Source organism: Cryptomeria japonica, chromosome 7 (genome assembly GCF_030272615.1).
Source record: "Cryptomeria japonica chromosome 7, Sugi_1.0, whole genome shotgun sequence".
NCBI classification, from domain to species: domain Eukaryota; kingdom Viridiplantae; phylum Streptophyta; class Pinopsida; order Cupressales; family Cupressaceae; genus Cryptomeria; species Cryptomeria japonica.
This window is the reverse complement of record NC_081411.1, coordinates 66,946,344-67,018,432: the sequence shown is the minus strand read 5'-3', so window position 1 is coordinate 67,018,432 and position 72,089 is coordinate 66,946,344. Positions and strand designations below refer to the sequence as shown.

At 36.0% G+C, this 72,089-nt stretch overlaps 1 protein-coding gene across 1 annotated transcript; it reads right to left on the bottom strand.

Moving 5' to 3' along the window:
• Nucleotides 1-36,975: 36,975 nt before the first annotated feature.
• Nucleotides 36,976-41,638, bottom strand: LOC131064480 (disease resistance protein RPV1). The gene is made up of 5 exons (XM_057998640.2): nucleotides 40,876-41,638; nucleotides 39,633-40,719; nucleotides 39,192-39,521; nucleotides 37,747-39,093; nucleotides 36,976-37,660 (listed from the first exon to the last, which is right to left on the bottom strand). The coding sequence occupies exons 1-4, from the start codon at nucleotides 41,439-41,441 to the stop codon at nucleotides 37,798-37,800; spliced, it is 3,279 nt and encodes a 1,092-aa protein (XP_057854623.2). The 5' UTR covers nucleotides 41,442-41,638; the 3' UTR covers nucleotides 36,976-37,660; nucleotides 37,747-37,797.
• Between the last annotated feature and the right edge of the window lie 30,451 nt (nucleotides 41,639-72,089).

Sequence of the window (72,089 nt, the reverse complement as noted above, 5' to 3'; positions counted from 1 at the left end):
GCAAAACACCAAAAACATTCAGATAAATGTCCTGAAGAAAATACAAAAAAAAATCAAAATAGTCAAGAAAAATCATGCATCCAACTGGTGAACAAACACTCCAGTGGCACCTTGGGTAAGTATGATGGTGAAAAACTTGGCAAATAGGTGCCACTCATAAAGGCTATGGCTCCATTGTCTTTCAGGCTTGTTGCGATCACATTCATTACATACACACATCCATCCATCCAAACCATGGCTTGTTAGTGATCTGCAATCAAGAAAAGTACTTCATGCGTCTTGCATCTCGCTTTTTCATAATCATGTGTAAAACTGGGGGCAATGCCCTTAACCTATCTGATGGAAGTGGATTCTACATTACTTGTGATTCATTTAGTTCTTCATTCAAAACTATCTCTCAAAATCCAAAAACATTCAAAACAATCACAAAATACCAAAAACATTCAAAATCACAAAAATCCAAAAACATCAGAAAACATCGAAAATCAAACAAAAAAATGGCAGCACCTTGTACATATGTTTTTCAAAAGAAGATACCAAACAAACATTGTGAAGTACTCCAACGATGGCCACTTATCCGATCAACCAAACAATCAACATCAACACACACACTGTCTTAAAAACAAGGATGCATCCTTTCTTAGCAAAACAAAGACAAGATGACATTTTTCTTTGACAAGAAAATTTTGTTTAAGCTATCAAATACTTGGTTGATTTGTGGGTTATTTATATATTTTAGGTTCCTACAGCATTGTTTGTGTATTTTCTACGAATCATTCTGATGAAGTTTTGGGGCATGTTCTAATGGTGTCTACGTGGGAAGTTCACTAAGCTACGTGATCTTATGCGAAATACAGTCATAGATCACTACTGCTTGCTGACTACAATGTATACCTCGACCATATGAGCATGAACCATTATCGAGGATCCATATTCTTTATTCTTTATATATATTGCCTACAGATACAATGCTCCATCCTTGGTTCCTACTACCTCATCCAAACTAGATAATGGTCTATCTCTGACTACGATATGAACTTCTCTCAGGATATGATTGGCAAAACATCAAGGAGGACGTTCCAAGTCATGCATAAAAATAGATAATCATTGTCTGTTCCGTAAGAAATACTCAGGTCAACTTGATCCATTATATCAAGTTGCTTGTATTAACTTACTATATCAAAATCCATGTAAGGCATACTCAGGTCATCTTGAATCATTATGTCAAGTTGCTTCTATTCTCTTACAACATTTTAAAAGCTCAATGATAAAAATAAAGCACTATGGATCATCATTCCATCTCATCCGTTTATATTGCATTCCGTTCCATATCGCCCATCCATCTCCTCATTCATTATTCAGATGCATGGTTTTGAATGCAAGTGTGAACAAAGTTAATATGAGCAGTTATGAGAACATTGAGTTGGTATTGAATACAATCGCAACAGAGTACTTTGATACATCATCAGTGCATCATGCAAAGTCTAAACAACCTTGCATTCATCTATCACAATCATAGTCATTACATTTAGTTGCATTTGCATCGCATACATTTTATATCATTTAGTTGCATAAAATTTCATATAGTTCATTATCATTTATTAACATTAGTCTTATTATATCATTTCATCATTGCATAATCATAACATTTTAGATTCATATGACAAAATTGTGCTTGATTGTATTAGCCATTATTATGCATTCATTTAGTGTCAGTTACTAATCATCATTTATCCTTTATCATCATTTATCATTTATCATTGCATACATGTATTTATCTATCCATTAGTTAAGTGAATTCATTTATCTATTTAGTATATTTTTTTATATATATACCCATTCATTTCATTTCATTTAGGATTCATTACCAACATGCATTCATTCTACTTTTTTAATTGCATTAAGGTGTAGTTATTCATGATTTGCATTATCATTTCACTTCATCATGTTTTTCAACATTTAGAAACATCAACAAAATCATTTGCCTTAAAAAATTGGTTCATACATTATCCATATGTATTCATTTAGAAATCATCATTTAAACATTTGTACTTTACATTTGTTTATCCATATTACACTCATCTGACAAAACCATCTAGATGTATTTACATATGTATTCATCATTCATTTAAATGCATTATATCATAAACATCATTGCATATCATCATCTCATTATCTTATCAAAATCCAAAGTACCCTCATAACCATCATCACATTTACATACATACATAATTCATTCCACACATTATATTGCATATCATTGCATTGTCTCATCAAAACTACAAACCAAAGTACCATTATAATCATCATTGCATTATGCACACATAATCATCATGGCATTACATACATAAGGCATTACATCACCGAACACATCATGCACGCATATATCAACCTGCATATACATGTTAGCATCATGTCATACAATATGCATATAAACATCATGTAAAAATAAATCATCATAAAAACATGCATATAGGAATCATCTCATAAAAATACATACATATAGCAAGTACAAAGTATCCATCTAAGCATAAAATCATAAACTCATCATCATACATCAACATCCATACATATCATCACAAAATATGGGATCTCCTCATATATCATATCATATCGCCAAAAATATACATGTATCAGAGTACAATGAAGTCCAAAAGAAATCGGCTACCAAGAGCCATCCACGACATAGTCCAAAATGATAATATACATGCATACAAAATGCTCTCTCAGATAACACTCTGACCAGATGCTGCATCACCTGTACCACCATCACCACCTATTCCTCCACTAGCTCCTGCACCACCTGATCTATCTCTCCGGGGAGGACCCATCACACCACCACTGCTTTGCATCCTCTGAGACCGCTCTGATCTCTCTCGACGCATCTATGAATAACTTAGTGCCTGTCAACTAGATGGAACCTCCTGCTCATATAGGCCCCACCAGTAATAGGCCCCGCCAGTAATCAACCTCTCCACCTGCTCTCCGTACCTCCCTCGCCAATGCCTCCACAGATGGCCCATGTCCCGGTACTCTCTCTAAAACCCTCACTCTCTCCTGCAATTGGATCACCCTGTCCATGGCCTGATCTCTCTCCAGTAGCACTACAGCCAACTCTGACTCTTGTGCAAACAACTGCACATCTCTAGCCGCCACCTCTGCCTTTAAATCCTCTACGCCAGTCTGCAAAAATCCTATCATATGATCTCACAGATCTCCACCTATAGCTCCCTCCCCCATATCCATAGGTACATCTCCAGTGGATCCCTCTCCCATGGCTCCCTCCTCTGTCTCCATAGGTACCTGTCTCTCACTTGCATCCCTGCCACCTAATCGTATACCTCCCTGCATCAAAGGTCCCTAAGATAGCCGTAATGGCTGACCACCTCTCCCTCTCCACTATAACCTACCACCACCCCCACCTCCACCTCCAAATCCACCACCTCCTCCAAATCCACCATCCCCTCCTCCACCATCCTCCCTCCCCAATCCACCTACTACTCCGCGACCTCCTCTCCTCCCCTGTCTCTATCTCCTCTCCTCCTCAAAATCTGGAATGGGCTCTGCTAGATCTGATAGCCACAGAATCAGATGAGCTACAATATACTACGTATACTCCTCTAACACTCCAACATCCACTACCCCCGACCTTATATGCCATGGTCTCACCTGTAATATGTGAAACTTTGCTAATGCTTGATCATATGGTAATACTGACCCCCATAAATACTTCTCTCGGACTACCCGTGCATACTCTCCTGAACCACTAGGCAATCCCTACCTCCACCCAAACTGTCTCAACACTCTGCCTAACAACTATCTCTCCACATTGTAGGTTGTCCTACCAATGAGAAATCGAGTCATGAAAACATACGGCAATGCCTCCGCATCATCCTCCCAGGGCTCACACTCAATGTATGGCCTCCAAATCACTGTATCCAAATCATCCAGTGCCCGTCGCCACCACTCTAACTTCCTTAGGTGGGGCTGACTCATCATACCACTATACATATATACATATGGCTGGTCCACTACTTGAAATCTCAGACTAACTGGTCAGGTAACTGGTAAGTTCTCCCACGCCCAGATATGCAGCAGTGTGATCCCTACTCCCAATGAGCCCCTCCTTCGGTATACTACATCATGAAGCTCCTAATATAAGTGCACTAGCATGCACGGTCCCCATGCGAACCGAGTCCTCTTTGTAATCATCTGCTCAATCACCTGCCCCCAACCAACGATAAGTCCATGAGATTTTCTATCTAGACACAACAATCCCCCAACAATCCCTGATAGCGCAATTGGTAAAGGCTCGTACAGAGCTACTATATCCTCCTAGGCTATCGATCCATCATCAATGTAGACATCCTCCTCAAAAAATCTCTGCACTACTGCAGTCCCCCACGCTCGGTCATATGTCACTAGCTCAACTCAAATAGGACTATGTAGGATGCACCATACATCCTCCAGTGTCACAGTCATCTCCCCTGTGCCAAGTGAAACATGCATGTCTCACTATGTCACCGCTCTGCCAATGCTGTAATCAAACCGCGATTCATCGAATCATAGGCATATACATCACATCGTACAGGCCTGTCGCTACAATGCAATCCACCTCAGCCTTTGTCAACTAATTGCGCAACACTTGTGTGGCGGGATGCCTCTCGTGCAACTGTAAGATGCAAAGATCCTCCTAAACATGTGCATCAACCATCATCATCATTTTTTTTGTTTCAAACTTTCTTAAGTTTAAACCTAAACTATCAACAGATACTTTGATCAAGTATCTTCGAGTCTCAATAGGTAAGCAATCATGACACACCTAGACTTCAATAGACATTTATCCTAATGACTTAAGTCTCATTAGAGCTGCTATGGTTCAAAACAACTCTCACCTAATCTGTCCATCCATCCATCATTGGCATTAGGAGATTTTTGTTCAAACACATTGGGGCATCTATCTTCCTCACAAACGCGCTATTTTGTACACAACAACGCTCATAACCTAACAAAAACGCTCAAACAACCAGGCCATAGCGCTCAAACAACAATAGCGCTACATTGACTATACAAAAGCGCTCATATCTTGACAATAGTGCTCAATTAACTACTCAAAAGCACTCAAACCACAATAGCACTACATTGGTTATGCAATCGCGCTACTTAAACAACAATAGCGCTCAATTAACTACTCAATAGCACTATCAATCTAATAGCGCTCAAACAAATAGGCAATAGCGCTAAGCTTTACAAAAGTGCTCAAACCACTACGTAATAGCACCATAGTGGCACAATAGCGCTAATTAAGTTAACAACAATGCCAAAAACACAGTTTTAGCGCTATTGTCTTGACTCAACTTGGGCCTAACTAAAAACCTATAAAAAATGCACAAAAATCAAAATTTCAAATTCACATACCGTTGGTCCGTAGTCGTCTGACCGTTGGAATCGACAGACTCACTCTAATAGGTGCTCTGCTATGGGTACCGACACCCTGACTGCTGCTTGCTCCTCCAAAAAGTCACTATCAGAGGTCAAATTTCACTATGACTGTGAATGCAAATGAGCCTGTTTTCACCCTTTTCCCCCATATAAACCCTTCGTCGTAACCCTATTTTTCCCTCGCTCACTGCCATGGTCCCCGTGAACTTCCCGAGCCTCTCATTTCTCCATTTTATCTCCGATTTCTTCTATTTTTTACCGGTATTACTAAAATCTTCTCTTCTACCATCTTGCCAATTTTCATTCTTTTTCGAGAGATCGCCCGATTTTTTGAAATTTTCGGCCCATCTCTCGAGGGGGCATACCACCCATTAAATTAACATTTTATGGGGCATTTCTTCACACCTATTTTTCTTTCTTTGAAACAACGTGATAAATCGCACCATCTCAAAGAGGGGCAAATGTAGTCACATAAATCTGTCAATTTTAATTAATGCATATTTTCTATTTATTTGATTAAAAATCCACTAGCCAGTAGTTAATTAAATTAATATTTAATTAATTCATCTTCAAACATTCTTCTATTAATTAAATAAATTATTCAATTTATTTTAATTAATTCATTAAACCAAATTCACAATCAATTAAATGAATAAATCCCATTTATTCAATTTAATCACCTTTCCTCTTTTAAATAAATTAAATAAAACATTTATTTAAATCATTAACCCCCCCCACTTGCATTTTCCTAGAAATGCAACTTGCACCTATTTATTGAAATAAATGAATTTTATTTTAATAAAAACCCTATTTTCCCTCACCCACCAAACCCACTTGCAATCCTAACCCCCTTCTAGATTCTTCTAACCCCTTCCTAATTAGCTTAATCCATCCCCTAATTATTGTCACATTCCTAAGCAACTTGGAGTCACTTCTCAAAGACTTCAAAGTCTTTGAAAAACATTTAATGCTTTGTGTGTTCAACAATTTAACCTTTAAAAGTCTTCCAAACCATTTATGGCTCTTACATGACCATTAATGGTTAATTCCACTTGCACCCATGGTTAAGGACTTTGACCCCTAACTTAACTCTCATGTAACCCATGTGTCTTCTCAAGCATTTATTGCTTTGACCATGGTTATCCCTTTAACCCTTGCACAAGAGTTTACCCCTTGGATAAAAGCTTTATCCAATGGATTACTCTAACCTAACCTTAAGCTTACCTCCTGGGTTAACCCTCAGGTCATGTCAAGCATTTAATGCTTCTTCCCTCTCCTCTCAACCCCTCTCATGTTGACACTTGTCATCCTGGGATTGGGTTGAAAGCCCTCACATGGATTAAATATCATTCAATCCTGACCCTTGTTGAGATTACTCAATCTCAACCATCCATTGCTCCATTTTTCTTATAAATAGAGCCTATTTTTTCATAATCCAGATCCTGAAAACTTTTATGCATTTAATCTATAGTAAATTTTAGAGAGAATTTAATATTTACATTTACTCTTTTGGATTACAATTAACACTAGATTAGATAATAATCTCATTCTAGTTTGTTCATACTTACATAGCATTTAGAGTAATCATCTACAATCTTGAATCTCCATAAGCATCCATAGTGCAAAAAGTTGCTGAGAGTTACATTAATTTGGAACTTGGAGAGGAGAGGAACAAGGAAGGAGAAGCTACCAGCATGGTAGAGAGCATATGGAGAAGTTTAGTTACTTTTTGTAGATTTCTTAAGTTTTCTTTTTGTTTAGTAGTACCTTTCTTGATATGCTTGCTTAGGATAGTTTTTAATTGGTGATTTCTAACACTAACATCTAACAATTGATTTCTTTTGTTTCTTGTGTTGTGTTTTTTTATCCTAATCTAACACTTGTACATTTTGTAGAGCATCACTATGTTTTAAAAATGCCCTTTTCAGGACCGTACCATGCATGTGTACGACCAACACTTTTTTACAGAATTAAAGTTATTTTCTCAAACTGTTTTGGGAAATGGTTTGTAACACACTAAAGATTGATGAGCATATTTTTTTGTATTTTTTTTAAAAATATTTTGTTTTTAATTAATTTTTTAATTACTGTAATTATCCTTTAAAATTTTTTATATGTACGACCCACATAATTTGACGTAAACTTAACATTTTTTTTTAAATAGAAAATAATTTTGTGTAGATTGATGACATAATTTTTTTAAAAAAAATTCATTAAAATAAAAAAGTTATTAAATTAACAAAATTAGTTAATATTTCAAGTTTCTGGACCCGATTTAATATAAATTAAATGAAAAATAGTTAAAATAATCAATTCTTAAATAAATTTACATATTTAGAATCTAGACAGTATAATCTGAAATGGGTTTTAATTTCGTATAAAAATTCTCTAATTACAGGCACATAAACTATTTCAGAAGTTCATATTTGTGCTTTCATTCATGGAGATTTGAATTTGCAGGTCCATGTCTCAGGTGTGGCCATCTTAGGCCTATCTCGGGCCTAATCCCAAGCCAAGTGGCAGGTTGCGGAATCAACTTCCACAAAATGGGGGCTCGTTTATAAAACGGGGGACCGTTCCTTTTTTTAACCATTGGATTTAGCAACGGGTCCTCGTTTTTAAAACGGGGGGCCGTTCCTAAATAACTGTTACCATAAATAAAAAGATAGATTGCATCAATTTACCACAATATCATTGAAATCTGTACTGACAAACATTTTTTACAACATTTGGGAGTACTTTTAAATATTTTTTACACAAATTTGTGAAGAACTCGGTAAAAAGATATTATTTTTTGAAGAGGAGTTTGTAAAGATGGGTTCTAAGCAACGTCAAAAGAAACAAAGGAAGACAATGATAGTAGACGAAATTCAAGCACAAAGAGAGAAGGAGGCAAAACGCCAAAGAGATTGAAGATCACAACAACAACAATTGAATAACACTTCTGAAGCATCTAGTTCAGTGCCCATTGTAGATGAGACCATTGAAGAGATCATGATGGATGCAAGAAATGTAGAACCAAACATGGGTATGCCTGTTGATGCAAATATTCATGTGGATGCGAATCCTGATATGTTTTTAAATCCCCAAGACTATGATGCCAATTAAATTACTGATTTAAATGAAGTTGGATCTAAATTTCATACACCAATACGAAAATAAATAAAAATTGAAAATATTACACCACCCTCTCTGAAAGAAAATGAATGTAATTTGTTTACTATTGATACCAATGTGCTATATAATCTTAATGGGTTAGTTTCTTGAAGACAAATCAAAATACATGCGAACAGATTATATAAACAATTTTTCTATAATAAAAAGTTAGGATACCAATGTCAATTAATGCTACAATTAATAAAAATGTTAAAAATGCATAAAGTCATGAAAAAAATATGTATTTATGCAAAACCAAAAAGTAAAGATGAATCATATAAGCAAGTTGTATCTATTGTTTCCAGTGCCATCGATTCTATCGGAAAAACAAGTCGATCTAAAGATAAGAATGTGACACAGAGTTATAACAACTTCTATAGTTGACAAAACAATTGATAGTAAAAGAATGTTAAGTGATATAAGTGGCTATTTAAACTTACATTGTAGAACCTTGTCAAGAGCTGCCAAAAGAAGAGACATAATTGAAATTGATCCACTAAACCATTGTTGGAGTTTTAATGGTAAACTTCAAAGGTCGGGCATGAAATTAAATGATGAAACTAAATAATTAATTGCAAAATTTTGGCTTGATAACACTAGAGTTTCATCAAATGCTAGAGATGTTTTAAAGTTAAGGGTGGGATCAAAAATTCGTGATCCTCATCCAAAACATCTTCTTGACATGACTCAAACTAAATTCTTTAAAAAACTTAGTGATGAATCTGTGTTAAAGAATTTATGAATTAGTCAAAGATCATTTGAAAAATGCAAACCCTGGTATGTTAAAATCAATAAACAAAGAATATATTGTTCTTGTAAAACTTATCTTTAGTTTCGTTACTATTATGATGTTGTTCGATATATACATTATATGTTGCATGGTAATGATCTTATGCAGGATTGTGATGTTTATGTTCCAACTGAAACTATAAAAGATTTTATTGCAAGTTTATTTTGTAAACCACCTAATGAGCAATTATTTCTTTCTAGTTCATGCATTTATGGCCTTTGCAATTTATGTGGGAACTATTCTTTGATAGGTGAATGTTTGCATGAACATGTTTCATCTGAGTTTGGACAAAAAATGATTGATGTTAGGACATTTAAAAATATAGAATACCCTCTAAATGATGGAAAGATGGGGAAATGTTTAGAATTGATTACAAAACATAATAGTGTGAATGCATTTATCAGTGAGTTTAAAAGTCATATTGTTCCAGAATATGTGAAACATTCCCAACATGCCCGATGGCTTGATGGACAGTTTCACATATGAAAGAACAAATTTCAAGTTGGAACAATAGTAATAGTTGTGGATTTTGCAGAAAATTATACTCTAAAACCACAAGAGGAAACTCAATCACAGTACTACAACTTAGTGCAAGTGGCCATATTTATGCACATTATATATGGACATGACCATGACAGTACAGAAGATAACAATTTTTTTTGAGGGAGTATCATTTCTATTTTAGTGATAATCGATTACACTCGTCAGAGTTTGTTCAACATTGCTTAGAGTTATTTCATGATAATCTTAAGGAAAGAAATATTGACATGAAATGACATATGATATGGTTAGATAACTGCACTGGACAATTCAAAAATGCAAGAATGATTTATTGGCTATGCAAAGTTCACAAGAAAACCAATGTCCAACATTTATGGAGTTTTTTTGAAGCAGGACATGGTAAGGGGGAACACGATGGAGCTGGTTCCTATGTAAAAAGAGCTCATTCTAGAGAACAATTGAAATTTGAGGATGCAGTGAAATTCAGAGATGCTCGTGTAGTTGTAGATTGGTGCAATTCAAAGTTGTCAAAAGGTTCAACTGAGAACTCCGCAATTCGACGTTTCTTCTAGTTGGTAGAGGAAGATAGTATTCCTATTCGGCATGATTGTAATACCATCATTGGATCAGCTAAATGGCATTCATTTAAGAGTTCTAATTCAAACACATGGACTATATTCACAAGGGAGTTGCTTGCTTTTTTCAGTTTTGTGTTTCCAGAGATTGAGAATTTTGTGAGAATAAAGAATGGGTTGAAGAATGGCAACAAAGATCATTGACACCCATAGATGCAAATGATTTGCATAAAAGAACTGATGAAGATATGGATGAGATGTTTGTATCAAATGAATATGACCACATTTCAAGTCTTATACAACAAGGTAAAATTGTTTTTGAAATTTGTTTTGATTTATTAAATAGTACATATATATGAAATCTTACAGTGTATATTTTTGTTTTTATTTCTCATTAAATATTAAAATAAAATTGTTTTGTGCACATGACATGTCTATGCTATTGTTGCACCAGAGGACAATGAAGAGGGGACAAAGTATTGGTTGGCTTGATGTGTAGAACCAAAACATAAGCTAACCACTCCTCGAGTATATGATGATGGTTATGACTATCCAACATGATCTATGGTTGTTGTTGGCACCTGGCTACGCAAATATCTAACAAGAAAGAATGGATTGCCCGCATTTGAAGATTATGAATTAGAGAAGAATATTATACATTACTTGCATTTGGTAGTGGCAACTAATATTAAATTGGATAGATATCGTGGTAGACCTGCTAAGAAACAATTATGGACTCTCTCTATGGAAGAGCACGAGACAATTATAGATGCTTTGCAAAAGATAGAGGATGCAGATGGTATAACAAAATGAATATCAAGTAAGTTATAATTTGAACCCTTAATCCACCTCCCTTTGAAAAGTCGTGATGTATATTTTATATAGCATTTTAAATCATGCATCATAATTATAAAATATAATCTAGTAATTTTGTTTCAGGTCTACCACAAGTAGAAGGCATCAATGAAAACCAAATTATTTGTGCATAATTTATGTTTGATTTTGAATAATTACAAGTAAGTTAAAGTTTTGTACCCTTTGAAGGGTCGTGATGTATGCTTTATTTTGTATTTTAAATTCAATGCATCCTCATTATAAAAAATAATCATATATATATATATTTTTTCTAGGTCTCTCAGAGTAGGCTTGGCCTCAATGACTACTATTGTTTGTGCATACTTTATGTTGTATTTTGAGAGATATAAATCCTTATTATTATAATTTAAATAGACTATTTTTATTTTATTTTAGATAGGTCTGCTTGATTACACTTTGTGTAATATACATAAATGAGAGACTATCGGTCAAATTTATGAATGAGATAATTATGTTTTAATCAAGTTTTATTCAATATATTTGTTTTGATACTTTTCTCTTATCATCATTATTATTTTTTTGATCGGTAAGAGTCTGAAGCCAGAATTTTATTAATCATTATTAAAATTTACATAACTCCACTCGTGCGAGCACCAGTAGGAAAGAGTGGAGGCAAGAAAACCTTCGGCCTTAGCTGGGACCATAGTCCAAATAATCTCTACATCTATTTACAAATAAGCACAGATTCTGAATAGTACAATAGCACCTCGAGCTAGGGTGAGCAGGTGGGAAGATATTTTCTTTCCCTTACAAGCCCATATTACATTTTTCAGATATCACTTATCTCTATGAGCTTTGTTTTTTAGTATGGGCATTGATTGCATATAGTCATCTTTCATCCTATTATTTGTTTGAAGATGGTATTGCACCTCCTACATGGTTACAATTGAAGAAACTTGCCCAGACTGTTAGTAAAATTTAGTATTCTATTTGAGGTAAAATTTTATCTTCCATGCTCGAAAACTTCCTAAGCCAAATATCCTTTTGGCCCTGTCATCCCAGAATTTAAACAGAGAAATGTAAACAGAACATTATAAGCAGCCTGATTTGACATCCTACTATGTTGTTTCTAAATTTTGACCTTAATTTTCTAAAATTATAAAGTAGTCGATATGACATATTTATAGGCAAAGTTTGTAGGTAATATCCCTATTTTGAAAAATGATCATCCAGAGTTATGAATCACCTATTTACCATCTCTTGTCTATGAACCTTGATGCTATCCCTGATAATGTATGATATCCAAGATGAAATTACAAAAGGGGGTTAATGGGATTCTATCACTCCTGAGTCCAACATAGAAGCTCATATGTGTGGATTAAACTCAGATGAGTTTCATGGCAAAATTTAACCTACCTACTTACCCAAAATATTGTGCATGTCTGTCGCTAGATCGCAATTTGAAATGCTAAATAACTTCATAACCTGTGATCGAGCGACTTAACCGTGTCGCATGATCGCCAGTTAAAATGACTTAACCGCGAACAACTGGCGACCTTGCGCTAACATAAAATCACACTGGCTCACAATATAACTTATTTCATCGCAAGCTCGCAACTCAAAAAATAAACCTGACTAAAACCCTTGCGATCTCGCGACAACAAGGCACTTAACCGCCATCGCTTGCTCGCAACTAAAGACTTGCCAACCCGCGAGCATGCGAGGACCCCAAATTTCATTGCAAGCTCGCAAATCGAAACTTGACATGACTTAAACCCTTGTGATCCGGTGACAACAAGGCTCTTAACCACTATCGCAAGCTCGCAACCCTTTTTGACTTAAGAGTTACACACCCACGAGCATGCGATGACCAAAAAGACTGCCATCGCTTGCTTGCAACTATTTAAGACTTAAGACATACCAATCTGCGAGCATGCGATGACCACCAATTTTATCGCAAGCTCACAAATAAAAAATGAAACATGACTTAAAACCTAGCGGTCCCGCGACAACATAGTACTTAACCGCTGTCGCATGCTCGTAGCCTATTAGACTTAAGACTTACCAGCCCACGAGCATGCGATGACCACAAATATCATTGCAACCTCCCAACTCGAAACTTAACTTAACTTAAAACCAAGTGATCCCGCAACAACAAGGCACTTAACCTTTATCGCATGCTCACAACCCTTAATGACTTAAGACTTGCAAACCTGCGAGCACACGATGACCATCAAACCGACATCACTTGCTTGCAACTTTTTTAGACTTAAAACTTACCCACCTGCGAGCATGCGATGATCACAAAATTCATCGAAAGCTCGCAACTTAACTTGACTTAAACCCTAGCGAGCCCGCAACAACAAGGCACTTAACCGCTATCGCATGCTCGCAACCCTTTATGACTTAAGACTTACAAACCCGTGATCATGCAATGACCACAAAACCACCATCGCTTGTTTGCCACTTAAAATGCTGAACAATTTCAAGACCTGCGAGAAAGAGACAAGACCAACTAAGCTGTGATACCAGCTACATCACAAGATCGTAAATATGACTTAACCATGAGCTTGCGACCGCATGACAACACGAACTAGTCGCAGCCTCGCAACATACAATGGTCAAGAGCAAAACAACTTGTGATGTAGTGACAACTAAGATCTCCCAGTACTCGCAAGCTCTCGACTTAAAACTATCTTAATGATAAAGGACCTGCGAGCTGGCGAGAACCATCTTAATCGCAAGCTCATGACTTACACTAATTTAATGATAAAGGACCCGTGAGCTGGCAATAATCATCTTAATTGCAAGCTTGCCCCACCTTTAGCGAAACCTCAAAGACTCTAACAAGTGGGCGGCAGCCGTTGATCTTCAACAAGCTCTTCAGTCGCAACCTCGCCACAACATTTGTTATATTTCTATACCTGCAAAACTAATATCATCACAAGCTTGCAACTCAGACCTAAACTTGACTTAAACCCTTGCGATCCCACGATGACAAGGCACCCGCCATCACTTGCTTGCATCTTTTAACTATCTAGCTTAAGACTTACAAACCCACGAGCATGTGATGACCATAAATTTCATCGCATGTTCGCAACTCAAAACTTAATCTTGACTAAAACACTAGCAATCCCATGACAACAAGGCGCTTAACCCCATCACATGCTTGCAACCCTTTTTGACTTAAGACTTACGAACCCACGAGCATGCGATGACCCCAAAATCAAACCAAAACTTACTTGTCACCAGATCACAGCTATAAAAGCTAAACCATTTCATAACTTGCGAGCAAGTGACAAACCAACTAAGCTGTGATACCAACTGCATTGCATGATCGCTAAATGAAAGTGACTTCACCACAAACAGCTCATGATCGTGCGACAACATAAAATCACACCCATTTGCTACCTCGTAGCATAAAATGGTTAAGTGCAGAACACCTCACAAGGTAGCGGCAAATGAACTCTCCCAGTGCTCGCAAGCTCACAACTTGAACTTACTTGATGATAAAGGTCCTGCGAGCTAGCGATAGCCATAAAATTTGAAAAACTGATTATCAATGACTCATGATAATTAACATCAAAAAACATGCACGAGCAGTGGCTCATAGACCATTAAAGACTTGGTACTTACTCGCTAACTCTCGCAGCTATAATGCATAGCATCAGCCCATTTGAGACCTCGTGACCATAGCGATTTCACTATCAATCTCCACCTCGCTAACTTGAAGTGATAAAATTCACAAGACTAGAGACCTCTCAATTTAAACCCAAACCAACACTCACTGACTCGCCTCTTAAATTGTTAAACATGAAATTTATTTGCGAGTCTGACCAACCGGTTGACCAATCTTGACAATGACATGGACAAAAAAGATAGAGAGGCCAACTCATATTTTCAACATAGAGATTTGTCTGAGGATTTATACGAATATGCAGGGGGTAGGGAGAGGTTTAAATAAGGGGCTTAAAACAGAGGTTGGGCGAGAGAGACATGAAGGGATGAAGGGAGAAACATGCTGACGAGCACTTAGGGCATGAAAACAAAAGAGGGGGTTACCTTAAGGTGGCATAGATAGGAATTTGATGCCATCGACTCCCATGTTGGCCAACTCATCCGCTCTTTTATTGCCTTCCCTGTAAATATGGTTGACTGTGAACCTGTCAAAATCATTGCAAAGGTCAAGAGATTTTGATAGTAGAGTGTTTAGTCTCCAATTAGGCATACTCCCTTTCCTCAGAGCATTGACAATGATAGCAGAATCTCCTTCAATATCCAAGCTCTTAATTCCTAGTTTCTTACATAAATGCAGACCCTCAACCAGGGCCATGAGTTCCGCCCAATTGTTGGTATTGATACCAACTGAAGAGGCCAAGGTTGCTAGTTCTTTTCCATCCCAATTATGAATAACACATCCTATTCCTGATTGCCCTGGATTACCACGGGGTGCCCCATCAAAGTTTAGTTTCACCCAACCTTCACCTGGGGGCTGCCATCTACATGCATCCCTTAATTGAAGACTTGCAATAGGACCATCTCCTACAAAGGGAGGAAAGGATAAGCCTTCCCAACATTTTTTCATCTTTTCATCCAAGTCAGTGATAGAGGCATTCTTCAAAGAACCTGATGACAGATGATTGTTCATTAACTCAGTGATATCTGACTCTATCCTGTTAATGATTCTAGGAACCTCTAGTTTTTCATTCTTAAAGAGACGTCTATTTATCTCCTTCCATAGTTCCCACATTATGGAAGAAGGAAGAGTTGTCCATAAACCTTCAAAGAGACAGCCACACCTGAGGAGAGGCCATGCCTTGAGCATTCCAGAGATAGTGTGGGGGAAAGCCGCAGACCAATCAAGCTTGTTGGTGAACCAGACCCAATATTTGTGAGCAAAGGGATAGTTAAGGAGGATATGATTGGTGTCTTCCTCATCTGCTTCACATAGAGGACATCTACTAGGTCCCTCATACCCCATTCTTCTAAATTTGTCCACAGTTAGGAGCTTGTTCTGAACCACAAGCCAGGAGAAGATACCTGCCTTAGGCAGACAGTATTTATCCCAGCAAAGTTTCAAGGGAAGCTCAGTCAAGGGTCTTAAAAATGATTTGGAAATGAGAGAGTACCCATCCTTGGAGTTGTATTCACCACTTAGGGAACCATCCCTGACGAGCTTGTCCTCATTCTGACCTAAGGTAATGTTCCTTGATTTAAGAATTGCCATAAGTTTTTGTTTATCCCTTAACGGGATATCCTCATCTTGCTTTTCGATCCACTACCAACCAGCCCCATCCTTTGAAGGGGAGATATAGTTTTTTAACATGGGTCCTCTATGAGATTCAAGAAGGATACGAGTAGCACCAAAGTCATGGATACTATCAATATCCTTGTATCCTCCCCATCAATTCGACCAGAAAAGAGCTTTATCCCCAGATCCTAGGTTCCATGTAAGTCTATCAAAGATAATCCTCCTGTAGTCTAACATAAAATTCCAAAGGTAGGACCCTCTGGGAGGGTTGGATTCTCTGAAGATTTGGATAGGATTCCCTCCATTAAGGTATTTGTGGTGCATCAAGTGGGCCCATTTGAGGTGGGGGGTTCTGAACATCCTCCAGACCAACTTGGCACCTAGGGCTTTGCCCTGGTCATGAAGGTTTTTTATGCCAATTCCACCTTCTTCTTTAGGTTTGCATATCTTGTCCTAGGATATGAGTGATATTTTACGATTGTCATTAGCTCCTTGCCAAAAGAAAGTCCTGAGATGCTTGTTGAGCTCTACAAGTTTAGAAGAAGAAAGATGTTGACAGGAGAGCTAGAAAATGGGCATAGCTGACAGGACCGATCAAACCAAGGTTGCTCTGCCTTCTGATGAGAGCAATTTTCCTTTCCAAGTGTTAATCCTAGACTTGATTTTATCCACCAAGTTGTCCCATATTTTTTAGGGTCTTCTACCCTTGTCTAGGGGAATGCCTAGGTATTTGCAAGGCAGAGTTCCTTCACTAATCTCCAGGACATTGCTGATCTCTTTCCCTAAGGAGGGGTCTATGTTGAACATAAAAACTGCAAACTTGGCCAGATTCACCTCTTGACCTAAGGGTAGTATATAGGAATTAAGAATGCCTTTGAAGGCGTTCGCTTCCCTCACACTTCCCTACCCAAAAAGCATCGTATCATCAACAAATTGCTGGTGGGTAAAGGAAGGTAGGCTGCTAGTAATGGGGATTCCTTGGATCCCACCTTCCTCTTTGGCCTTAGAAATGGACCTACCTAGGGCTTCGGCCATGATGATGAAGAGGAAGGGGGACATAGGATCTCCTTGCCTGAGCCCTCTTGAGCTGCTGAAGAAGCCTTCTGGGGAACCATTAACCAAGACTGAGAATTTGGGGGTGGATATGCATTCAAAGATTAGGTTGATCCAGGATTTGTAAAATCCAAACGTCTCCAAGCATTTGCATAGGAAGCACCAATCAATTTTGTCGTAAGCTTTGCTAATGTCTAATTTGACTAGCATACTTGGGGCCTTGTTGAGCTGGACCGAATGAATGGCCTCTTGGGATATAATAACCCCATCATAGATTGATCTATCTACTATGAAGCTGGTTTGTTCTTCACTAATGATAATGGGGAGAAGATTCTGGAGTCTAGCTACTAGGGTTTTGGTTAGGAGTTTGTACAGAGTGTTGCACAAGGCTATTGGTCTGAAGTCATTAAAGCTTTCAGGATTCTCTTTTTTGGGGATGAGAGCTAAGAAGGTATTGTTGATTTCTTTGAAAATATTATTAGAGTTCCTAATACCTTCTAAGGTGTCCGTGATCTCTGCCCCCATGAAACCCTAACATTTTTGGAAAAAGATAGTAGGGAAGCCATCCGGGCCTGGGGCTTTGTCAGGATTCATCTTCATAAGTACAGATTTTACCTCCTCCTCAGAGAATTTCTTTGACAGGATTTTGTTATGGTCATCGTTAATGAGTTTTGGAAGATTCTTGATAATATTGAGTTGGCCTCTGAGGTTGGAGCCATCAGTATTGTTTAAGATTTTATCAAAAACTTGGCTGCCTCAGAGGCAATATCATCCGGTTCAAACAAGATGGAGCCCTGGCAATTCTTAATATTAGAAATTTGATTGACCCATCATCTCTGCTTAGTACTATTGTGGAAAAACTTAGTATTTTTGTCCCCGTCACTCAACCAGGTCTCCCTCGATTTTTGTTTCCAGAAGATCTCTTCATTTGAAAGTGTCTTTTCATACTTAGAGAGTAGAGCCTTTTCTTTGAGGAAGAGATGTTCATCCATCCCCTTCTCAAGAACCTCAATGTTAACATTCTTAAGATCATTTTCCATTAGGAGTTTTTTTATCAAAAATATTTCCAAAATCAGTCTTGTTCCATTCTAAGAGCTTCCTTTTGATAAGCTTTAACTTGCTTGTGATAATAAACATCTTTGAGCTAGAGAAGACAGACCCTCTCCACTGATTCTCAATTAGGTTTAACAAGTTATCATCTTTGAACCACATGCCCTCAAATTTGAAGGGACATTTTTTAGGGGGGGGGGTCAGATGATAAGATTAGTTGGAGTGGGAAATGGTCAGATCTTGCTAGAGGGAGGAGATCTGCACTCAGGGTATAGTTAAGCTCCGTGAGCCCCCCATGGATAAAGAACCTATCTATTTTCTCAGCAATGTTACAAAAGCCAAGCCTTCTATTATTCCAGGTGAAGGCATTATCTACCGTCTGGATTTCCAATAGGGAGTTCCTATTGATCCAATGATTGAAATCTACAGCCGCTGGAGGAAGTTTGTTGCTACCCCCTCTTTTATCTATTGTCTTAGTGATAGAATTGAAATCTCCCCCAATGATGCATACACCATTTGGGAAACTTCTGAGGAAAGACTCCAATTCAACCCACACCCTAGCCTTATCCCTATTTTGGATAGGACCGTAAAAGTTAATCAAATTGAATCTTAGGTTATATTTATAACTTACCACTTCTCCTCCCATCCAATTTTGCTTAATTTCTAAGGGTGTAAGCGAGATGAATCTAGAGTCCCAAATGATGGCTAAGCCACCTGAGGCCCCTGAAGAAGGGGAGTGCTGTAGCTGTCTAACGCCTAGTTTTTTCTCAAAAAGGGCTATCTCAGAGGAGTTGATTTTGGTTTCTTGGATTAACATTATATTTGGTTTAGATTCAGAGATGCAATGCTTTAAGATGCGTTGTTTGTTAGGGGCATTCAGACCCCTAACATTCCATGTTATGATTTTCATGGCTCTCTGGGGAGGAACTTCCCCTCCCCTGCATTAAAAAGAGTAGATATTTTAGCCTGACCCTTGGCATCTCCACCCTTTAATCTTAATTCAGCAAGGGATTTCCTACCTCTTCTCTTGCTATTTTTAGGACAGTCAGGAGAGTCCTTGCTTCTATCAGAGCTAAGAATGCCTATAGTATTTGGGTTATCATTTTCTAAGTTATCTAAAGCTATAAATAGTTCATTTGTTTCTAGGTCGATTTTAGAAACATCCATTAGATTTTTTATTAGAGATCCCTCTATCTTTCGAGCTCCTCATCATCACAAATTTCATCAACCAATTGATCCACAAGGTCGTTTACTACTTCTTCCCCTAAAAAATTGGCAATGATATTAACTTCCCTAGCAACTCGATCACTGTCAGATTCTGCAATTGAGTCTGAGACAGCCATCTCAGATGGAGGATGGACCTCTAACCCTTCAAAGGTCTTATATCTAGAGACTTGAGAGATTGGTTGACCCTGGTTAGGTGCCATTCCTAGGTTCAGGGGAGGCCTATCCCTCTCTGATTTCTCAGAGGAGGAGGCGAGTTCCTTTAAAAGGGAAGACCTCAAAGGGCCATGCCTCTCTGGTGGGATGAGAGAGCTAGAGGATGGCAAATTATTCAGTCTGGGTTGTTCTTTCTGAGGGAGCACCTCACTAATTTCACCTTCTTCCAGGTCTCGATCCCAAAGAGATGAGTCAGCTATAGGTGGGTTAGTAAATGGCAATGGAGGAAGAGGTGGGCGAGGTATCATAATAGGGGAGCTGTGAGGACGTAAGTCCTCAGTGAGATGATTAGGGTTGATATTAAACTTATAGCCTTCAAAGGTAAAACCCCCTCCTGCCATAAATCTAAATGGGGTGCTATTAGGTTTGAGGACCGATTCGGAGAAAGGTTTCTCAGAGGTGATCTTCCTTGGCATAGAATCTTCGAAAGAGCCATTATAAAAGGGCAATTCTAGGGTAAAGCATAGATGATCACATTTCACTGTTATGGGCTCTAAAGATTTTATGTTAATATTCATATTAACAATCAAAAGCTGGTTAAAGAAGCTTAGGGCTGATTTTTTAACTTCTACAAATTTGCCTATTTTGTTACCTATTATTCTTAAGTACTCATTATTTCGTAGTTCTACAGGGAATTTATCAAGTGAGATTGCTCTGTTAACCATACAGGAGTTGAGTTGAGATGGAAGAAAGAGGGGTTTCCATTCCCAGCAACCAAACACAAGACCTTTGAATGTTAATATGTCCCTATTTAGCAAAGAATTTCTCAAACTTTGATTACCACATTCAATAGCTAAGAAATTATCAGGAAGGATATCAATTTTTACCTGGTTATTGAGAGAAGTCGGCCTTGAATAAGCAATTTGATCAGATGGGATTCCCCAACCTTTCCATCGAGCAAAGAGCATACGTTCATTGCAGTGCATTTGATACCTGATCTTAGTATGGGTGTCAATTTCAATGACTAGCCTATTAGGATTAGCTGGAGGATTTGAAGGTGAATTCGGCTTAGGATGCTTAGCCTCCTTTAAATTGTGATTATTCATAAAAGAGTGATGGCTCGGGGATACCAAATTTTTTGAGAAATTACCCAAGGACCTTTGTGGAGGAAAGATATGGTGAGTGGAGGAGATCTTTGATTGGTTAGGTTTTATAGAACCCTTCTCCTGACAATGAATGGGATTCCGCTTGAGGTAGTTTGGTTGCCCTAATGCTCTGTTGTTTTTGCGGCTCACCAAATGCCAATTCCGATCCTATCTTTTGCAGAGAGGAGGGGGAGCCCTAATCGTGTTAGATAGAAAATATTTAGTTTTTGCAAAGAAGGCTGCTTGATCGCAGGTCCATGATGTAACCTTACTAGGTTCCTCAGTCTCAAAGATACTAGCCAGAATGGCGAATTGATTTACAGAGCCTCTATAAATTCCTTGCCGCGGGTAAGAGGAGGTCGATGCATTGCATCATTTTTTTGCTCGCTGAGACATTTTCGCACCACAAATTTGAATTCAAATCGCATTTCGCACACAGAGCCGTTTAATTTTGCATGACCCTCTTATCATCATTATTATTGTAATGGTAATTATATATTTGATTATATATTTTGCATATCTATGATGATTAATACTTTTTAATTTAGTTTAAAATATGTTATAATTATAAGATATGTTTTGATACTTTGGTCTTATCATCATTGTTAGTTCATGGTGTACACCTTTAGTTTATCTAATCACAAGTTATTTAAATAAAATTCCATAAATAAAAGTTCAAGTCCACATAATCCATATAATATCTAATCCATATATATATATGGTAACATGATGAACTCCGCATAATATCTAATGTGCATAAAATATATAAAGTATGCACAAAATATATATATTCTAATCCTATTATGCAACTATCCATATATTTAAAGTATGTGCACGTCCAAGACAATATATACAATGTTAAAAAATAATTACATGTGTAAACAAATGTGTAAAGTCCATAAAAAATTAAATATCATATAAAATAGTACATTTACATCATATCAGAGCCAAATAAACAGTAAAATCTAAGTGCTATCATCAATAACATCTCGTGGTCTCTTCTCCCCGGGATGTGGACTAGATCCACCCGTCTCATGTTGTACAAGGAAAAAATAATATTAAAATACTTGAAATTAACTATTAAAAGATAATAATTTATCAAATACAATTGGAATTCATAAGTTAAGTTACAAACTTACCATATGTGTGTGCACATCAACTCCAGTAACTTGTTATGCATGTACTAGATGCTCGATAGTTGTGCCATCCTATATACAAGATAAGAGAGATGATATAATGAACATGAGCACATACATGTGTTTATTTTTTTATTAAATAAAAATGAACATTTATAATTTAATTTAAAAATAATCATATAATAAAATATGGTACATAAGGTTGCTCAACTCCTCTAGCAGTATCTCCTCTAGTAGTATCTTGTGCAGTATCAATGCCAAATGTAGTGCTAGCTAAGTCCTGTACAAGGTCAAATTCAAAGTATCCAATTAAATCTTAAATTAAGAGTCAAAATAAGATCAAATTAAGTATTACATATTAAGACCTCAAAGAATGTTGATGTGCGTTCAAATTGGCTCTGATAATAATGATGAGGATAAACTATCCTGATAGTAGTGTCCACCTGCAAACATGCATTTAATGAAATCATATTTATTGAACATATATATGTGTATTAAATAATTTCAAGTTAAGTTACAATGTTGTAAGAGTTCACATTTAATTTACGAATTCTAAGATACAAACAATAGATGGTGTCACAATTGTCACACCCTCTTCTCGATGTGATGTAGAGGGTCCCTCATGACTTGAAGCTTGGAGAAAGAAGAATTCAATGTATCCACATGAAAATTTATATATTATACGATGATAACATATTAACTTAAAAATATAGTACAATGTCTAGATAGAAATTGATACTATACCCCATAAGGTGTGCCAAGCTATGTAAGAGTAGATGCAATATTGACTCTAACATTTGGTGTAGTCCTTATCTACATAAACCAAATTTATTTAATGAAGTATTAGATTGTATAAAAAAAAGACATGCACTTAATTTATACCTATATTTAATGAAGTATTTAAAGATTGACATGTACATGTATATATATCTATACCTACTCAAGATGATCATCAGAGAAAAGAAAATCCATATATGATGTCATCATACTATCATTTGCTGCATCATGCTCATCTGCAACTGAAGCAGATCCTGGATCAGCAGTAGGACCTACACACATCTGATGACAACTCAAACAGATACGTGGCATCCATTGAGGAGTGGATGCCATGTGACCAGCTTGCTCATTCAGGTTACGTGTGAGGGAAGTCAAAGCATCTAATGTTGAAATGATTGATGTATTATGCACATTTGCAGGAATCGATGGAGAAACAAGTGGAATTATGGGTGGATCTGGTAGGGAATTATTACTCCGTGCCCCTAATCTATGTTGTGGCATTCCACGACCAACACCCTCGAATGACTTACTATCAAAATAATTTGGTTTTTGGTGCATTACAAACTCACAGTATAATTTCTTCAAAAAATATAAAGGGACCTCATAATTACGACGTAGTGGATAATAAAAAACCATCCACCATCTATCCCAAAATATGTACATAAATGAGCTTTGGTTATTTTGAGATCAGTGATTTGCCTATAAGTTAAACCATCAACATAAAAATCACACAACTCTTGTTGTCGTCTTTGAAATTGATCTAATTGAGAATCAACAAATCTAACTAACTCGACAATAGTTTGCATTGATTTTGCAAACTCTAGAAGATGGGGTGGCCTGATTGGCTCATTTTGGATAGCAGTAATATTTTGTTCAATCACTTGTAGGTTTTCATTAATTCGTTCTCTTAAATGAATTTCATCCAATCTAGGGGGTGGAGGTAGAGGTGGAGGAGGAGGGGGTTGAGGTGGGGGATTTTCACCTAATAATTCATCTATATCAAAAATATGCATGATAACAAAGAGCTCCTGCATATATAAAGATATACATGAATTATATACAACTCTATGTCAAAGAAGAATTTATTTTAGTTTTTAAAAAACATTTATAAATAATAACATTTCTATTTTATTGAATGAGATACACATGAAATATAATATAATATTGAACTTAAAAACAATATACATGTACATACTATTGAATCTTTAAGTATAAAATTTGTGCACAAAACTTAATAAAAAATTTCAATGAAACTTCATAAATCTATTATATATTCAATTTAATGCATTCATTTCTTGTAAAATGCATCAACTATTAAAATCAATATAAAATATTCCACACATGAACTTGTAAAAAAAGTAAAATAAGATCAACATATATAAAGTAATTTATATAATAAATAATCACAATTCTAGTAAACCTATTACATTAGTACTTTGTGTTGGAATAGTACTAATATATTAGATGGTAACCTCTCTAAGTGGTCATTTACTAAGTAAACATGTCAAATTAGTACTTCAGCGTTGGAGATGAATTAGATGATGAAGTTGGCAGTTTGAGAAAATCATGTCATGTCATGGCTTAATAGGTCCTATTATGGACCAATTATGCCATGATGGCGTAATAGGTGAACTATTATGCAATGTTAAATAGTAACATTTCTATGTTATTGAATGACATACACATGAAATATAATATAATATTTAACGTAAAAAAATATACATATACATACTAATGCATCTTTAAATATAAAATTTGCGCACAAAACTTAATAAAAACTTTCAATGAAACTTCATAAATCTATTATATATTCAATTTAATGCATTCATTTCTTGTAAAATGCATCAACTATTAAAATGAATATAAAATATTCCATATAAGAACTTGTAAACAAAGTAAAATAAGATCAACATATATAAAGTAATTTATATAATAAATAATTAAGTCATAGTTCTGGTAAACATGTTACATTAGTACTTTGTGTTGGAATAGTACTAATATATTAGATGGTAACCCCTCTAAGTGTCCATTTACTAAGTAAACATGTCGAATTAGTACTTGAGTGTTGGAGATGAATTAGATGATGAAGTTGGCAATTCGAGAAAATAATGTCATGTCATGGCTTAATAGGTCCTATTATGGACCAATTATGCCATGATGGCATAATAGGTGGACTATTATGCAATGTTAAATAGTAACATTTCTATGTTATTGAATGAGATACACATGAAATATAATTTAATATTGAACTTAAAAAAATATACATGTACATACTATTTAATCTTTAAATATAAAATTTGCGCACAAAACATAATAAAAACTTTCAATGAAACTTCATAAACCTATTATATATTCAATTTAATGCATTCATTTCTTGTAAAATGCATAAAATATTAAAATTAATATAAAGTATTCCATACATGAACTTGGAAAAAAAGTAAAATAAGATCAACATATATAAAGTAATTTATATAATAAATAATTAAGTCATAGTTCTGGTAAACATGTTACATTAGTACTTTGTGTTGGAATAGTACTAATATATTAGATGGTAACCTCTCTAAGTGGTCATTTACTAAGTAAACATGTCGAATTAGTACTTCAGTGTTGGAGATGAGTTAGATGATGAAGTTGACAATTCGAGAAAATCATGTCATGTCATGGCTTAATAGGTCCTATATTATGCCATGACGGCGTAATAGGTGAACTATTATGCAATGTTAAAAAGAAATATTTCTATGTTATTGAATGAGATACACATGAAATATAATATAATATTGAATTTAATAAAATTTGCATGTACATACTATTGAATCTTTAAATATAATATTTGCGCACAAAACTTAATAAAACTTTCAATGAAACTTCATAAATCTATTATATATTCAATTTAATGCATTCATTTCTTGTAAAATGCACCAACTATTAAAATGAATATAAAGTATTGCATACATGAACTTGTAAAAAAAGTAAAATAAGATCAACATATATAAAGTAATTTATATAATAAATAATTAAGTCACAGTTCTGGTAAACATGTTACATTAGTACTTTGTGTTGGAATAGTACTAATATATTAGATGGTAACCTCTCTAAGTGGTCATTTACTAAGTAAACATGTCAAATTAGTACTTGAGTGTTGGAGATGAATTAGATGATGAAGTTGGCAATTCGAGAAAATCATGTCATGTCATAGATTAATAGGTCCTATTATGGACCAATTATGCCATGATGGCGTAATAGGTGAACTATTATGCAATGTTAAATAGTAACATTTCTATGTTATTGAATGAGATACACATGAAATATAATATAATATTGAACTTAAAAAAGTATACATGTACATACTATTTAATCTTTAAATATAAAATTTGCGCACAAAACTTAATAAAAACTATCAATGAAACTTCATAAATCTATTATATATTCAATTTAATGCATTCATATCTTGTAAAATGCATCAACTATTTAATTGAATATAAAATATTCCATACATGAACTTGTAAATATAGTAAAACAAGATCAACATATATAAAGTAAATTAATATAATAAATAATTAAGTCACAGTTCTGGTAAACATGTTACATTAGTACTTTGTGTTGGAATAGTACTAATATATTAGATGGTAACCTCTTTAAGTGGTCATTTACTAAGTAAACATGTCGAATTAGTACTTGAGTGCTGGAGATGAATTAGATGATGAAGTTGGAAATTCGAGAAAATCATGTCATGTCATGGCTTAATAGGTCCTATTATGGACCAATTATGCCATGATGGCATAATAGGTGGACTATCATGCAATGTTAAATAGTAATATTTCTACGTTATTGAATGAGATACACATGAAATATACTATAATGTTGAACTTAAAAAAATATACATGTACATACTATTGAACCTTTAAATATAAAATTTGTGCACAAAACTTAATAAAAACTTTCAATGAAACTTCATAAATCTATTATATATTCAATTCAATGCATTCATTTCTTGTAAAATGCATCAACTATTAAAATGAATATAAAGTATTCCATACAAGAAATTGTAAAAAAAGTAAAATAAGATCAACATATATAAAGTAATTTATATAATAAATAATTAAGTCTACATGTAGAATTAGTACTTCAGTGTTGGAGATGAATTAGATGATGAAGTTGGCAATTCGAGAAAATCATGTCATGTAATTGCTTAAAAGGTCCTATTATGGAACTATTATGCCATGATAGGTGGACTATTATGCAATGTCATGGCATAACAGGACCTATTATGCCACGATGGCATAATAGGTCCTATTATGCCATGACATTATATAATAGGACCAACTATGGACCTATTATGCAATGTCATGGCATAATAGGACTTATTATGCCATCATTGCATAATAGGTCCTATTATGCCATGACATGATATAATAGGTCCTATTATGCCATGACATGGCGTATTAGGTCCAAAACTAGTCCTATCATACTATGTAAAGATGTCGAATTAGAACTTCAGTGTTGAAGATGAATTAGATGATGAAGTTGGCAATTTGAGAAAATCATGTCATGTCATGGCTTAATAGGTCCTATTATGGACCTTTTATGCCATGATGGCATAATAGGTGGAATATTATGCAATGTCATGGCATAATAGGACTTATTATTCTGTCATGGCATAATATGTCCTATTATGCCATTACATGATATAATAGGACCATGGACCTATTATGCAATGATGGCATAATAGGACTTATTATATCATCATGGCATAATAGGTCCTATTATTCCATGACATGGCAGAATAGGTCCATAATTTGTCCTAACATTCTAAGTAAACATGTCGAATTAGCACTTCAGTGTTGGAGATGAATTAGATGATGAAGTTGGCAATTTGAGAAAATCATGTCATGTCGTGGCTTAATAGGTCCTATTATGGACCTATTATACCATGATGGTATAATAGGTGGACTATTATGCAATTTCAGGGCATAATAGGACTTATCGTCATGGCATAATAGGTCTTATTATGCCATGACATGATATAATAGGACCAACTATGGACCTATTATGCAATGTCATGGCATAATAGGACATATTATGCCATGACGATAAGTCCTATTATGCCCTGAAATTGCATAATAGTCCACCTATTATACCATCATGGTATAATAGGTCCATAATGTATCCTATTATGCCATGACATGGTATAATGTGTCCACAATTGGTCCTTTTATACCATGACATGGCATAATAGGACCATAATAGGACCTTTATGCCATGACATGGCATAAACCTAAGCCTAAACTTTGATATCTAAAATTTGAAGAGTAATGTTAATTAATTTTAAGGTTATACTAATAGTGGTAACTTTTGTATTTCCTAATGAGGATTAAGAACAATTTTGGTACATATGTTCAATATAAGGAATTGGAATGGTGGCTTGCTAGAAGTGGTTAAATTTTTTCATTTATTAGTTGAAAGGCCCAATACCTAAAAAAATAATTCCTAGAAACATTTAGCGATCCTATTGTGCCATTTCATGGAATAATAGGACCTATTATGCCATGTCATGGTATGGCATGACCAACTATGGACCTATTATGCAATGTCATGGCATAATAGGACATATTATGCCATCATATTATGCCATAACATGGCATAATAGGTCCATAGTTGGTCCTATCATACCATGACATGGCATAATAGGAACATAATTTGCCATAATGGCGTAATGTGTCCTATTATGCCATGACATAGCACAATAGGACCTACTATATTCCTATTATGCCATGACATGCCTTAATATGACATGATGGCATAATATGTCCTATTATGCCATGACATGTCATAATAGGTCGATAATTGGTCCTATTATGTCATGTCATGGAATAATAGGAAAATAGTTCTCAAATATATAATAATTTAACTATGTCAATGGTTAATTCTTAATTAATATTTCGTTTTGGTTTTGGTTTTGATACATGGGTAAATGCACAAAGTTGGGTCCCAATCCCGCGAATGTCCACAGGTTGGGAAAAGAGCCCACTAGAAATGGGTGCCCGATTTTTACAAATTGGGCAGCTTCGGGTGCCCGAGCCATTAAAAAATAGGCACACGTTTTTCGGAAACGTGCGCTCGTTTTGGTTCGGGTGGCCGAAGCTAAACGTGTGCCCATTTTTTTTCAAATCGGGTGCCTATTTCGCTTTCAACAGTACAAAGTGAAACGAGCACCCATTTTTTTAATTTAAAAAACAGGTGCCCGTTTGTTAAAATTAGGGGCGGGAAACAACCTTTAGCATTGTTTTTTGCTTTGGGATAGGTTTGGTCCCACCAAGCCTATGGTTGGACCTCCAAAAAAATGACTAAGGTAAAACGACATTAGATTTCTACCTTGGCCTAATTTTTTGAGGGCCTTTCTGACTAAATTTTTTGATGAAACGAAAACCCATTAGAGTTTTTAGCATCCTAATTTTAGAAATGTAAATTTCATAGTGATAAAATTACTTTTACTATTTTTGTATTATTTATTAATCAAAAGTGGAACCTAAACCTAAAATACCAAGGTTCACTAAACCTTTAATAACTTTTTTGTTTTTTGGATTTAAAAAAAATAAATTATATGACATCGATCTACATACAATTCTTTTGAATATTAAAAAAAAATTGAAAAATATGAATTTTTCATCAAATTATGGTGGTCGTACATCCGATGTTTTGAAAATATACTTTATTGTCAGTTAAAAATTAATTAAAAAATATGTAAAAATATCCTCATCAATATTTGGTGTCTTAGGTATCGTTTCCCAGAAGGATTTGCAAAAATTCATTTCTTTTCATCAAAAAAGGGTGGTCGTACACATGTGTGGTATGGTCCTCAAACAGGCATTTTGAAAAAAGTGTTTTTAAACATGCCTACAAAAAACTGATTTCTACCATGTGGGTATTAAAATAAATTACATATTTGAAAAGTAGACTCCGAGCACTACATTTTCTATTATTGAAGTTTTTTGAGATTCAATCCTTAAGTGCATCAAATTTTGACATCAATCGATAGAAAATTTGAAAAATAGAGAAAACACTTCCACTTTTTGCCCAAAAGTGGGACTCAACTTCTTGTAGCCACCCACATCCATTTAGTTTTGGTTTGGTTTGGATTTGGTTTTGATTTCCATTTAGTTTCCGTTTTGTTTTGGTTTTCATTTTGATTTCCATTTAGTTTCGATTTGGTTTTGGTTTTGGTTTTGATTTCCATTTAGTTTCGGTTTTGTTTCGATTTGGTTTTGGTTTTGATGTTTCTGAGATATCTTGTACCTTGTAAATTTGATATTTTGTTTTGTTAACTATCTAGATTTGGTTTTGATTTATAAATTTGTTGATTAGGGTTTAGGGTTAACTGTTGTAGAATATTTCAGATCAAAATTAAGAATTTACAAATGTAAAAACAAATTTATTTATAGTCCACTGAAAAAAAAATAAAAAAAATTACCAAAAAGCTCTAAATAATACTAAAAAAAAAGGAAAAATATACAATAAAAATTACAAAATGTGAACCTGGGATAGTGGTGGAGGCTTGAAATAGAATCCACAACACGAGGGCCCATTTTTGATCTCCTGTTCTCACTTCAGTTCCAGGGTGAAAATGAAAAAATTCGCCCAGAAAAAAAGGTTAAAATACGATTTAGAAACGAGGGTCCGTTTTTAAAAAATGGGCCCCCATTTTGTTTAAAAGTGGGCCCTCGTTTTAGAACAAAATGGGGGCCCATTTATTTTTGCTTCGGGCCCCCATTACCTTTCGGCTTGGGGGCCCGAAGCATAAACGGGGCCCCATTTTCCAACGCACGGACTTCTACAAATTTGTGACTCATTACCTTGCACTTTCCCATATCCATATCTGAAAGACAATACCCTTCCACCTGACCTATCCTAAAATTAAAATATAAACTTAATCCATCAAGAAGCCCATTACACCCTAACAACCGATACACTTTATTGAAGAGGTCTTAATTCTACTCTCCTAAGGTGTCTGGAAAGTGACGAATTTGAAATTGCCTTGTGAGAGGTTAGGAAGGTATTTGTGGTACACATTCAAGTGGTCCTACTCTAACCAATAAAATTTTGAGAATGGGATTCTATTGGCCAAACATGGAAAAAGAATCCCATCAATTTTCTAGAAAGTGCTAGTCAAATCCATGGAAATCTTATACATGCATCGACACAAGAGCTACAACCATTCACAACATCATGGTCGTTCTGTCAATGGGGACTCGACCTCGTAGATAAGATCTATCCATCCTCCTCAAATTGACACAAATTCATAATCATAGCCACTGGATATTTCATAAAGTGGATTGAAGCAATTCCATTAACCACTGTCATTGGCAAGAAAATATCCTCCTTCATTTTGAACTACATTATTTGTCGATATGAAATTCCTAGTTCTATTTTCACCAACAATGGAAGACCCTTCAAGAACTAGGATGTGCAAGAACTTTGCAAAAGATTTCACATCTAGCATCTTTTTTCCACACCATATTATCCTCAAGCGAATGGCCAAGTAGAATCTTCAAATAAAACCATTTTGAATATTGTAAAGAAAATGGTGAACGATGCTAGCATGATTGGCATGTCCAACTAAACCCTTCCTTGTGGGCATATCTAACTAGCATACACACCCCTACTAGAGTCACACCATATGCACTTGTGTAAGGATCAGAAGCCATTTTACCCATTGAAGTTGAGCTACTTTTAATTAGAGTATCATTGAAGGACTCATCCCAAAGAAGGAATACCGGGTATCCAGACTACAAGAATTGGAGCTTCTAGATGAACACCGTCAACATGCTTTTGATCACCTAAAAACATATCAACAATGAATATGCAGAAGCTATAACCACAAAGTGAGACCAAGAATGTTTCAGGTTGGTGACTTGGCACTAAAAGAGAATCCTCGCAAGGATCGGGAAAAGAAGGGAAATTTTGAAGCAAAATGGCTAGGTCTGTTTATCATCATAATATCATATGGTTCCAAGGAATATCATCTATCTACACTAAAAGGGGACCTATTTGATGAGCCTATCAATAACATCTCAAAAATTTCTACACTCGAGTCATCCAATGCACGAAAAATGCAAAAAAAATCATAAAAAATAAAAAAGGTGCAATAAAAGCAAGTAGTGCAAACTTGACAATAGGTGCTACTTGTGATAGATTGACTCTTCCATCTATTGTTACATATGTCATGCATCCATTTTTTTGCCATCACTATGCATATCCATAACAAAACTTTGTGTACATAATCAGGAATTGCAGCAATGTCTCACTATGGCTTGGTGATCATTGTATCTATCCATAATAAAAGGTTGAACATTCTATATTGGGGGCAAATCATGAACCTAGTTAGGAAAATCTTCTTTGAACTTAAACAAACAGGCCACCAAACAAAACGACATACAATGCAAAATAAAATCATGAAAACCAATAGTGAACATCAAAACAAAATCCCCAACACCACACCTGAAATCAAAGCAAAGAAAATTAACAACCAACCAACAGGATGATTTTATCTGACAAATAACATGAAGAAGCATGAATATTCATACGTGGTATCTTAATTTTGTTATCATGTTTTCTAAGCAACTCAAGGATGTCATCGACTAGAGGAGCAATGAAGGGGAATGATATTTTATTTGTTTGCTATTTGTGAGTTGATATTTATACATCTATGAATAGGTACAAGGACAAAATTGACAATAGGATCATCAAGGACCTTTCCAATTCACATATGGAAATGATTGAATCTTGTCTGTTTAACACAAGCAATACTAAGGTCATCTTGGTTAATCATACCTAGATGCTTGTAAAACATGTAAAAATCAAAATCCATGAAAGAAGTATGCAGGTTATCAAAGCTCAGTTATACCTTGATGTTTGTACTATCTCCCAACATTTTAAAAGCTCAATTATGATAAAAAGAACAACAACATGATCAAAAGAATGACTTTAGTTGCATACATTATCAGGCTTGCATTCATCTAGATTAAATTACATTTGCATTGCATGTCATCAAATAGATTTTCCACTGCTCATATCATGGGTTTGTTATTATTCAAATATTTATCTTTAATATTGACAACTTAGTACACTTAGTATCAACAAACATGTTCATTCAATCGTGATCATTCATCTAGGTTGCATGTTCATTCATTTAGATGCATTGCATTTAAAATATTTCCCTTAATTTTCATCATACCCTTTCATTTAGTTGCATTTTTCATCATTAATAATTCATTATAGCATCATGTCATTGCATCCATAATCATTCATTTAATCATTCATTTAATAGCACCATCATTACATCTTAAAATTGCATTCACAACATCATTCATCATTTGCAATTGCATATGTAAGTAATCATCACATTATCATCTTCATAACATGATAACATAAGCATAGGCATAAATAAAACATCATCATTATACATGCAATCCAAGGCATAATCATCATATAATCATGTCAAAGGAAACCAAATGCATACATAATAATCAAATAGGAATATTTCCATCACTATATGATCTTTTCGGTTGTTGTTAATAATACCATACTTAATACAATTTGCATTCAGAGGTGTATGTAGAGGGACATTCTGCAAGTGTTTATTATAGTGTTTCTCTCTTTGGTCTTATTTATCTTCTTTGATGTTTGAATTCATATGAAATTGGTTTTGATGTTTGATTGGAGCTATTGTGATCATTATTTTGTGATCATGTGTTGTCACGTTTTCCTTTGGTGATTACATGGAGGTTATTATTATCTGTTTCCATTGCTAGGTATGAATAACTTGAGAGAGCTTCGGAGACATGATGTGAGAGATGTTTTGGCAACAATTTTGTTTGAAGGCTTCACATATCATTGTGGATGTTTATTGGTACTACATGATATTTTTTAACATATTCTATATGATACTATTGGTAGACTTGATACACCCTAGTTATTTTTAGATTTGCATTACCATGCAGTGAGAGTTCCTAGATATGTATGTTCTTCATTGACAAGTTTACCCATGGAGCTTGATTGCATTAAATAGGTTGGATTATTTTTTTATTGGAATGAGTTTATTGATGTTATTTATTGAGTTTATTTGTTCATCAATTGTCAATGTTGAGAGACCCTTTTTCTATTCAATGGCGATCACTATTGCATCAAATTCAAAGGGTGCATTTCTAAGGATCTTCTCCACAATCTTATGCTCTTCCATTGCTTCTCTATTTGTCCTTAGCCAGTTTATCAAATTAGAGAATCTTGTTTGGAAATTTGATATTGACTCACTATCCTTCATTTGGAGAGTCTCAAAATATCTTTAAATCACATGGAGTTTCACAAATATAATTTTATTAGTCCCCTCATAACTTCTTTGGAGGATTTTCCAAGCCTTCTTTCCATAGTTAGCTACTAATATTCTTGGAAAGATTGCCTCTGTCAAAGCTACGTCTATCAAACTTAATGTCTTAGCATTGTTTCCTTCTTGTTTCCTTTAGCTGGGTCTCATGATTATTTGTGAGGGCTACAAAATAATCTACATCAGTCACATCTATGCGCCCATTGATAACTAGTTCCCATAAGTTATTTGCAACTATAATGATCTTCATCTTCTTTGATTAGATATAGTTGCCTTGCCAATTATATGTTGGTGGTTTCTATGAGCTTTTATTGCCTTCTCCAACCATGTCTTCAACTTAATGAAAACTTCAACACCCAAAAAATGTCTAACTCACTTAATACTTAGGGCCTTCAAGCTTTGATACCAACCAAATATTAACTTCACTAGAAAAAAAAAATCTACTATTGTGACCTCAAAGGAGAGAGAATGGATGAAGATCCAAGGAATATCTTTAACAAATGGCTACTAATAGGTAGGTTCTTGTAGGAGGGCTCATGACAATCATTTTTCAACAAAAATATCACCAATAGGATTTAGGTTCTTTCAAGGAAATACAACTCTGGCTAGATCTACCATGGAATTTATTTGCAACAACATTACTAGTAGTAGAGTAAAGAAAATAATAGTTCACCAAAAATCACAACCCATACAAGTCATAGGTCATTGATCACATAACATTAGTGTTTATAGCCTACAATTAACATTATACAACTTGTAGCTAATCCACATAAACTACAACTCAATCATTAGCATGTGTAAGAATATTGGCTATGGGAATTTGTTCTATGTCACCATCGGAGGCTTGAGATAGTCTAGTATTGTAGCTAAAGCTTGAATCATGTTGGAACCCACTTATCACTCTTGCAAAAATCATAGTACATAGCTTGAAGTGAAAGTAGAAGAAAACATCATTTAGTCACACCAAATGAAGCACTCAATACCTCAAGGATTTTTCTTGTAGATTATCAGTCACCAATCTACCCCCATAGCTATGTTAGCATGAGAAGAAACATACAATCATAGTGAAATAAACACAAGCTTAAAACTATTGTTTGGAGCACATAGACATCTTCTTTCATTTTCAATTTATAGAAACATATATGACAACTTTATAGGATACACATTGCAGAAGTTTGGTAGGAATTTATTATGCATCGATGAAGATAGGTGGTGAATGGTGTAAGTGTCTTGTTTATGTCAATAGATAATTAATTTACTCTTAACACTTATAATAGCTATATGTATGAGATGTTGTAGGAGCTTCAATTTCTTAAAAAGTAACAAACATCTTATTCATTAAAAAATATCTTTTGTGACATGAATGGTATAAAGTTAAACATGTAATTTTACACTACAACTTGTTTCATATAGTCCAATCCATAAACATCATGATGTAATCCAAAATAATAAAAAACCTAAAAATATATCAATCTATACATAGTTAATTGAATTAAATATTACAACAATATCTATCATATATAAACTCAAAATGGTATATGCCCATACTTCTACCCTTAAAAATGCTACTTAATAAATTTATTTATCCAAAATAATAAAAGTGCACAATTACAAATTCAATCAAAATATGAGAAAATTTATTAATTAATTGGTTGAATTAGTAAGTTGGAAATTGGAACAAAATTAAACATATTATGACTTTTGGACAACATGAATTGACAACACTCTAATCTACTCAACCTTCTCATCATGTTAGTTGGCAATTAGTTTTGGTTGTTAACTAAATTCTTAATTTGTGTGCGTCTTTGGATTTTGTTACTTTCTCACATATCCCTAGGGAGTGGAATGGAGTAGCAAATTGTTTAGCCAAATAGGCTTCTAATCAAATGCAAAACTGGAATATTGTGGATAAGGGTCAATTACCCCTGGGTTTGTCACAGTAGTTAGATCAGTTAGTGGAACTTGTTAGGACTGGTTGATGCCCTTTGTATTTCTTCTTGTTTGAATAAATTTTAACCCCTCTTATTTTCTAAATATATTATTTTTATCACATTAGAGTATACTTGTTGTCCCAATAATTATCTGAGAACCATATATTTACTTGTTTGAAAAACATGGCCTTTCACGCTTTAATAAAATACTACAAAATAGTATAATATATCGTTTCACTCAATTAAATATATCAACATAAATAATCATTACAATATTATAATTTTTTGAACAATACATAAATAAAATACAATTATTAAGAATGAAGACTTTTTTTCTAAAAAGAATTTTTTTTTAATTTTACACAGAAATATTTACAAAACATAAAGAATCCAGAACCCAGCAAAAAATTACACAGATTTATCCTCCACTACTAATCGTTCCAACATATGAACTAAATACATAAGCAACAAACATACATTACAATAATAATAAATCTACACAAACAAATCCAAAAAAATAAATAACTTGATGCAAAAATTTCATGAATAATGAAAGTTCCATAAACCTAAATCAATTACCACATTATAAAAAGCATTATCCTTCTGAAACTTATAATCAACAATAACAGATTTTACTGTGAGTACAGTTGATTATAACCAACAACAGCAGATTTTACCGTGAGTACAGTTGATTATGATCAACAACAGCAGAGTTTACTGTGAGTACAGTTGATTATAACCAACAACAGCAGATTTTACCGTGAGTACAGTTGATTATGATCAACAACAGCAGAGTTTACTGTGAGTACAGTTGACCATCATTTTCCTAGAAGCGCAAATAAGCGTTGGAAAGCCTCCACGCTGCTATTTTCTTCCCCGCTCAAAAGAAATCCTTTCTCCACTTCCGTGACTCCATTTCTTTCATTATCTTCAATATCTTCCCTGTCGGATTGGACCTCTCGTCTTATGTTAAAATACAGAGAATCGAGGGATCTTGAATGTTGTGTAAACAAAGCTATCACTATAGCTTTGCCCTCGTCCAACCATATTACAGACTCCTCGTGACAATTCACAACTACACGGAGGGACATGCGAGGAAAGCTACAGTTTATAAGCAAACATAGCAGAAGAGAGCTGTCAGTAGAAAGATTGCCTACCGCTGCATATTTGGACTTACCAAATGACCGAACGACAGACAGATTGGGAAAGGCCAACAAATTTAAAATTGGCCTCGCATCAGGGCCTGCCGCTGTACATATAATTATATCTGCTGGCCATTTCTGCCCAGAAAGAAAAACAATGTATAAAATATAAATGACAAGATGAACATGACTGGAATTTTATATTTCTAGAATAAAAGTATTACCTGTATTGTCGTAATGAAAGGTTCAATGGCTGATCTCTTCTTTACCACTAGTTACACGAGCTTTAATTTTTGCGCATGCTCTAAATTACTTTCCATTACCGGCACCTCGCAGCAGCTATATTCTACCACCAGCATCTCCAATGATTTGCAGTGTTGTAAACCTTCTATCTTCTCTACATTGTTACGACCTTTCAATTCAAATACTCTGAGAAAAACCAAGCCTGCAAAACTTGGTAGGGAATGTAACTCTGGACACTCACTTATCAATAGTGCCTCCAATAATCTGCAGTGCGGTAACCTTCCTATCTTTGAAAGTTTGTGGCACTCTTTCAACTCAAGTTTTCTTAGAGATGTTAATTTTGACAAACCTGGAATCGCTTCTAGCTCTGGACAGTCTTCTATCTTCAGTGTTTGCAGGTTTGACAAACCAGCAATACCCTTTATGTTTCTGAGTATTTTACAGCATTCCACCTCTATGAACTTCAGTGCTGTTGGCAGAGTCTGGACCTTCCTTAATTGCTCGCTATGTGTAAGCTTTAGTGTTAGAAGGTTAGGACAACACTCTGTGGAAATGAAAACCTTTGAAACTCTTGTCCAGGCTAAATTTATTTGCTTCAGCTTGCAAAATGATGAAGAAAACAACTTCCGCCCAAAAGGAATTACATTGATTGGGCAATTGGATATTTTAATAATATGCAGATTAATCAGTTGTGTGAGTGAATTTGGTAAATATTGCACTTTCAAACCCTGTAATTCCAAACGCTCTAAAAGATTCAAACGCCCCATAGACTCTGGTAGAAATTGAATCTTACATGACCCTATCTTTATTACTCTCAACTTTCTGAGTTGACCAATGTTAGATGGGAGCACCCTTATTCCGGTATCTTTAATGTAGAGCTCTCTCAAAGAGACCTGATTTGTGATGTTGTGAGGCAAACATTTCAATTCTGGAAGCATTGACAAATTCAAATACTCAAGCTTTGTTATGTATTCCAGGATGTCTGACTCTAAGGTGAGCTTATAACAGCGATCTATACTGAGATGCTGCAGAAGCCTCAGCTGCTTAAATGAAATCGGCACCTTCGTCAACATGCAAGAGGACAAATCTAAATGCTGTAGGTCTGTCAAATCACCGAAATTGTTAGGCAGTGATGACAGCATGTCACAATTACTTAGCTGCAAGTGCTCTAGTGATTTCAGAAGGCAAAACTCGTCAGGCAGACTCCTCAGTTTGACGCTATGATCCACAACTATCTTTCTCAAATGCTGCAGTAGTCCTAGTGATTTTGGAAATGTTTGGAATCTCCGGCAGCCACAAATGCTCAACTCTCGTAGCTGCACCGGAGCCTGCATCAATTTTCGTGTTTTTAATATGGGAAACGACAGCACAATTGTAGTGATCTACAATAAAGAATTTAAAATAGCCTTAAAGCCAAGATACTTACCTCAGCGCCATTCTTCCACAATTCTTTTAAGTTGTCAGAGTTCTCAAGCTCTAAAACTCTTAGATTTCTTAATGGTAGCCCTGATGGAAGATATTTATCATCAAATTTAGCACAGCTAAACCAAGCCAGTTCCTTTGATAATTTATAGGTGTATTTATTCAGACACTTTTCTCTTACGACTAAAATCTTTAATCCAAGGCGGAAAAGAGGTCTTCGGTGCCACCACCGAAACCTTGAAAGCCCTGTGCTCACATCGAACAGGGAACTAGGAAATTTGAGAGCATCATTGGTTTCTGCAATCAATATCATTCCTCGAATCTGGACTCTTTCCTGATCACAGTAATACAAAAGCGACAAAGATTAGAAGAGGGAGCTATAGAGAAAAACAAAAGAAATTTCCATGCAATTGTAAGATTACAGAAAATAAAGTATTAGATTCACCTCTAGTAATTTCTGAATGCCCGTAATCTGATCTGGGGACCATAGACGGAAGGGTGACTGAGTATTTGCTATTTCTCTTCCTAAATCTCTCAAGTGATCGTGCATTGTTATGCGATTGGCATCATCTAAGTCAACAAAACACTTATTTACAAGTCTATTCCAACCATATAGACCATTCCAGCCCGATTCCTCCCATACTGCAATGGCGCTTCTGTTGTCTTTTCCAATAAGAAAACAAGCTATGTCTAAGAATATCTGTTTCTCTTGAACATCTAAAGCTTCATAGCTCACTCTTAGGCAAGTTTTTATATCTAAAGGCAATATTTTAGAGATCTTATTCAGTAGATCCCTCCATACATCTTTGTCAGAGCAGCCATAAAGTTGGCCTCCAAGTACCTTCAAAGATAAAGGTAGTCCATTACAGAAACTCGAGAACATTTCAACAAGTTTCTCAAACCCCAACCGTGGAAAGGGTTGCAAAAACGCATGCCAGCAAAAAAGCTGCTTAGCATTTGACAAATTCATTGCTTTCATTTTATAAATGGAAGAAATACCCCAACATCGGAGGACATCCTTCTCCCTTGTTGTGACAATGATTAAACTCCCCAATCCGAGGTTATTCTTTGTGGGCAACAGAGCATCGAGTTGATCTATATGATCCACATCATCTAGAATGATGAGCACCCGATTAGATTTTAAATGATTTGAAAGAATGCTCTTGCCTTTTTCTATATTTTCAAATACTTCACCTTGGAAACCAATGTCCCGGAGGAGTTCTATCTGTTTTTTATATAATTCATTTTTAGCTGCAGCATCTCTAATATCGAAAATGAAGCTGAACTTTTCTACAGATAAATATTTCTGATTATATAATTCCTTTGCCAGAGTAGTTTTTCCAGAACCACCCATACCCCAAACTCCTACAATTTGAACTCCGGATTGAATTTCTGCACATTTATTTGCAATCATTTCAAAGTCTTCTACTAGTTCTTGAAGACCCACAGGATGCTTTGCTACCTCTAATGGTACTATTTGCATAACTTTCAATATATGATTCACAATAGTCTTCAACATCATTTGCTCCTCACTGGACATAAGTGAAATATGGTTTTTAAAAATTAGACGAAACCTCACTAAACAGTGGTGATTATGTCGAAGGTAAATACATGTAGAAAAGACAAAAAAATGCATGTAAGGGAAGGCAAGAAAAATGTGTACATGAAATAGATTATGTATTGCTTACTCAATATTATCGATGATTTCGCCCTTAAAAAATGAGACACTGTGGAGTGCCCTCTTCCACTCGTCGATCTTTTCCAAGCTGTATCTACCGTTTTCTTGATGCTTTAAGAAGGCTTCGGTATATACTCCTTTCCCTTGGGTCACCCATCGCAAATCGGAAGGCTGAACATGGTAGAAAACAGGAACAATAGTTGCGCCAGATTTGAGCATAAAGGAAAGCTCGGCAAGACACCATGGCGATTCTGCATAGGTAGGAGAGAAAATTGCCACATGAAGGGAAGCACTACGCATTGCTTGTTCGAGTGCTGTAGGCAAGAAGTCCCCCAACCGAGTCTCCTCAGAATCAAGAAAAACCCTGAGACCCGTGGCATGGAGGGCATGGTAGATAGCTCTAGCCAGAGTGTGTTTGACATCAGGTCCACGATGATTAAGGAATACATCCCACGACCGTTTTTGTGATGGTCTTGAGGAAGTAGCAGAAACTGATGTAGATGCAGATGGTGGTGCAATTTCAGAAAAAACATTTATAATTTCCGATTGACGACCTGTGGAGGAAGTAGACGCCATGAAATCTGGGTTGCCTGTGTGTGAGAGAGAGAGGAAGGGAAGGAGGGAGGAGCTCTGTGGGTCGTGCGGCAGTCAAAATGCTCAACGTCATAAGCATGGAGTCGGTGGGGGTAGGCGGGAAATTAAATAGGCAGAAAATGAGTGGAGGTCGTTTGCGTGACAAATCGCTTGGAAGAAACAAAAGAATAGTAAATGAAAGCGCTTAGAAGAACTTGCATAAAACAGCTGTTGTTACGCTATATCATTTCATCGATATATATAGATGAATAAGAGTCTCTGTAATTATTTATAGAATAATATTTACATATTGAAGAGGATGGAAGAAATCACACGGGTCTAAAATTCAACCGATGGGAACTTCTGAAAACAACATAGAAATAGACCATATACAGAACAAGCTGATATACAAGAAGGATGAGAGGGGTTTTGATCAACTAGTGTACACTGGGGTCTAGAGTGTCAATGTGAGGCTCTCAATCATCATTATCATCATAATCTTTCCTTTATTCGGTAAGAAGTTGAGTGTTATGAATATACAATATATTAGGAGTGTTTAGCTAGCTATCCAACCCATTGCTAGGAGCCTAGGGAGAAGAAAAGTAGTGGCGAGTGGGATGAGACCATCCTCCCTAAGATTTGTCAATATTTATTCTTATAGAAGGCTAAGGAGAATGAGAATGCGCATCATATTCATCATAAGTAAATTATCTATGTCATTAACAACACCCACAAGGTGGAGAGTGGTCTCGATTAGAGCCAAGATTTGAAGAGACTTTGACACTAATAAATTAAGCACCCAAATTTGCATAAAGCACAATCAAATGAATTAATGATTTAATATAAAGTGATAAATTAGAATTAATTGATTTTCTAGAAAATATAGTAGAAATCCTATTCTTTTATATGTTGAAAATAATTTCCACATTGAAAACATGCCAAATGTTAAAGTATATTTTGTAAAAAATCTATACCAGTATTCTGGTGAAACCATATGCCATGAGAATGAGTTAGACTCAAAGGGTTTTAAGAAGTCATGAATCCAAGCCAATGTAGCTTGAGTATTAGGAAAATTACTAAGTTGAGTGTTATTCTTATTTTGGCTTTGTTTTACTTTCTTTTCTTTGAATCACTAAATTTATTGTTTGTAGTTAATATAAGCAATTTAATAATAATCATTGCATTTTAAGTGTTATCTTTATCATTGTCTTTCTAGTGCTCCCTTAATGTCCTATGCTACTCTTTAAGAATTTGCTTGCACATTAAAAAAGAATTGCTACCTTAATATATAAACATATTAACCACATATTAATATTTATTAACATAAACATATTAATGTAGTGGACCACCATATTTCTTGATTTAAATAAAGAATTGATTTTAAAGCATTCTTCTGCCTTTACTAATTGCTGCTCCCAATGTTGTTGTTCATGTTCATTGTAATTGCTACTTTAGATATATCTCCATCTTCTAAATCATGAATGAAATCGCTCCATTTGAACGTTAGTCAACATTTCTCATGTTTCTTATGTAATCAACTTTGTCAAGAATCTAACTGACATCATGGTTGTGTAGTTTGTGGACTAGCAAGGAAGTCAGCTACCTTGGAGAATCAACCATATTAGAATTGTTGATATCCATTATATTTTAAGCATAATTGTTGTATGAATATATTTCCTATTTATTATTGAAGGAGTCAGTCAGTATGTAATTACTTCTTCTCAACTTGGGTAATCAAGACATCCATATATATACTTTTTCCTTAGAACCCAAATCATGATGGGCCAAACATAGATATCATATAAAACATGCCTTTATAATACTTAATCACTTTCTCATTGACTAGTCATTGTATATTGCAAACTTCAATCGCTGCATTTTTAATAAAATTCTAAGGAATTCCATCAGCATATATCAATATTAAGTGGGCTAGTATGTATAAGGAAGTTAATCATCAGAGACATCTCATGGGGCTCTCTGAGACTTGTTGCTCAATATCCCTACCACTCTTGATCTCTATATCTGTTACATACTTTGCAAGACACTCAACTAATAAGGAGCTCCAATAAGAGGTTCTTTTAGGATCATGATGGCCTCACAGGTTGATCTATACAAATTATTTATAGTTAGTTCTAATTATTTTGATCCTTATTACAAATGTACTCAGCCCCAATTGTGGTTTCAATGAATACCTTGAGATGTATGTTTAGTGGGTTTTGGCCCAATAATTTCTTCATAAAAAATATCTTTATCAAGCAATCTCTTGACAACAATTTCTTTGACATCACTGATAAATTTTAACTCTTGACATCAATGACAATATTTCTAACACCTATGACATGGAAATGAGCATTGAGGATCCTTGATTCTAATATTGGTTAATCTATAACAAACTAGTAGGCCTTGGAAAAGAATACACTAGCAAAAATGAGCAAGTTTCAACTCTGAAACAATGAATAAGATAGATTGAACCCTACACTATTAACTGCTCAAAAAGGATTTCAATAACCATCTCTAGTTTAAAATGGGAATCATAGTAAAATGTTGAGAGAACCATAGGTATCCCTTTTTATACTTGTAGTTATTAAATGGTGTCTTAGGGCACCATTTCAAATAATCCTTTATAGAAGAAAATAATGAACCCTAGTCTCCAATAACAACTTAAAATGTTTTGAGGTCATAGTTTACAATCAAAATTATCTCTAGCTTCAAGCCATAATTTTTTTTCTCTTCTCGGCAATGAAGTATTAGGTTTCATGGAATTAGTCAGTTTTGGATGAGACACAAGCAATAGTGAGCTTTCAACAAATCAATCTTTAGGCGAACTTTGACAACAACAAGATTTTTTAGCATCATTTGTCCTTTATTAGGATAACAACATAATGACCAAGTCAAACATGTCAACATATGTGGCAAGATACACTTATAACTTGAGGATTTTAGTTTTTGTTGGTGTGAAGTCTTTCATTTTTTTTTTTTTGATTTGATCTTTTGTGGTGACATGCCTTTTAGCTTTTTTGTGATGTTTTTGACTAGAGATTTTATCTCCAAGTTGTCTTTGAATAGAAAGGGGAGGATGGGGTATGCTCACCTATTTGTTGTTTGTGGATTGTCTCTTAGTAAATACTATGGCTCATCCAAGGATATGAGGACATTGTGAGTCTAGTGTGAATTGGGCCATTCCTTGTTTGCGACTGCCTGATTTCCATGCAAATGATACAATCACTATCTAGGTTTAACCTATATTTGGATGGTCACAATACATTTTCCATAATAAGCTCAATGATGATAATAGGACAGGAAGATCATTTCACCTCCATATCTTCTACCTTCCATTCCCCTTTCCCATGTGTGATTCATTATGCTTCCTTGAGACCATGTAATCTAGAGTCATACAATTGAGTATAATGACACACAAAAATTATTTTCGTTTCATATAGCGATCATCTACATAATCATATGTTAGTATGCATCATACATATTTTGATGGATAAAAAACATGCCACATCCATCTTGCATATCCGTGCGTTAGTTTGCATATAATCACATCATATGCATGCATATAATAAGATCACATCCTACACACCCCTATTGTTAGCACATCATATAAGCATAGTGGTCATACATGGATCCATTACAGATCATTATAGCATAGAATAATTGCATCATAAATGACAACATTCCATCGTTATGCATCACATAAGCATATAAAATCATTTTAGTACATCACATCTGCATAATAGATCATACAAAGTATCATGTAGAATAAACATTATCATCATTATAGGAACATTACATCATTGTAAGCATATAGAAAATTATATTGCATCCATCATATATCATTATCGCATAGAATAACTACATCATCATAAATAAAATGCATCTCATAAACATCACAAGGCATATAGTCACATATCATAAGCATAATCACACATTCATCACATAACATCATAAGCATATAGTCACCACCGAAATAGATCATCTCATATCTATATCAAAAAATATTTTGTCATGATACAATGATGTCAAAAAAATCAAATGACTACAACTATCCCAAGTGTCTATATCATACAAAAAATCGACACAACATGGACTCAAGAAGGCTATGATGAACTGCCTCCCTCAAAGCCACTAGGCCTTGGTGGAATCTGATCTCCTAATGATAGTCTAGCCCCCTATCCCTGGTGATGAAACCCCTACTTGAGATTAAACTACAAGAAAATGCAACCACATCAACATCAACTCTATCAACTTTATCATCTTACATTAAGCTTTATCATCTTTTTTCCCTATCTTGTGGCTTCATCAACTTGAGCAGTCTACTTTGCAACGTATCTTGCTAGGGTACTCACCAAGTTTCATCAATCCAATGGCTTATCCAATATCTACTTTGCAATCTATCCTACTAGGGCACTCACCAGATTTCATCAATCTAATGAATTATCCAATATATATCTTGCAATCTATCCTACTAGGGAACTTGTTAGATTTCATTAATGCGATGGCTTAACCAATTTTCCATTCCTGTTTATCACAACGATGGCCTATTTTGCCTTTATTTCATCTCCTTCTTCATCTTGGTTAGCCTTTTTCTAGCGTTTTTCTTTTCAAGAGATTGTGTGCAGTAATTTTTGAAAATTTTCACCCAATCTCTTAAGGGGGTATACCTCTCTTATACTAGGGAAAAATTTGTATTGGGCTATCTTATCTTTTTTGAAATAACCTGACAAGTTGCATTGTCTCAAAGAGGGGCAAAATGTAGACACCTAAAATTGTCTTAGCGTAATTAAATAAATATTTTATTTATTTAATTGGTCTCACTTCTTCTATTAATTAAATAGATCTTTATTTATTTAATTAATCCATTATCTTTTTCCCTCCATGACACTTGTCATTATTTATCTCTTAATTTGTCTTTAACCACCCCATTCATATTTATCATTTTCTATACCCACCCTTTTTTCTTAGCTGACCATTTTTCTTTTCACCTCTTAATCCCATCCCTCCATTTCTAAGGTGTTCTTTATATAATAGGATTCCTTCACCCTTTCATAATCCTAATGTGAATCCTAATTAATGTGTTTAATTAACTTTCATGCGATTAATCACTCAAGTATCTATGAAACCACAATTCGTTCTTTGCTAAGCTCTTGTGCACAATACAAAATCTGAAAGCAACCATATCAAGCAAGATCAATGGAGATAGGAAACAATGAAGATCAAACCCTACTAAGTATGTGAATGGTATAATATTTCATGTTTTTGATATTTTGAATGTTTTAAGTTTTTCATTGGTGTATGATGGTTTTTAATTATAGAACTAGGGCTTTATGTGGTTGGATCTTTATTTGGTTTTACAATAGTTATCATCCCAATTCCGCTGCATACAATTTCTATTCTCTATGTTATAAAAATACTACTTAGACCTTATATACATTGGTAAGGATTTTAGCTACATCACACCTCTTGTTGATCTTTACTTCTTTTCATTGTGAAAAATATGTTCTTATGGTTTCGTACTATCCTAAAACTTTATGGGAATAGACTCCTTGATTAAAAAGCTAGACCATTTGCATGGATGAAAAAGGGAACTGATTAATATTAGGATGATTGGAAGTGAATTAAAGTTAAAGATAAAATTTCCTAAACATAACTAGATTAAATAAGTACTATAAGTCAAGATGAAATCATAAAAAAATTAAGAAATTATATTTACAAACAAAAATGAATTGTTTGCATCTATAGAATGTGTTTATTTCTTCAAAAGTAAAACATTCACTATGCCAACCCACTACAAGGAAGGGTTTAACATGTCATTGAGAAGGCAAAAATCATTCTTTTTTGCATAAATTGAGAACATGGATATTTGGAGAACAACAAAAGATACCCAAAAAAGACACAGATATAGTTCTCAAAGGTTGACATGTCACTTTACCTTGCAGATATAAATAGATGTGTATACTTTATAATTTGTATCATGTAGCCTCATGAGCTAGATTATTGAATTGGTATAAGACTTGTCATGTAAAAACATCTTTTAGATTTTGGAACCTAGAGGATGTTACCTACACTATTAAACTTAATCCCAAAGAACAAAAAAGACTAATAAATAATTCAAAATAAATATAGAAATAAATTTTTTAATCCCACAGCCTTCATTCTTGAATTTTGTCAATCTAAATATTATCATCATCCCCAATTACTTTCTTAAAATAATATTTATAATTTTCTATATTATTGATCTTAACTTGTTCAATTGATTTAAATTGATTTATATTTAGTTCATATATGCTAATGTGAAGGAAACTTTATTTTCCTTTATAGTTATATCACATGAATTGTGAAATAAAAAAGTTTCTAACAGGGATTCAATTTTATTTTCACAAATGAAAAATTGACTTTTTGTTTTGACACAAAATGACATCATAGGTAGAATGATTTTGAAGAGTCTAATGAGGCCAATAAATTGCCACACCATTTAGTTTCAAAAGAAAAACAAAATAAGTAAAATATGAATGATGGCTAGTTGAATTAAGTTATTTTTTTGATTTTTCACTGACAACAACACATACAATCCACATCGATGACTTATATAAACCTTCATTTTATCTCTCACTATAGAAAAGAGTGATTGTATTATTAACTAGCAATTGCACCTTGGTGTGCAATAGGTACACAACACATTAATAAAGAGAGGGGAGAGGGGCGGAGACAAAGAGATGAATAGAAAGATAAATAAATAGAAGTGCATATAGGGAGATATAAAGATAAACAAATTATAGAAGTGGATATAGGGAGATGGAAAGAGAAACAGGGGAGATAGAGAGATAAAGATATATGGGAAGATAAAGAGAGATAGATAGTTATAGATAGAGAGGAGGGAGATAAAGAGGCAGGGAGATAAAGGGAGAGAGGGAGAGAGGCAAAGAGATGAATATAAAGACAAATAAATAGATGTAGATATAGAGAGATGGAGAGAGAAACAGGGGAGATAGAGCTCAATGGAGATAGAAAGAAGGAGATATAAAGATTATATGGGAAGATAAAGAGAGATAGATAGGTATAGATAGAGGGGAGGGGGGGGGAGAGAGAGAGAGAGAGAGAGAGAGAGAGAGAGAGAGAGAGAGAGAGAGAGAGAGAGAGAGAGAGAGAGAGAGAGAGAGAGAGAGATCTCTCCCCCCCTCTATATATATTGATGGGAAGGGAGAGATATAAAGATAGAGGGTGCATAAGTGTGAGAGAAAGAATGTGATAAAGATAAGTAATAAAGACAAAGGGAGAGATATATAGAGGGGCGAGGATGTAGAAATAGATCTATAGAGATGGGGAGGGAGAAACATGGAGTGTTTGTGCATATGATATGGAGATAGAGAGGAAGATAGATATATACAAATAGATAGAGATGGAAGCAGTGAAATGGAGATAGGAAGAGGGATACAATGAAAGAGGGGGGGATGAATAGATAGAAAGATTTATATATAGAAGGATATAGCAAGAGGTAGATGTCTATATATAAGGAGAAAAAGGGAGGCACAAGAGTGAGAAATGAAGACCGTGATAGCGATAGGGGGGATGGAGAAATAGAAGGGGGGTGGGGATATTTTTCTTCTTTTTCTCTCCCACTTTGTATCTCTCTTCTTCTCTTAGGATTTCTATCTTTCTCTTCCTCTTTGTATGATTTATTTTCTAGCTACATAAAGTTTATTCTTTTGATAGATAAAAAATGGAAAAAAAACCAAGTCACATAAGTCACTATTTGTTGGTATCCTCACACTTTTACAAATCAAAATAGTTGTTTCTTTGTTTAATTGACTCCAACCCTTCCATTAGATAAAATGATAACATGAGCATCTTCTAGAAATTGATACAAATTAGGTTTAAAAGCATAAATCTAAGAAAAACTCTTCATCTCATTTGAACACTCTAGATTTGTATTTTTCCATATATTCATATGTCAAAAGTAGACTCAATTTATTATTTAAGTTCACTTAATATTTTAAAAATAGATTTTATTATTTCTTATTATTTAAAATTTGCTAAGTAGAAAAGTTGATCACCTTTAAACAATAATTCTAACTCTTTGCTTGATGACTCAACTAAAAATAATTTAATATATATGTTTAATTTCAGTTATTTTTTTTTTCTTGTATCAATTTTGTAGCATCGTAAATTGTACGCACTTGCTAGGATGGTACAATTTCACACCTAGTTTAGCACCTGCCTTGGTGCATTTTACATTTTGCATTGCATTTCTCCTTTAGCACTTAATTAATCAAATTAATTAGGTCTAAGGTCCTATTTCATCGTCCTCTGCATCATAAAGTTGGGCCCTTTCGTTAAAGCGTGCCCTTTTCATTTTATTCCTCCAATACATCACTCAATCAAAAACCCTAATTAAGTCCTATTTTGAGCTTTGGGGCTTGGTTTCGGGGGTCAAAACATCTTGAAATCACCTGTAACTTCGGGATTCTCTCTAAAATCATCATATCCGACGGCCCTAAAAATTTGGTGAAAAGTTGTCGAGACCATGGCGCCCGGAGTGCACATGGTCCCGGACATTTTTCCCGAAATTTTAGGAGCACAATCCAATCATAAAATAAAGCTTAACCCCAAGAAATTGGTGGGAAATTCAATCTCTAGGTCGGCCAAAAGATGAAATTATGATCTAGGGTTTCATACATAAGAGCTCTCTTTCTTCATTTGAAAGGATCCGATTTTTGTTTTCAGGAACCTCATATGTAGCGAAAGAGCAGATCTTTGAAGACTTCAACAACATTCAACATCCCTCTATCAAGCATTTATCAATTTCATTCATCCATTTAGGGCTTGGAAGACATTGAAGAACAATAGGAGATTACCGACTGAAGATTGGTTTGTACTCCTCCCTTGGGGGTTGGGTATGATTTCATGTTGTTTTCATGTCTTTGCATAAGCTTCAATATATCCATTATTCATGCTTTAGATCACTTTGCATCTTGATTTAGAGCATTTACATCATCATTTACAAGCAATTAGGGTTTACTTTCTAGGTTGCTCTAGTTTGCTTGCTTGCATTTTAGGACCTTGCACACACACTAGGTCTGCACACACAATACATTTTACAATACAACTTGGCTATTCGTGGAGGTGGAAATCACCGAAGCGGGGGTTTGAATAAGGCCAAACCCTATATAGCCCCCCATACCCTTTTCAGATATAAGTGCAAGTTTCGAAACTCGGACGACGCCGCAGGTGACAGATCCGGGAAAAGCAGGTTGAGACAACACTCCACACCAAATTGCAAAGCAAAAGACCTGGACAGGGGTGTGGGGCACCCTGGTCCTGCCAGGACAGGGGCACTCTGGTCCTGCCAGGACAGGGGCACTGGGTGCGCTGGTCCCTGGGATAGAGGCGCTGGGCGCCCTGGTCCTCCTGACAGACAGCATTTCCGATAGTTTCCAGAGTGCAAGATAGCAGTTTTAGGAGCAGTTTCCGGCACTGTATCAGAACAGTGGTGCCCGCGCCCCTGTCCTGAACATTTTCAATCAGATTTTGACTCCGGGTATGCATCTGCATTCTTATTTCATCCTTGTATTTATAGCTGTTCATTGTTTAATCTCAATTCTGCAATCTTGTTATTCGTTTGTACATGCATTTTGGGATTAGGACTTGAACTTGCATCATTTTATCTTTCAATTTCAATGAAGGAATAAAAATCCTAATAGGTAGCCCATGGCTCTCTCTTTCACAAGAAGAAGTAGCCAATTGTGTGATACCTCTAGGCTCTTTCGTATTCCGTAATGTGTGTCAAAGGGTAGGATTGGGGCATGTTAACCTAGTCTCGCTTTTTCCCCCACACATTTTGGTTAACCCGACGTGAATCTATCATTGCTTCCTCTTGCATTGCATTTGTTAGATCTAGATCTAGATTTAGTGTGTTTTCATTTCATTTTCATTAAAAAGAAAAAAAAAAAAAGTGTGTTTCTTTGCATTGTGTGTTTAAATTTTATGCAACCTTTATTTCAAAATGTCAGATTTTTATTTGCAAAATGTTCATGCTTTTGATGTTTATTATGAGTATAGCCAAGATGAATTAGATGAATCTTTAGATGAGTTTTTAAACCCTAAAGATGCCAAACCTTCATTTTACCAAAAACTCATAAACCTTGTTACTACGCCATTTAGGTGTGATGAGAAAGATAAGTCGAATGGTTCCTCTCAAGGGTACATTCCTATCAACTCTTCCACTAATTCTAGTAACATGGTTGTGTTCAATAATCCCCTCTATGAGGAGATGTCTCCTTTTGAATCAAAAGATAAACCTTTTAATCGATATGATCATGCTTTGTTGGATGATGCTCTTGATGACTTTGTGGCTTTATCGAAATCTTTAAATAAGAACAAGACTTCTAAATTGGTTAACATGATCAACCTGAATGAACATAATAAGCCTCTCTTTGAAGTCCAAGGTGCTTATCCTTCTCCCACCTTTCAAGTTCCTAAATCACCTCTCCTTACTGTCCAAGGAGGGTATGATCATGATTCCTTTCGTACTCCGAATAAACCAATTATCACCGTGCAAGGAAGAAAACCTATAAGTCCTTATAGTTATGCCAAGCAATTAACTAGAGAGAGTTATCATGCAGTTGCCCATACTTATCACACCAGATATAATAGGCAGCCTAATCCTCCACCTGTTATTCTAGTTTCTCTTCCTAATCCTCAACCAATACTTCCACAAGCACCCCGTATTTCGCAAGTTATGGGTAAGGAATATGATCTCATAGAACAACTTAAAGCTACCCCTGCTAAGATATCCCTTTGGGATTTGATTCAAACTTCTTCCGCTCATAATGGAATGTTACAAGATGCCTTGAAAGATTTGAATGTTCCTCCACCAAATACATCTAGTAATATAGCATCTTTAGTTAACTCTGTGATGAATCCTAAAGCTCAAATTGTGTTTACCCAAGATGAGTTGCCTACTAGTGAAATTAAACAACAATATGATCCCTTGATGATTGTGGTTATCATGAAAGACACTGCTATAAGACGAACACTAGTAGATAATGGCTCTGGCCTTAATGTGTGTAGCATTAATCTATTGCATAAAATGCATGTGGATACTGTAAAGCGGAAAATCGCAATCGAACCCTAGTTGGTCTCCCCTCTTCCAACTCCGAGGAGAGAGAAGGGAGGTTCGCTAGGATTCGATGGTTTTCACTTAGGGGAGAGACTTTACATTCAAAAGAGGGGTTGAAACTCATAAGATCCAATCCCACACAATGTAAGATTGGATGCTAAATGAATTTCAAGGGTTAGGAAAGCAAGGCTACCCTCTTTTGTAAAGAATGTTGTTAAGGAAATTAAGCTAGGAATGCATAGAAAGTCATAAAGATTCACTTATAAACTGAGTTCGGGTTATAGGATGAAGCTGCGGACCTGGAATTAGCAGTAAAATGTTGATACGGCGCTGTCCTGCAAATTTGAGCAAAAGTTGTCGGGATGATGGCGCCCGGCGCCACGGTCCTTCGAAAAATCCGCGAAACGAAGTGGGATCTGTTCGTCTCTGCACAAGGATTCCAGATCTTCAATCTCAGCCGCGTACCTGCAACCTACACACAGAAAAGAGAAGACGATTGGGGGGTTAGGGATTAGGGGTTTGCCTTTAGGTCAAACCCCGGTTTTGGAATTAACCAAGAAATGAGCAAGTGCTGTAAATGTAAATGACTGTAATGTAAAACAAGTACTAATACCTTGTTCTAAGGATGTTTGTATCCTTATGTGCGAAGGTTTAGATGTTTTTGTTTGTTGTATGTTGTAGTAGCATGTAGTAAGTGATCTCCTCTTCAATGGTTGAATCCTTGACTTGAATGCAACACTTAGCCTTGAATGGAGACTTGAAATGATCAATTGCTTGAATGCTTGAATGCTAGAGTATAGTTTCCACGCTTGTACACATATCCTCCTCATATCCCAAATGAGAGAGAAAATGTAGTTTATATACTTGTCAATTAGGGCTGATAGACTGATTTTCCCGACCTTAGGCCGACCAGGAAATATAATTTCCAAATTGCAAACAAAAAGACCCGCAATCTCCCTAGGAGACCGGGCCCAAAATAGGACCCAGGGACCAGGGCGCTGGGCGCTCTGGTCCCACCTCCCGGGACAGCAGGGTGCAAGGAGGTTCAGGCCAGGGTGCTTGAGAAATGCAGTTTTCAGTGTCGTGAGCAAGTTTCGGGGTCTCCATTCAGGTTGCGTGTTGCATCGCCATCATGAAGACCGAAATGCAGTCGAAATTGCAAGTGTCGTAATTTTAGGACGCTACATTTAGCCCCCACTTTAGCGGGAGTATGTATACTCATACTTCCGGTAAAGTACAAGGAAACAACATTGAAAGACTTTCACCACGTCAAGGAGGCAAGACACACCAAGCCCCCAGTGGACTAAGGATCTTACGACTTCGATTGACAAAGTAAAAGGGAAGATCACGAGGGAGAACCATGATTGTCAGTAGTAAGGTTCCCTCACTATGAGTCATGCAAAAGAAATACCAAAAATTTTCAAGGTAAAGCTAAGTTCGCCAAGAGATTTTCAAGTATTTTGAAAGGATAGACAGGGTGTATGCCCCCCTACGTTAAAGCGATCGCACACGCCTCAACGGGGGTGATTGTTTTAACGTAGTGATACACAAAAGAAATGAGAAAGGAAAGGAGCACGTTATCGCAAAGATTTAGCCCCCAAGTGTGAGATAAACCCAAGGATAATAAACACAAATACAAAGCACAAGGTGACTTCGCTTTCCTCGGGGTCAGTATGCTGTATGATAAGTCATGTATAGATATCATATGTATGTATGCATAATTGTTCTTCATTCCCCAATCAAGGAAGGTCACCTAGAAGAAGGGAACACATGTGTCTTTTGAGTCAACATGAGAGAGACCAAAGAGATCTCAATGCTTTGCATCGTCCTCAAGTAGACAACACTAAGGACTACAAATAGAAGAATGAGAATAACATATAGAAGAAGTAACAAAAGAGAGGGGGAGAGAATCTACTATGCTAATGTAACTAGTTTAGCACGTCATCTACCCCCCGATCTTGTTGATCAATGTTTCGGGAAGGCAGGGAACACGCTAGAGGAGGAACATCCAACACAGCAGATGGAGCTATCACAAGATCCAAACAAGGGCTATGTTCATGTTCCAAGCCACGTTGTTCTTGTCTAGGAGCTAGGATAAGTGCTTTAGAAAATTCATTAGATAAATGGTTATTGTTGGTGTAAATAATTATTCATCATGGATATTATTACACTTACTTAAGTTTACTTAGGATAATGCATTTCATAGTAGTTTGGATATGAGACACTTGGGTGTTTGTGCCACATTGGGATAGTGTGTGTAGGAGAAATTCCACCTCTTATGGTGTTGATCTTGTTATTACACTATCATATCCACTTATTGTGGAGTGATAATTCCACCTTCGGTGGGTGATCCACCTCATGTGGAATATTATATTATTTCTCCTACCTACCCACACCTATTTCCTACCTACCCTTGTTTCTTATTGAGCCACATGTCATGTTTGTGTGCTCATACATATCCCTAGCCTTGCCTATATAAGCAGGCTCATCTACATTGTATGTAACAAGTTATTGATCATTTTCTATTGATGAGAATACAGTTTATTCTTGTCCCATATTATGTCTCTTTCATGTACATTTCATTGATCTCTTGATCTTGGCAAAATCCAACAGTTATCAACAAGTTCATATTCACTATTAGAAGCAAGAGGAGTAACATTTTCATCATGAATAACATTTTCATCTATATCATCATCAAGATTTATAAAAATAGGATCTTTAACTCGCACAGGATCAAGACCATCATACATCTTATGTTTAGGAGATTTAGGCTCAATATCCGGCTGAGGAGAAAATGGAATAATGCTTGTTGAAGGTGTTTTTGGAGATTGCAAAGTTCGAGAAGCAGCTGCCTGAGCTCTAAGGCGACGCTTTCGTCGGCGTTAATGTGCAGAATGATTTCATCTGGTCTTAGTAGGAAGTTGAAAAGATTGAGGAGGAATCTTCTCATCGTTAGCACTTGGGTGTTTAGGTTGTGGTCTCTTAGGCTGGATAATAGGAGAAGAAGAAGGTCTCTTCTCTCTATAAAAAGAAGGAGGAGGAACTGCTCCATATAAAGGAGGAATTTTTGGTTTAGGGAGAAGACCAAGTCCATCATGACGAGGAGGTATAGGTCCACTCTTAGGAAGTTTATTAGGCATAGAAATAGTCATATCCATAGGGATGGGTTGGGAATCTTCTTGAGGAAAGACATTAGTTTTATCTTTCAGAGGAAGAACTTCCTTCTCAAGAATGATAGGAATATCAAGTTTAGGCGTTCTAGGTTCACTTAAAGATAGGATCATATCTGTTTTCCACTTTTGATAAGATTTGAAAAGATGATCACTTCGCGGAGGAAGAGATTGGAATTGTTTAGGCCAAAAGTAATCAATAGGAACGCTAGAAGTTCTTTCAGCTGGTTTAAAGAGACTATGATTGATAGTAACAACTTCACCATTATGGGGAAATTTCAAACACTTATGAATAGGAGAAGCAATAGATTTCATGGAAGACAGCCAAGGATAGCCAAGCTTCACACGAAATTGTTTGGAAGATGGAATAATAGCAAAGTTCACATCAAGAGATTTGTTATGGACCTCAATAGGCAATGTAATAGAACCAATTGCAGGAGAAGAAAATGCATCAAATAATTTCACAATCACATCTGTTTTGTCATAGATCACTTGATTCAATTGCAAAGTAAAAAGAAATTCCTCAGTAATAACATTAACCATGCATGAAGGGTCAATAAGCACTCCACGGCAAGGTGTATTCTTGACTTTTGCAACTATGTATAAAGGACCATCAGGTGCCCTAATGGTTTCACTAGAATCAAATGTGATGGAAGGTTCTTTAGGGTTTTCTTGCTGCTCTACAAAGTTAATCACATTCGGAGTCATAGACACAAGACCATCAGATGAGAGAGAGGAATCATTAGCCTCAATCGCATTAGAAGTATGAGAAGGTAATGGATCAGTAAAAATCTGAATATTTTGGTTAGGAGGAGCTACAGATGTGTTGCCTTTATCATTCACTCCAGAAACAGAAATAGTATTATTATCAATCAAATCTTGAATTTTACCCTTTAAAGAAAAACATTTTTCAGTATCATGACCAGGCTGACGGTGAAAATGACAAAAAGCTTTATGATCAAAATAGGGTGAAGTAATCTTTGCAGGATCAATTTGTCTTATAGGAGGAAGAGTAAGCACATTTTGTTCCAATAACTTATTCATAATACCATGCAATGATTCATTCAAAGGAGTATACTTTCTTTCTTTCTTGAAAAATTTAGAAATAGGAGGCACACCTGATGCTGCATTCACATTGTTGTTGATGATGTTTTCATTGAATTTGATGGAATCTCTGTTCGGTTTAATCTTCCCAAATGGTTGTTGACTGCTATCACCCTTATCACTCGGAGCCATAGGATGTGATTGTTCCATTTGACTCACAGTCAGTTGATAATTGTGAAGAGTGGCACACAACTGGTGGAAAGAAGTAAACTCAGAAAACAGAAGTTTGTCTCGAATATCTTTTTGCAAATTAGAAATAAAGATTCTTTGAATATCATTATCAGGCACTGGAAAAGAAATTTGAGCATACAAATGCTTATATCTACCAATGAAATCAGTCACTTTTTCTTTAACACCTTGTTTACAATGCATTAAATCAATCAAAGTAACTTTAGGACTTATATTGTTTTGAAATTGTTGAATGAAAGCATTTGCAAGTTGTTCAAAAGAAGTAATAGAATAAGAAGGCAACGAGCAATACCATTGTAGGGCTTTGTCTCTTAATGTTCTAGTAAATAGTTTCGCAAGCAACCTTGGGTCATAAGCAAAATCAGTACAAATTGTTTGAAAAGTCTTAACATGTGTTAGAGGATCTCCTTTACCATTATAAAGCTCCAAATGCGGGATTTCAACATGTTTAGGAGGGATAGCTCGAACAATGTCAAGAGAAAGTGGACTCGCAACATCAAATGTGGGCACACTAAACTTAGATTGATTCATAGAGGCAATTTGTTGCTGTAAAGAAGAGACAGTTTGTGCAAGATTATTAATGGTCGCTTCAGTCGAAGAATTCATATTAGGTGTGTTAGATTGAGATGGAGGTGTTATGTTATTGAAAGAAGGTAGAGAGCAAGGTGGTGGGACCCTATGATAGTCAACCGTAGGGGATGATTGGATAGGAGGAACACTACAAGGAGGAATGGAATGGTTAAATGAATTGCCCCCTTGCGTCATGTTCATTTGTGAAGATGTAATAGGAACACTCATTGAAGGAATGAATGAAGAAGTCGGATTAAATGAAGGAAGAGGATTAATTGAAGAAGAGGGATTGCCCCCATGACTAATAATCACAGGAGGAACGTCTTGTATAGAAGTAGCCATGATGTTTGATGTAAAGGTAGGTATACTAGCAATAGGAGTTGTCAAAGGAATAGAATGATTGACTTGTGTAGGAGGTTGTGTATAACCTAAAGTTTCGGCACAACTCTTCATAGGCATCACATTCGAATTCACAATGTGTGAAATACCACGCAAAATATCAATTCCATTCTTATCACTTTGAAGCATACGTTTTAGACCCTCAATTAAAGGAAGAGCTTGACTATCAGGGTATTCTTGAGACATCCATTGTCGAAAATCGTCAAATTGGTTATCCAATTTCGAAAGTTGTTCAACAGAAACCTCATGGAGAGCTTCTTCATCATTAGGAGGATTAGAGGAATTACCCATGTCCTCGTTAAAAAGGCTATTCAAATTAGGTTCCATCTCCTCGGTAGTTAAACCTCGGAAAGACTTAATTCTACAGCTTCGTCTAACGGGAATAGTGTAAGTAGGGCTTGTTGTTGCAAAACTCATGCACTAGAAAGAGGGAAAAGATTTTGATTTTAGAGGTAGCAATTTTCAGTAAAACCAGCCAATCTTCCAGATTTAAGCTGTTAAATGTAATCATGACAGTCTCCCGAAATTTCGGAAAAAATGTTCGGGACCGTGGCGCTCGGAGTGCAACACGGTCCTTGCAACTTTTTTCGAAATTTGTAGGGATGAAAGGTATGATGATTTTAGAGCTAATCTGAAAAAAATTGAGGGATTTTACGATCTGTAGATAGGCCAAATTAAAGTTGCAATCTCAAAATGGAACCCTACCAAGATTGTCGAAAAATGCAAAATTTGAATTTTTGAAAAAGAGAGGGAAACTGAAATTTTGAATTTTATGATTTTAGAGGGAATGTCAAAAGCAATGCAAATTTTGAATTTTGAAAAATTGACTCAATTTCACGCAAAATTCAATTTTGAAAGCGGAAATTAAAGTTGCTGTAATTAAGCACTTAATTTCAAAAGTCACAAATTGCAAGAATTTGAATAAAGCACTAAAATTTCGGATGAATGCAAACACACTTTTTAGATTTAGGACAGTAAGAACATAATTGTGACACAAAATTTCAATTTCGATAATTTTTGAGTGATTAGAAGCCCTAAACCAAGCAATCACAAGACCAACTTTGACTGTAAATTTGAAAGTGTTATAATTGATAAAATCGGCCAAAATTCTGGATTTTAGCAGGAAAATACAGTAAGATCTCGCTCCCGAAATTTTGAAAAAAATGTCAGGGACGATGGCGCTCGGCGCCACGGTCCTCGCAACTTTTTTCCAAATTTTCAGGGATGAAAGATATTGTGATTTTATTGCGGAATCCGAAGTTACAGCTGATTTGGAGATGTTTTGATCAGTGAAATTGTCGGACAAAGGTTGAATCAAGAGAGTTTCAAAAATTAGGGTTTTGACAATTAACCACTTAATTTTCAAAATTAAAGCACAGATATGAATTGATAATTTGTAATAGAAGGGCAGATCTGAAACAAGCATTAACAATTAAACATTTCGCAAGTTCAATGTTCAAAAAGAAAATTTAGGGTTTTCATGCAATCACTTCTAAAATTTTGCAAAAGATCAAACATGGAAATGTAATCAAGGAATCAATTTTCAGATCTAAGCATGAAAAATAAGAAAGGATGTTCACGTCAGGTTCACCAAAATGTAAAGCGGAAAATCGCAATCGAACCCTAGTTGGTCTCCCCTCTTCCAACTCCGAGGAGAGAGAAGGGAGGTTCGCTAGGATTCAATGGTTTTCACTTAGGGGAGAGACTTTACATTCAAAAGAGGGGTTGAAACTCATAAGATCCAATCCCACACAATGTAAGATTGGATGCTAAATGAATTTCAAGGGTTAGGAAAGCAAGGCTACCCTCTTTTGTAAAGAATGTTGTTAAGGAAATTAAGCTAGGAATGCATAGAAAGTCATAAAGATTCGCTTATAAACTGAGTTCGGGTTATAGGATGAAGCTGAGGACCTAGAATTAGCAGTAAAATGTCGATACGGCGCTATCCTGCAAATTTGAGCAAAAGTTGTCGGGACGATGGCGCCCGGCGCCACGGTCCTTTGAAAAATCCGCGAAACGAAGTGGGATCTCTTCGTCTCTGCACAAGGATTCTAGATCTTCAATCTCAGCCGCGTACTTGCAACCTACACATAGAAAAGCGAAGACGATTGGGGGGTTAGGGATTAGGGGTTTGCCTTTAGGTCAAACCCTAGTTTTGGAATTAACCAAGAAATGAGCAAGTGCTGTAAATGTAAATGACTGTAATGTAAAACAAGTACTAATACCTTGTTCTAAGGATGTTTGTATCCTTATGTGCGAAGGTTTAGATGTTGTTGTTTGTTGTATGTTGTAGTAGCATGTAGTAAGTGATCTCCTCTTCAATGGTTGAATCCTTGACTTGAATGCAACACTTAGCCTTGAATGGAGACTTGAAATGATCAATTGCTTGAATGCTTGAATGCTAGAGTATAGTTTCCACGCTTGTACACATATCCTCCTCATATCCCAAATGAGAGAGAAAATGTAGTTTATATACTTGTCAATTAGGGCTGATAGACTGATTTTCCCGACCTTAGGCCGACTAGGAAATATAATTTCCAAATTGCAAACAAAAAGACCCGCAATCTCCCTAGGAGACCGGGCCCAAAATAGGACCCAGGGACCAGGGCGCTGGATGCCATGGTCCTGGGGACAAGGGCGCTGGGTGCTCTGGTCCTGAGGGACCAGGGCGCTGGGCACTCTGGTCCCACCTCCCAGGACAGCAGGGTGTAAGGAGGTTTAGGCCAGGGTGCTTGAGAAATGCAGTTTTCAGTGTCGTGAGCAAGTTTCGGGGTCTCCATTCAGGTTGCGTGTTGCGTCGCCATCATGAAGACCGAAATGCAGTCATAATGGCAAGTGTCACAATTTTAGGACGCTACAGATACATCTCTCATTGAGCCTGACTCTCATCCCATTCGAGGCTTTGACAATGTGGCTAAGAATTCATTAGGTATTATCACCTTACCTCTCACAGTAGGACCTGTTACTTTGCCTACTCCTATCCATGTTATGTCGGGAAATTTAACATACAACTTGTTATTAGGGAGGCCTTGGATTCATAGTATGCAAGCTGTCCCCTCTACATTGCATAGACAAGTTAAATTTATCTATAACAATAAGACATATACCTTGATAGGTGATACTAATTTCCAAGCTTGTCTACAAACATCTACTTCCAAAGGGGGTTCTTCTAAGCCATCCTTGTCTAGTGATGACTCTTTAAACAAGATACCTATCGATGAATCCTCGCTCTCTGATGATCAAAATTCTTTGGACGAGTCTGGAGCTCCTGAGGAAGATTCTTCTCGACTTGAATCTACATATAAGAAGGATTTTGATCCTGAGAAGGTTCTCGCAGAAGACGATTGGGGATCTCTTGATTTCAATCCCACCTTTGTAGGTGAGTATAAGGTTCCTTCTAGAGAGCTTAAAGTTGAAAAGAAGGAAGAAGCTAAAAATCAATCAATCTTACCTGAACCTATGAGTAATAATTTTGTGGCCGCTTCTCAAACTTCTTCTCCTCACACCTCTAATTATGAAGAGTTTGATTCTTTGTCTTCTGAAAAACCACCTTCTCTTTCTGAAATGGCTGATCGTTATGGTCATGGTTTTCATATTTTTGCTAAGCATGGGTATCAGGGAAATGGTTGTGGCGGTCATGAACAAGGGATAAAAGTTCCTCTAGAGACTAATTTTCACAATTATGCCTTTGGACTTGGCTATAATCCCTGCAAACGCACTAAAGCTTCTAAAAGACCATGCATTAGTGTTAATGCTATCTCTACATCTCTATCAATGCAACACCCTAAGTATATTGATGGGGATCCTTCGTGTGCCTATGCTTTCGATGTCTTCCCTACTGACGATGCTTTAGCTGAATTCTTGGGAGCCTATGGCACTCTTCCTCGTTATCATCACAATAGGGGACTCCCTTATTGTTTGAACATTGAAGCCTATTTTGGAAAAGAGATCGATAATGATGAGATTGTGAAAGAATTCCCTCAGTTAAAGGATACTCCTCAACAAAGTAATCTTCTTATAAGTGACACCACTGATATTAAGGTGGATCCTTGCAATAAAGAAAAAGTCATTAAAATTGGAAAATGTTTGGATGAAGAGGAACAAAAACAATCTGAAGATTTATTGCATGGATTCCCTGAGATCTTTGCTTGGACATACTCTGACATGCCTGGTATAGATCCTAAGATTGTCACTCATAATATTGTCTTAGTTCTTGATGCTAAGCCCGTGAAACAAAAGATTCGAAAAATGAATCCTAAGGTGGCTCTGCTTGTTAAGGCTAAGATTGAAAAATTATTGGAGGCTGGATTTATTCGCCCTATTGATTATTCCCCGTGGATTTCAAATATTGTCGCTATGGCTAAAATAGATAATAAAATAAGAATGTGTACCGATTTTTGAGATTTAAATAAGGCTTCTTTAAAAGATGATTTCCCTCTTCGAAACATTGACATGATAGTTGATTCTACGATAGGACATGCCTTGTTATCCTTCATGGATGGTTTTTCAGGATACAATCAAATTTTCATTAACCCTCAAGATCAATTCAAAACCGCTTTCACCACTCCTTGGGGTACATTTTGTTGGATAATGATGCCTTTTGGACTTAAAAATGCCGGTGCAACTTGTCAATGAGCGATGACCCTTATCTTCCATGATTATATGCATAAGATTTTAAAGGATTATGTTGATGATATTTTAGCCAAATCCATTCTTCACATAGATCATATTAAAATCCTTCGTCAAATCTTTGAAAGAGTTCGTAAATATCACATGCGCTTGAATCCCCGAAAAAGTGTTTTTGGTGTGGATAGTGCAAAACTATTAGGATTCATAGTTTCGCATCGTGGGATCGAGGTGGACACTAAGAAAATAGATGCTATTGTCAACATGCCACCTCCTAGAAATGTGTCTCAACTTAAAAGCTTACAAGGAAAGATTCAAGCTATTCGTAGGTTTGTATCTCAACTTGCGGATCGTACCTTTCCTTTTATTCAACTTCTTAAAAAGGATATCACTTTTCAATGGAACGAAGATTGTTAGCAAGCATTTGAAGATTTAAAAGTGTATTTGGCTAGTCCTATTCTTCAACCTGCTGAACCTTCTAAACATTTCCTTCTGTATACAGCAGCTTCCTCTCATGCTCTCGTAGCATTGTTGGTACAACATGATAAAGATGGTAAGGAATGTCCGGTTTATTACATAAGTCGTACCTTACTCGATTATGAGACCCGATATTCTGTGATAGAAAGACAATGATTGGCCTTGGTGTTTGCAACTCAGAAATTGAGACATTATCTTTTAAATTCAGAAGTCCATGTCATGGTAAAGTTTGATCCTTTGAAGCATCTTTTCTCTAAAACTGATTTATCAGGACGCCTAGCTAAGTGGGTTATGATGTTAACTGAATTTGACCTTAAATTTGTTTCACAAAGAGAAATTAAAGGGCAAGCATTGACCGATCACTTAGTTGAGGCCCCTTCACCTTTCTCCTTCCCTAATTCTGAGTCTTTCCCCGATGACTTCATTCTTTCTATAGAGAAGGATGAAACTTGGGAATTATACTTTGATGGTTCTAAGTGTCGTACGGGATTGGGGGTAGGTTTTGTTCTGATTTCTCCTACAAGGAAATCTATTCCCTTATCCTATTGTCTAAATTTCCTGTGTACCAATAACATTGCTGAGTATGAGGCTCTTATAGCGGGAATAAAAGCAGCCTTAGCTCTGAACATAAAACACATACATATTTATGGAGATTCGCAATTGATTATAAGACAAGTAACGGGAATGTATCAAGCAAAACAAGACAAATTATCACAATATAAAGATCTTGCTATCTCTTTATTACAAAAATTTGATTCTTATACCATGGAACCGGTTCCTCGAAAAGATAATTGACATGTGGACGCAATGGCATGTGTGGCCTCTCTTGTATCTTTAGAGGACCCTGTGGTTGATCTTAAATTTGTTATTCACAACCTTATTTCTCCAGCTATTGTAGACGATTCTAGCTTGGTAACATGTTGTGACTTTGTAGATTCAGACGAATGGTATTCGCATATCGTAAGATATTTGATCGATGGTACCTTTCCTGATTCCGCCAATAGGAACACTCGGGCTAGAATCCGCAAGCTGTCTACTAGGTATATCATTCTTTCTAATGTCCTTTACCGAAGGGGTTATGATGGTCTTCTCCTTCGCTGTCTTAACAAATTGGAAATCCCCATTGCTCTTGAAGAGGCACATTCAGGTGCCTGTGGGGGGCATTTCGGAGGCAAATCCTTAGTTCAAAGTTTACTTCGTATGGGATACTATTGGCAAACTATGCAGAAGGATTCTTTTTCATTTGTTAAGAAATGTCATCAATGTCAACAACACAATAATCTGATTCATGCTCCTACCCAAGAACTTCGTTCTCAAGTAGCTTCTTGGCCTTTCTCCACATGGGGTTTGGATCTCATTGGTAAAATCTCTCCTCCTTCATCTCAAGGACACACCTTCATTATAACTACAACAGATTACTTTACGAAGTGGGTAGAAGCTATTCCCCTTTGCTCTACTACTGCTGAAGTGATTTGTCAATTTCTTCTAGAAAACATCATTTCTCGATTCGAGATACCTTCCACTATAATCTCAGATAATGGGACATCATTTAAGAACAAGGACGTGAAGAAATTCCTTGAGAAGTATCATATCAAACATCGATTTTCTACACCATACTATCCTCAATCAAATGGTCAAGTCGAATCATCCAATAAGATAATTGAACAAATTCTTCGCAAAACCGTGAATAAGCATGGTAAGGATTGGAGTAATCAACTAATCTATGCTCTTTGGGCCTACCGAACGAGTGTACGAATTGCTACAGGAACTACTCCTTATAATCTTATTTATGGTGCTGACGCTATTATGCCTTTAGAGTTAGAGATTCCATCACTTAGGGTTTCTCTCAAAGGTATAGTAGATGATGACTCTTATAGAGAACAATGACTTCAACAGCTTAAGATGCTTGATGAACAGCGTATAAACGCTCTTGAGCATATTCAAGCGTATCACAAAACTCTACAACGAAGCTATAATGATAAGGTTATTCAACGTTCCTTCTCAGTAGGTGACTTAGTCCTCTATGAGAATCAACGCAATGTGAATGCCTTACCTGCAGAAAAGGGAAAATTTAGTCCTAATTGGCTTGGAACATACATCGTTATTGAAGATTATGGATCAGGTGCTTACAAGATAGCGGATGTAAACGGTACGCTTCTTAAAGAACCTATAAATTCTATGCACTTGCGTAGATATTATGCTTAATTCTTCATTCCTTATTTATTTTCTTTTCAGTTCTTCAACATTGGGTAATATGTTAGTATCTCCTAATTAGAGAAAAATAGAATTAAGTGTTATGGTGTTTAATCTATATTGCTTCGTTCTTGACAAGCGTGTCTCCTTACTTTATAGTTTGTCTTGAATTTATTTATGTAAATTGTAAAAGATTTACATTTCCATTATGCTAGCATATTCCACAATGTCTTATGTGTTAAGTGGAATCGTATCATGTTGTGTTTAAGTTCAAAATTAAATCACATTAGTTATATGATTCTCAGACTTAATGCATATTTCTTCCCTATCATCAATGTAGTACTTGATTAAATATTTTAATTAAGTCACACATGTATCAATTTTTATCATGGAGCATTGAGAAATCAATCACATGGAAATTAAATCCTGAACATACATGTACATCTACCAAATGTATTAGATTTAATCAAAGAAAAATATACATTGTTTTAAGCATTAAAGATAACACATTTGAGACAAAAGAGAAGCATGTATATATATATATGTGGATCGTATACAAATATAGGTCACTGTACATCCAAAATGTGACCTATCCTACATCATAAAATCATCTCCTATCCCTAGGGCTGGTGGCTAGAGAGTGACAACTAGATGCTCCCTCCTGATCTGGCTGTGCAGGTGGACCCATAGGTGTATAGTGCGATATAGACCATGAGTGACTCCGAGAGGAACTCCTACGATCCCTATCCATAAGGATCGCGTGAGAGGAGGTAGCCTCGGCATGAGCAGCTAGTAGATCTCACCGTGCCCAGTGAAGGTCCTCTGATAGGACTCTCTCTCTCCCTCCATATGTCTACCTGCACTCAGAATGGGGAAAACAATTCCTCATGTCGACCCGCATTCCCCTGAGGCCTATAAGCAATCTCTGAGGAACTGGGGATCTGTGCCATCGTGGAAATGTCTGTCACTACTTGCTGAATCAGGGAATGCCACTCCTGCACATTAGCTATAGCAGTAGAACAGATTTTTGTATTAGTACCATTCTATATTATCAAAACATTAATCAATCAATATAAACCTACTATACCTGGATCTCCCTCACACCAATAGGGATCGTGATATGGTAGCATCTATGACTGGGAACTACTAGGCTCCCCTCACTCGAATAATCTATGCACGATGGGTGTAGGCTGGACAGTACTAGAAACAGGTCTCTGTATCACCTCATGTTCCCCCTTTTGGGGAATAAGAGGAGGATCCAGAGCTATGGTATCATCTCCTGAATGGTGGGGAGCTGCATCTGACCCCTCCTCATCATCTCTATCCTCCTCCTCCTCCTCCTCCTCATCATCATCCTCATCCTTGTCTGCATCCTCACCTGCATCCTCCTCATCCTCATCTCTATCCGTGTCCTCCTCCTCCTCCTCCTCGGCACTAGGCTGATCTCCTGTGGGTGGATCAAGATCTCCTGCCTCCTCATGACCCTCTCCCTCCTCTAGCTCCTCTAACCTAGATCCCTAGTCCTCATCTCGGTCTCCATGTCTCCATGGGCCTGGATGGCCTGTCGGGTGATCTGGTGGAAAGATAGGCCTTGGGTAGGATCTCATAAACCATGAGACATACCTGCGCTGTGCTCCAGGCTCTGCAGAGTAATCGGTAACCACATCCTAATCAGATCCCTCTATATCTATAGTCTCGATGTCATCTATCGTCGGTCTCGCTACTGCTCTAGGTCTGGGAAGGACTCGTGAGTGTCGAGTATAGATGGGCACATCGGCTGGAACACACTGCTCTAGCCCAAACTGCCTCCATACTCGGTCGAAGTAGAATGGGACTATGATATGTGAATATCATCCCTGCAGTAGGCGGTTCCTCTGTAAGCATGCTAACTATCTCTCCATCCCATCCCATCTGTGCATCTGCAGATAGGGTCTCCATATGGTCACCTCGGCTGTCAATCTATCAAAAATCACTCTCCAATATAACAGATCTCCAAATCTCCACTCGCTAGTAAGTGGATAAGAAAACACCCTAGGTCGCTCGCTAGCCGTACTCATCGAAAAGACGACAAGCCCGGTGCATGTGAAGTGCTCAAATATCCACACCTGCAGAAGTGTGCATGTCATCAAGTTGCAACCCTGTCCAAACACATACTCCTCAAGGTCGTGATAGAGATGTGCAAGCATACTCCAACCCCAAGCATATACTCTTCTATGTCTCTCCATAGCTCTGATGCACCATGTGAGACCCCCATGCATATGCGTACCTCACCCATTAGGGCAGACGGCTAGTGCTATGATGGCGATCATAAGGCGTCTCACAAGGGGCACCTCTCTTGTAGGATGTAAGAGCCAGCTGACCATGATGCGACCTCTCGTCTCGCTTGACATGACTCTCCTTATGCAATATACCTGCTCCCTCTGATGGTCCTCTGCTGACCGATCGGTCGCGTATGTCACAGTAGCTCCTCTGATAGGAAGACGGAGTATGCGGTACACATCCTCAAGTGTAACTATCAGCTCTCCTACTGGAAGATGAAATGTGCATGTGTTAGGATCCCATCACTCCATCAGTGCCATTAGCATCGCAGGATGGAACCGAATGGCTAGCATGAGGATCGCATACCATAATCCCACGATTGACAATGTGTCTCTCTTTGCCTGAGTCAGCCGCGGAATCTGATCTCGCAAACTGCGAAGAATCTGTCCCGCCGTATGCTCTCTCATGTATGGGAGACCCTGCAACACAAAAACATAACTATAATCAGTACTCAATCATCAAAATCATTTATGCAAACTATCAAACATCGTATGCTAACCCTGATATCTCTCGCCAAGCCTTGTCAGGGACCATGGCGCCCTGAAGGGACCATGGCACCCTGTCAGGAACCATGGCACCCTGAGGGGACCATGGCACCCCACAGGGACCATGGCGCCCTGGGTGGGGCCCAGGGTCAGACTTTAGGGCCCGCAAACGATCACAGAAAGTCAAAATGCAGAAAATCAAAAGTCAACGTTCAGTCAACTCACCTCGTCCAGTGGCTCGTCGTTGATCACCACCTGGCGCAGGATCTCAATCCTCGTGGGATTCTCTGATTGTTGTGAAGGCATGATGATGGCTATGTGGGCTCCACTGCAATGAACAGTATTCCGAAATCAACAAAGTGACAAATGCAAATGTCACTTTCAAAGTATATACTTTCATTCCTTTACCTTTACTTTCGAAACCCTAATTTTCCTCTATCACTCATTTCATCATAACTTGAGTTTGAGAGATGCGATTTTCGAGCCATTTGTTGCATGGGAATCGTATTTTCATTCCCCTACTCTCGAGATGTTCCAAAAAGTGCTCTGATGAAGCCTATTCAGTGAACATCCCTCATCAATACTCTCTTACACAATTTGTCGTAAGTAAACATGCTACCCTATTTCACCTCCCTAATAAGCAAGTCGAAACAGGGGGGGGCATATAGCTACTCACAAATTTCATCACTTTCCTTAGTAAGCATTAGGTGATTTTGTGATCTAACGTGTGTTTTGTAGGGTGCGGTTCCTAACTGTGTACTGCAGATACCGCTGGGGGCTTCGTCCGACAACTTATGGATATATCCTTTTTCAAATGATGTTTACTTTTCTGTACTTTAGCTTGCATATGCACGTAGTACTCATATGACCGCTAAAGTGGGGGCTAAATGTAGCGTCGTAAATTGTACGCACTTGCTAGGGTGGTACAATTTCACACCTAGTTTAGCACCCACCTTGGCGCATTTTACATTTTGCATTGCATTTCTCCTTTAGCACTTAATTAATCAAATTAATTAGGTCTAAGGTCCTATTTCATCATCCTCTGCATCATAAAGTTGGGCCCTTTCGTTAAAGTGTGCCCTTTTCATTTTATTCCTCCAATACATCACTCAATCAAAAACCCTAATTAAGTCCTATTTTGAGCTTGGGGGCTTGGTTTCGGGGGTCAAAACATCTTGAAATCACCTGTAACTTCGGGATTCTCTCTAAAATCATCATATTTGACGGCCCTGAAAATTTGGTGAAAAGTTGTTGGGACCATGGTGCTCGAAGTGCACATGGTCCCGGACATTTTTCCCGAAATTTTAGGAGCACAATCCAATCATAAAATAAAGCTTTTTCCCCCACACAAATTTTAAGAAGATAAAATAAATATAATTATAATATTAAATCATATAAATAAACTTATGTAAAAATACACTTAAACATATAATTTAATTATTTTATATTCATATATTTAATACTTACACTATATAAAAATAAAATATAATATAATAAATAGAATTATATTATAACATTATAAAAAAGTTTAAATAACAAATATATTTAGATATATGTTTTATTATTATAATATTTGTTAACATAAAAAAAACAAAATTAGAGATCCAAAGCATAAACATCATAGGAATGCTAGAGACCATTAGGTGTAGAGTAATTGAAACCATGTTTGGGTATTTTAAGGTTTATACAATGGCTCTTTGTAAAATAAAATATTCCAAGAGGACTACAAATTTTAAATAAGTTATGGAAGGGGAATTGGGCAAAATTTTGATATTTGTTTGCATACATTTGTGTAGTAGAAAAGGTCAATTGGTAAGCCATTTAGAAAATGATATCGTTTGTGCAAAATAGGTCCAAATGGAGAAGTGATAGATTTAAATAAGCTATGCATCCACTTACAAGGATATAAACATGATTGAAACAAAATCTTTGAACCAAGAAGATGATTAGCCTCAATTACCAACAAAATCATGTTATGTTTGCAACAAGGAGAGAGAGAGAGAGAGAGAGAGAGAGAGAGAGAGAGAGAGAGAGAGAGAGAGAGAGAGAGAGAGAGAGAGAGAGAGAGAGAGAGAGAGAGAGAGAGAGAGAGAGAGAGAGAGAGAGAGAGATATGGAAAAATAGAAAGATGGGCATAAACAAAGTGAAAGAAGAAATATGGAGAGATAAAGATAAAGAGGCAAAAACATATAAGTGTAGATGTCTAATAAGATGGAGGAAGGAAGACATGTCTATAGATAGAGGGGTACAAAGGAAGATAACAAGAGAGAGAGAGAGAGAGAGAGAGAGAGAGAGAGAGAGAGAGAGAGAGAGAGAGAGAGAGAGAGAGAGAGAGAGAGAGAGAGAGAGAGAGAGAGAGAGAGAGAGAGGGGGGGAGGGGCACTATGGATAAAGAAAGATAAAGGGAGGAGTGAAAGGAAGATAGAATAGGATAAATGAATTGAATAAGGGAGAGAGAAAACATATGAGGGATCAAAACATAAAATATTTGCAGCTACAAGATTTGGCATGCCATTCATAAATATACTAATTGGTATGTTATTTCTCACATTTCTTGTTTGTACTTGTTTCTCACCTTTGGAAGTCTTAAAAATTACACCATGCCATGTTATTTTCCTTATGCCCATACATTTTTTTGCTTTAGTTTCACATACAACTTGATGATTATGAAGATACTATTCAATGTGTTCTTCGATATTGATATATTATAAGGTCAAGTCCTCTTGAGGCATACAACCTCACATTGTTCTAATGACTTTTGTATATTGACAATCACATTTTAAAATAAATTAGCATTAGTTTTGATTTTCTTTCCAATAGACATATTGAATTTAATTTAATCTAATTTATTTAATAATATATACATTATAAAAAATTGATTATTAGTTAAAGTAACTATTATTTTTATAATTACAAAAATATAATTAAATTAATAAATAAATAACTACAAAGCAATATTAAATTAATTTATTATTTATTATGTAATAAATTGTAATAATCTAAATTTGAATAAAATTATATGTAAAAATATACTTTCAGGTAAATAATATTTATCATTGATTTGTAATTTAAATGTAATACTTTAATTTAATCACCAATAGTTATTTAAATATATACTTAATAATATAGAGGTCAAAGTGATTTTACTAAATAAAGATGTTCAAATGAGTGAAAGAAGGAAAATAAAAATATTTAAATTAGTGAAAAAGGGAAAATAAAAATAGTTAGAGTGCATCTTTCTACAACTACCTATAATTAGTGGTGGTGAAATGAAATAAAATTGAATTAATATCTATCTTGATTGTAAATATAACTTTTTTTTTTAATTGCCAATCAATATACCTTTTTATTACTAGTAATGTTGTGAGGAAATTCTAAATTCCAAATTACTGTGGGAGACAAAATAAAATGACTAATTAAACTAATTAAAAAATTTCAAACAAATATTTATGACACATTTTCACTTTGCTCTAGTATGAAAATACATCACTTATGACAATGTAATGAACAATTTAAAAAAAATAATTACTTCTATCATAAGTAAATGTGAAAAATGGAATGTCATTGTTATACTCTTTATAATTGTCACTCACAACCCTCATTCCTTCAAGGAGAGTAATAGGATATTACCATTTACATAGTGTTAAATAGTGATTGCCAAAATTTATCAAAAAATCAATTATCCAAAGATCCTATCACCGAGGGATTTTTGTCTCATAATGCAAGGTACATGAAGGGAATCTATGGGGTGCAATCTGCACTCCTGAAATCACTGAATGTAGGATTTGGGCTACTAAGTTGGTTCTTATTGTAAAATTTCTAGTGTTCTTGATCCAAGGACAGATTCTCAGAGCAAGCCACTTAAGACTTTAGTTGAATTTAGCGGTGCACGGAAGGCCCCCACATACGTTGAATTCACTCAACACTCTAGCCACCTGACCAGTATATTTATATAGCGGCCCGAAAAACCCACTCGAGAGTACGCTGGGAGAGATGA

Bases quoted from the DNA above. Each gene is read 5' to 3' on its own strand.
- LOC131064480 (XM_057998640.2), bottom strand. From the start codon at position 41,441: ATGGCGTCTACTTCCTCCACAGGTCGTCAATCGGAAATTATAAATGTT. The intron at 40,720-40,875 runs GTAAGCAATACA...ACTTATGTCCAG, and splicing joins GAAATCATCGATAATATTGA to TGAGGAGCAAATGATGTTGA. The intron at 39,094-39,191 runs GTAAGTATCTTG...AAATTGATGCAG, and splicing joins TGTGGAAGAATGGCGCTGAG to GCTCCGGTGCAGCTACGAGA.